The sequence below is a fragment of the Aquila chrysaetos genome, chromosome 6 (assembly GCF_900496995.4).
Source record: "Aquila chrysaetos chrysaetos chromosome 6, bAquChr1.4, whole genome shotgun sequence".
NCBI lineage: Eukaryota > Metazoa > Chordata > Aves > Accipitriformes > Accipitridae > Aquila > Aquila chrysaetos.
This window is the reverse complement of record NC_044009.1, coordinates 23,496,863-23,557,850: the sequence shown is the minus strand read 5'-3', so window position 1 is coordinate 23,557,850 and position 60,988 is coordinate 23,496,863. Positions and strand designations below refer to the sequence as shown.

General features: G+C 39.9%; 1 protein-coding gene and 1 long non-coding RNA gene across 4 annotated transcripts; both read right to left on the bottom strand.

The window, feature by feature from the left end:
- Positions 1–2,872: 2,872 nt before the first annotated feature.
- Positions 2,873–10,970, bottom strand: KIAA2012 (KIAA2012 ortholog). 3 transcript variants are annotated; one of them, XR_005932717.1, is made up of 3 exons: positions 10,739–10,970; positions 10,497–10,625; positions 2,873–4,902 (listed from the first exon to the last, which is right to left on the bottom strand). XR_005932717.1 is itself a non-coding variant. In XM_030018983.2 (2 exons), exons 1-2 carry the CDS (start codon positions 9,132–9,134, stop codon positions 6,687–6,689), a joined length of 555 nt encoding a protein of 184 aa, XP_029874843.2. In that variant the 5' UTR covers positions 9,135–9,198; the 3' UTR covers positions 5,790–6,686. The 3 variants fall into 3 exon arrangements, 1 of the variants encoding a protein (XP_029874843.2); XR_005932716.1 differs by lacking the exon at positions 2,873–4,902 and adding an exon at positions 5,790–6,959; XM_030018983.2 differs by lacking the exons at positions 2,873–4,902; positions 10,497–10,625; positions 10,739–10,970 and adding exons at positions 5,790–6,959; positions 8,853–9,198.
- A 76-nt stretch (positions 10,971–11,046) lies between these two features.
- On the bottom strand, positions 11,047–22,746 carry LOC121233398. The gene is made up of 3 exons (XR_005932718.1): positions 22,508–22,746; positions 11,580–11,786; positions 11,047–11,275 (listed from the first exon to the last, which is right to left on the bottom strand). It is a non-coding gene; the product is annotated as an uncharacterized LOC121233398 (long non-coding RNA).
- Positions 22,747–60,988: the final 38,242 nt, after the last annotated feature.

Below are 60,988 nucleotides of genomic sequence, written 5' to 3'. Positions count from 1 at the left end.
GATGGTTTTTAATGTCTACATTTCATGTGATTGTGGTACCATTAAATAATCTGATGGATGACATGAAGTGTCATGATGGTTCATCAGGCATCATTATGAGGGTCCACTTCATGTTCTAGCTAGTTGCAGGTTCTAAATGGTCAGTTTGAGAACATGTTACTGGATATGAAAGCTCAGATGTGGGTTATGGGCAGGGTAGTGTGGAGAGAAGGTTTCTGCACTGTCCCTGCTTCAGCCTTTCTGCAGATAAATGGGACTTGTTTCTGATTTGGTTTGGTAAATCAAGTTCACTATGAATGCCAACTTCATTTAAAGACACATTTTAGTGCTGGCATACTTGGAAGAAATTGCAGATTTTGAATTATTAGTTTTTATGGCACTTGCTGTAAAGCTAGAAATGCATTTTCGTTCATGCTTGTGGTTTGTGTCCTGTTTCTGATTTGGAAATACTTTTGTACACATAGTTGCACTAAGCAATTTTTTAAAAGATTAAAATTTTTGTTTACAAAATGTCAATATGGGGTTTTCTTGAAGTATTCTATGTAATTCAATTCTTAGGGGGAAGAGGGATTGCTACTGTGATGTAGAACAACATGGATTCTTTGCACTTATCTCTGATTGCTATTTTAGAATACTAAATATATCTGCTTCAGAATACCAGAAATAAAAACACCCTTGTGATTATTATCAGATCATCTTCTAATTTAAATTTGTATAATGCTCTTGTTAGTAGACAAATTCCCATTATCCCTCTTCTGCAAATTAGGAACTGAGGTGCAGGGGATGGTAATTTACTCAGGTCACTCTGGAAGCTGAAAGTGGAGCTGAGAACAGAATCCAGATCCCCGGCTTTGATGCTGATACTCTAGTTGCTGCACCAACTTTCTTTGCTTCTTAACTGTTCACTCTCCTCTTCTAGATCTGTTCTATATGCTCATTTATATCAGCTTTCTAGTCAAAGCACTGGATTTAGTTCTCTTGAGACTATGGAGGAGGGTTTCCTGCAGAATGCAGCTTCAGTAGGATGAAGCTCAAGGCAAAGATTTCTTTCTGTTGTGTAACCTTGTCCTAAAATACATCTGTTTTATAGAGTGGATATGGTACCAGTGACAAACTGATCTGATCTCTCTCTATGACCTGTGAAGCCTCAAAGAGCTAGTGCCTCAACAGAGCTGCTGGTCTAAAGCAATGTCTGTACTGTTATAACTTGATGGAACACTAATAACAGGAAAACTGTACTCTGCTTCAAATATTAGTATTGAGAGCTTCATGTAAAATGAGAAGATACACATGCTACACAGATGCACTAGTACTGTTTTTAAGGAAATTCATTCTTGGAAGTTGTGCATAGAAATAAAACCTGAATTTTGAAGTCAAGGATTAGACAGACTTGAATTTTCTTCATTTTTCTGGAAGAACTAATAATTTTCAAAGAATTTCTTTCTGAAAAGGTGGTCTGGAGTGGAATTTCTAAACCACTCATAGCTTTGAAGCACTTGACTGGAAGCCAGATTGGCCTTCACATGCTGGAGAAAAACAGAGAAAAGAATCTTTTTTCCTTCTGCAATTTGTGTTTGTGTACATGCTTACCTGTATATTAGAAGAACTGAGTTCAGCTGTTGATGGCTGGTTTTGTTAAGTGTTTAAAAAAAAAAAAGTGGTGGTGGGAGAACAAAACCATCTTCACTGAGTCAGTTATGCAGTGGAAAGTGGAAGCCAATCCTTTAATTGTGAAATTAATGTATTTAATATTCACTATGGTGGCATATAAAAGCTGTATTGATAAGAGCTTTACAAAATCATCAGTCTCAACAGATTTTCTTAAAGCTGGTGTTTAAAGGATTTGTGTATTCTCTTAAGTATAAATATATCTACATGATCATCAATTCAACAAAATGAGATTTTTTTTGAAGTTAAATGTGTAAACGTTGGCAGGAGTTGGACTTCAGTTAGGATGTCAGATAATGCTAAAACTTGAAGTCTGCTGCAAATTTTGACTAACCATGTATTGTTTTAGAAGCACTACAACTGTATACTAGTTTTTAACTTCCTACTTTAAATGGAAATTATTTTTAAGAATACAATACTACAATATCTGTGCATCTTCTGTATGCACTTTTGAATTATTGCTGTTCAGGTAAATTTTTTTAAATGAGAAGATCAGCTTCTGAGGCACCATACAGAGAACTGTAGGAATTGTGCAAGTTGGAAGTAGTGTAAACTGGTTTTGTTTTGCTCTTAGAACTAGTACTTAATGCATATTTAATTTAATGAAGTTCAGCTTCAATTTAGAGACTGCAAAAATTGATTACTCTTCTCCACAGGAGACTCTCTACAGGAACTGCAATACAAATTGAATTTACAAATGTTACACTTATGTTAGATAATATTAGAGAAGCAGAAAATAAGATAAACCTGATTTACAAGGAAGAAAATTTCTTATCTTGCTATAGTTTCTCTGTTGTTGTCTTCCTGGTACTGAAATCTAGCCTTTTCTTAAACAGTAGCATGGTTATTGCAATTTATTCGTTTGGAGGATTCCTCCAAAAGTCAGCACTGAGGTCCTCATACCTTTTGTAAACTGATAGTTCTGTTGTTCTCTCTCTTAACACAAAATGGACCAAAGAGTCTGGGGTGAAGCAGCAAAGGATAAACTAAATGTGTTCTGGCACCTCAGGAGGTCTGTCTGGATTCATTTCTACTGGCTGATTAAACATGAATGCTTTTACTTGCTACCAGTAGGATGTATGCACAGACTACTGTTGCAGTCTGGGAAAATAATTTGTGAATGAGAGTAGCACCTATCCCCAAAAAGAACATTGTTCCTCTTTTGAATCAAGTTGGAATGAATTAGACTGGAACTGAAAGAGCTCACTACAATGACCCATTCCTGGCACAAAGCATTTATTTATTGTTTTGTATGGTTTTCAGGCCTAGTTTTTTCAAGCAGCTGAAAATAAGAAAACACCCATGGACAACGAGCATCTTGAATGTGTTCTAGTCTGGTAGCTTCTATTAGTAGTGCTTGTTGGAGTTGCAGATGTTGTTCCAGATCAGCTCTTTGTCTGCAAACAGTGTTAATAAAGTGGATTGCAGACATAGAACAGAATTCCTCCTTGGGTTAGAAAGCTGGTGCTTTGACTTGAAACCTACACACTCAGCTCGTTGCTGGTTCACTGGCAGTTTCTTTGACTTTGCCACAGTGCGTGCAGTGCCTTCTGAGGCACTGAGCCTGGACAGGAGATTGGACTTCCCCCGGGAGCTGGCTTTGAGTAAGGTTTGGAATGGGTTGGGGAAGAAAATGTTGGCTTATGCTAATGCCTTCTTGTGGGCCAGTATGTTCTCCTGTTGCAACAGTATGAATAGAGCAAGCAGGAGATAGTTATTCCTGCTCAGCTGTAGGTCCCATGTATCCTTTTATACCTAGTACTTCTTTGTGCCTGACAAATTGATCTAGGCTTCCCTTAAGAAGGTCTGTTATGTTATTTGCAGTGTTTTAGTATGTGGTGTGCAGACTTCCATTTCCTGTGTTCTGAGGTGCTGGTAGGAATGAATTCTGGAAGCATGCTATACTGGAGTCTACTCCAATGGACTGTGTAAATGTAGTTATAGTTTCAGATGTGCGGGGAAATCTAGTTGGGTTTCTTTCTGTAGTGTAAGGGAATGTTTAAAACAGTTAAAGAATACAGATAAGATGTACATGAATTGTCGATGGAATTTGGGGAATCATTGGAAAACTGGTTAAATAGCAAAAGAACTGCATTGTGTCTTGGCGTTTGAATTGAAGGCGGCTTAACTAACTCCTGAGGTACAGATGCTGCTCTTCAATGTTAACTACACTGATAGAACTGACTACGGAAGTATTTTTGTATAGTCTGGCACTAGGTGTAAAGATGTATTATTATTACTGAGGAAAAGAAATAACTCTTTGATTAATAGCTATGTACCTGATTAAAAGCTCTGCTTGTGTTTTGGCTTCCTCTAGAGTTAGTCTACCATCTTCCTCTTTCTTCATCTGCTCCTCAGCCTCATATCTTGTCTTCTCAGAGTTTCTTCTTTTACACTCCAGGTGTTCTTCTGCCATCTCCACCAGCTGCTGGTGTTCCTCCTCTAACCACATTGTTCCTTTTTGCCTCCATTTTTCTGCCTCTTAGAAGCAGATCACCAACAACTATCAGTTGCTCACATACTTGCTATTTAGGAAATCTTTTTTTCATCAATTACAAATAGAAAATACTGTTATAATACTGATGTTATAAGTATTTAATATTGTCTCAAACACATGAGTTTGTCTTAAATTGTAGTTGGATTTTTTTTAAATCTGCTTGGCATTTAGGTTTTCAAGCCTTCCTCTAACTATTTGTTAGAAGTAGAGGCTTTTTTTTTTTTTTTTTAAACTGCATAGCTACTGGGACTCAGGCTTTCAGAAAAGATACATAGTGCAAACATGAAGAAATGATGTAGCATGACTGTTATTGCTAGCATCTTGCACAGTTGCATTGTAGCTAGGCTGTGGAATTTCTCTTCTTCAGGCTGCAGGGACTATGGAAGAGAGGACTATTGTTACCATATCTAATTAATAGAGGAGGAGCAGCTGAGGTACTTCAAATTTGGGACTTAGTGTCACAGGAATGCCATGGCAGATGCACAGGCTAAATCTATGCCTTCACTGGAAATCATCCATTCAGATGAATTATCTGCAGCTAAAGTAAGCATTAGCCTCTCTGTAGACCACCTGTTCATTCTTGTTCCTCTAGCTGTCTCTTCTTCTGGAACTGCAGAAGCTTTCTGTTGTAATCCTCCTGCTGCTGCCAAATATGTTCTTGTGCTGCTTTCTGTAATTGTGACTTCTTTGCTGCCTCCTCCTCCTGGCGCCTCCACTCTTCTTCTAGTTTCTGTAAACTAAAATGTAAATTATTATTAATTGCTATAGCAACCTTAGGTTTGCTGTGTGTTCTTGCCAGAAGAAGAGCTGGTTCTAGCCCAAAGAGCTAAGCAGATTGCCAAAGCGAAGGGGAGGTAAATTAGAATAGAGACAATGGGTGCTGGTTAGTGATACTTAGAATATGTCTGGTTGGTTCTGCAAATTAGTATTAAAAAAAATAGTCTACTTTCTTTCATACTGTCTGTAAGTGGGGAAAAAACCTGAATTATAATTTTTACATGCATGCTTTTGAGGAGGACATGAGGACTATGGGATACAGATATGTGCTTTACATGAAACAAAGATGTGGAAACAAGGGATGGAGGAGAGCACAGGGACAGCTAGGAAAGTTCAGAGAACAAGAGCTGGAAGAAAAAATTGGAATGCATTTTTGTGGAACAAGAACACAAACCCAGAACAAGAACTCAGGCTATGCAACAAGCAAGGAGGCAATGGAAAGCTTTGGCTGAGATTTAGATGTAAACAGAATGGTGGTCAAAATGGGCTATTTTTGTAGGAGGATTCACACTGTAAGGAGCATGAAAGAAAGTCAAGGAGGTTCATGAAACGAAGGAATATTCTCATTATTTTGGAAATGGTAAGTTAAGGATAATCAAATGAAAGGTCTTCTGTTTCATTGAGTGCTATTTAAGAAAATTTCCAAACTCAGGGTTCTCAGTCCAACAGTTTGACTTGAATATCTACTGAAATAAACCTAAGGAGGGTATGGCACTAACATCGAAAAATGCTTTATAAGTCAGATTTGTCCTTTCTTTTCAACCATTAAAAGATGCCACTTCTACAAATCTGGTTCTTACAAATGCCTGTGACCAGGGGATACCCTCCAAAGTGTTCAGTCATTTCTAGGTAGGCTGCAGCTGTTCAATATCACCCAAGGAGGTCGCTGTTCTCCCCAGTAAATATAATTCTTAATGAAAAAGTAAGTGTAACATAGCAGCAAAGCAGTAAGGTGGTGTCAGAATGTGTTGTGTAAGCAGAACATCTCAAAAGGTGAATAGAAATGTGATAATTATATTACACCAGAGCTTGTTCCTGATACTGGTGGGTTTCCCAGAGCTTTGCCTTAAGTATTTGTTGGGATTTTTTTTTTTTTTTCCTAAAGCTATATCAGCAGAGCAAAAGTGTTCTTACTGCATTTTTTTGTAGTATAAAATTCTTTTATCATTAAGGAATAACCTACATTGCTATGAAATGTCTTTATAACCGTGTAGTTGTAACCATGCTGAGGTTTTTGTCAGGGAAAATGCTCACTAGTTGTTTTGATGCTGTATGGAAAGTGTGGAATATCATCTTCATGAACTTGCTATAAGCTAGGTACAATTGGTTGAAAAACTGAATTTAATGACTTTGATTCACTGGCGATACTGATTTTTCATGAATGAGTTGGAAAATTGTAATTTTAGGAGACTCAAAATTCAGAGTAAAGATAAATGGATGAAAGTATTAAAATGAAGTTAAATTAGTAGACATACACACAGTACTAAACTTAGGAAAAATCTAATATGCTGCTAAAAGATGGAACTTGATGTATGCACATGTTAAAGATGAAAAGGTCTGTGATGTTATCCTCTAGTTTGGAATTTGCCTGGAAGTACTGGATCGGTTTGCTGGCTCCTTTACACTCTTATGTGTTATTAGTCTTCTGTTACATCAGATGATGCTTTGTGTTTATATATATGTTTCTTTGTGCTGGAACACTGATGGGTTTGGATGCATGTGCCTGGTTGACAAAAAGCAAAGCCTACAGTAGTTCTGTGTCATCATTCCATTCAAATGTTCTTTTCTCAAATGAGAACATTATCCTCACTAACTCCATCTTCTCCGCATTCCTCTGTTGTTCCTTTTCCAGATCTGCCTTCACTTTTTCCATTTGTTCCTGCTGCTCTTTCTTTTTCCATTTCTGTTCTTCTTGTTCCTTCCTCTTCTTGTCCACTTGTAGCTGCAGCCTTTCTGCCTTTTCTGCTCTTACTTTTTCGTGTGCAGATTTCTCTTCTTGCCATTTTCCAGGAGGAATCTGAACAGGAATATAATTAATAATGCACTTAAAGTTGACATTCTGTGAATGGTGACTTATCTGTTAACTGAGATTTAAAATTCTTGAGAGATGCTTTATGTAGTTACTAAAGTAGATTTTACTTACGTGGGACTTTCACTGTGGCCAATGGTGCCTGTTTTCTCTACATGGTAAATGTTTTACTATTATTTTTTTTTTCTTCCAGTAGGTACTGGCCTCTGTGATATCTGATGACTCTTACGCTAATTTCCTAGTATTTAGTATCCCAATATGTTGCTACTGAAGCTATATTCTCTGAACCTCTGCCAGCTTTGTGTTTTCCTCTGTATTTTTTCTAAATGTTTTGAAGTTGTAGTACATGAGGGTGCAGGCACAGGCGTTTCATCTAGTCCCAGGAAAGAGGACACTTTGAGGAAACAGCTGAAGTCTAAAAAAGCCTAAAAGTCTGGTAGCTGATCGGTCAGCTAGAGGATCACTGTGGTGAAATGGGAAGGCTACAGTCTGTATTTCTCCAGTTCTAAACTAGGACTGAGGAAAACTTTTCCAGGAGCTGTAGGGACTTAGGATGCAGCTCTGGAGCATACCCGACCAGCCTTTTTACCTCGGTCTGTGCTGTCGCTTTTAAAAGAAGGCATCGGGGAGCGCTTCTGTGCGCCGGCTTTTCTTTGCGACTGGTCTTGGAGATGTACGGCGTGGGAATCGCGGCTTTTGCTGGTCTCGCCGCAGTAGGAAGCGGGACCGGCGGGCAGGGGGCTGCGTGCTCCCCGCGCTTCTTCCGCCGGCTCCCCGCGCTTCCTCCGCCGGCTCCCCGCGCTTCCTCCGCCGGCTCCCCGCGCTTCTTCCGCCGGCCCTTCCGTGCGCTGCGGCCTCTTTCGGTTGGCGGGGGAAGCATCTCCGGTCAGATTGAGGCAGGTGAGCGAAAGCCTTCTTACCGAAGGAGCGTAAAGGGCGAAGTAGAGAGAGTGTGCCCGCCTGGGCGGGGGGCTCCATGTCTGCTAGGGCTTCCTGAGAGGAAGCTCCAGTTAATGGTAGGAAGGACAGCTTTGTGTCTGCCTGGCCAGAGGAGGAGGTCGGCTGGGCTAGGTGAGGAACCAGCATGTCTTACCTGTCCTTGGGGAGGATCTGAGGGAGTGGGCTGGTTGTGTGTTGGAGTGCGGGCTGGCTTGGGCTCACCCGCTGCTCCTGTGTCCCCCAGCCAGGCTGTTATGGTGTATTCACTGCCCTGGCCTGCTGTGACATGGCAGGTGGGAGCTGCTCCTTTCCTTTCTCTTGTCAAGTTAATCTGCCAACAAAGCCTCCAAGAGTGATGGCTCTGTCCCATACCTGCCTGTGTGGATGATGCTCAGGCAAATAAAAACCAAAACAAAGCCTGTTGCTAATGAGGATAAATGAGTGTGGGGTGACCTGAGCTTGGCTACACCTGTGCCTGGGGTGAAAAATGAGCTGGGGGTGTTGGGGAGCTCTGTCTGATGCGGGGCAGCCCAAGGTGCCCCCCACAAGGCGTGTGGGGAGGTGCTGCCCTGGGAGGCTGTGGGACCAGCAGAGTGAGAGCTGGGGATAGGAGCCTCCTGTGCCATACCCTAGGAGGGAATCCCTCATGCTGTCCCTCTGAGGGGAAGCCTCTGGCTGGGGTGGTGATGGGGTAGGCTGAGGGGGTTGTGGGGCTGGGACGGTGCCTGTGAGGAGAGGGGGCCCATTTCTCCCTCAGTGCTGGGGCATGGACAGCCTGAGAAGGCAGCCATCTTGTGGTGGTGGAGGCTAGTGGCAGAGCTGCCCTCCTGCAGTAGCAGGTAAGGACGTGCTGGGTAAGTCTGTTCTCATTTTTGTATCCCTGTTGCATGGGAGTTGCTTCAGCGCACGTCCCTGCCTGTACCCGCAAGCACCATTTCTCACCTCCACAGCCCCACTGCTCCTGCCTGCTGCTGTGTGGGTGTTGCTAGCTGGGGTGACCGTTGGAGGCAAGTGGCCAGAGCCGGGCGTAGGCCCACAGCCATCTGTGTGGGGCTGGTTGTCAGGGAGGGCTTTGTCCTTCCTGGGAGGAGGGCGAGTGGGCTGGCTGCTGCGACCTGCCTTGCCAGCCACCCTCTCCTTGTCAGCCTCCGGTTGCCTTGCCTTGTGTGTTCTCTGCATGGGTCCTCTTCTTCCTTGTGGCTCTCTTCTCTTTTTTGTTTTCATGGAAAACCACAAAGCTTTCCAATCCTAATACGGCCAAATCACTGTCGAAGTAGTACGTTGTTGATCTGGGTGATATGCTTTTGGATGCTGTGGATACTGTGGTGATTGTTCATTCAGAGTACAAATGTTTCAGTCTAGAGGTAAATCTGTTTTTTCTGTTAATTTGTTTATTTTTGTATTTATTTAATATTTTTGTGGTGGGGGAAGTGTCAGAACAAATCAGAAATAGGATGAAAGTTTTGTGTTTTCACCTAAATCTCGTTCTAGTTAACAGAGTTTCCTCTATGATATAGCTTGGTGACTCAAAACTTTTATTCCTGGTCTTTCTGCCTCTATTCTGTTTCCTGCTCCACCTGAGTTAATCAAATACACCAAGAATCTTATGTTGAATCTTCATTGTTATGGTCAAAAAGGTGCAACAAATGCGTCATCAGGACTGTAGTGAACTTCAGACAGAAAAACTGGGGGAAAATGTTAAGACTTCGATGCAGACAACTTAACCTGTAATAAATTATCTTGTCCTAATCAATGGTACTGCTGCTCTGACTGCTCTCTAAAGGCTGAGGCTCTCAGCTGTCTGTCTAGATTAAATGCTCACACTTGACTTAGTCTCATCTGTGGACAAATGGTAGAAGGTCATGGTCCAGCAGAGGGAAGCTGCAATATGAGACAGGTGGGTTGTGAGCTTTGTGCTGCCTCAGGCCTGCTAGTTAACTTTGCACAAGTTTTCTCTGTCTTTCTGAAAGCGTGCTGCCTATGCTGTAAGGCCCAACAAAATCCAACTTTCTGTTTTGAGGTACGACCCTAATGCAAACAGGCATGCCTAAATAACCTCAAACCATGTTTACTGTAAATGCATGCTCTAGTAGACATACTTGGGAATTTTTTGCTTTACAGGTGCGGTCTACAGAGAGAAAAAAATCTAGTCACTGTGTCTGCTTGTTAATAGGATTTGTAATCCTTGACTTTTGATACAAAATAAAAAGGAAAAAAATCCCCTTATGCTTACTCTTAAGTGTAGTTAAAATATTTGTTAGTAATGCTTGATATATCTTGTTTGAGGCTTAATAGTAATGAAATTAGTTTTAATAACAGTTGATTATTACCAGTCACAAAAGCTACAAAATAATCCCTAAATAGAAGAATTTTCCCTGCTCTTTGATCTTGTAAGCAACTACTAAGCAAAAGCACAAAAATAAAGTTGGCTGGACCCTCTCTTTCATTCTGTTTTGATGAAATTGGCTATTACATGCTAATCCTTTATATACCCTTGCTATATCTCCCACTGAAATAACTAGAAAGGTGCATACAATTATGTTCAGCAAGATGCTAAAAGATCTGCTTTTTGTTCATTAACCTTACCTGTTACACTCTGCCTTGTGGTGTTGCCAGTCTTTATTACTGTTGTTGTTCTGTTTTGGACGCTGAATCCACCTTTACCAACTTTTGTCTGATGCTCTTCATGACTTTAGTCTCTGCAGCTCCGACATACTAGGAAAAAAGTGTCAAAATGTATGTGCTTATGATATATGGTGATAAGGGGTATCAGTTAATTTCCCGGCAAACTGCAAATGCTGAAATTGTTGTGCCAATTTGTTAGTTACCTAATCAGAGTTGCTGATAAGAGAACATTTGTATCTCTTCAGGATTTGCACACTAGGACTTCACCACAACTGCTGCAGTCCACTGCTGTATGAGCACCCCAAATGAAATGTATTCCGGTGCTACGAGGTCTAAAAATTCTGCATGAAAACCTGAGACATGAAGACAACTTCAAGTTGTGCTGTGTACTCACTGATGATGAATAGCTGAGGAAAAGATACTACATACCTCTATAAATTAGGATTTAGGGTTTATGCCAGAAGTTAAACAAATGTCTATTGAATGTGTAAAGAATTGCTGTTTGCTCTATGTCGGTTGTTGAGTTTTGTTTTTGTCTATTATCTGCTGTTGATAACTGCTCCTGTAGTTCCTTCCAATACCAGATTGGCTGTTTACTGTGCACTGGGACCCTGCTGTTTCACTTTACCCCAAGACCAGTAGCTGGACCAGTGAGGGAAAATAGATGGGATCTCAGAACATACTTTGAGCCAGAACTTGTCCTCTGCTACTCCAGCTGTATTTTCTTAGTGCTGCTGGCCCTGTGGAGGGGGTTATAAGGAAGAATGGTGTTCTACCATTAATCAGTAGTGTATGTACTTATATGTACATATATGTAACTTAGCAGTTGGCTATATACAATTTCATCTGCAAATGAATGATTGTTTTGCCACCTTAAGTGTATCCTGATGGTATGAAGCAGACAGAATCTGTACCACAAGCCAGACAGCACTTACTGTGTTGCATTTGGTGTCTGAACCATGATTGAAACCAGTCTCTGACATAAATATCTGGTCAAAGACATTCCAGGAAAAGGGGCAGAAGTTTTGCTGCCGTAAGACTTACAGTGTCAAAGCTGCTGCCAACTGTTTTGTTTGGTTGGCTTTTTTTTTGTTTTTTTTTCTTCTGCTCTCTGTTCATTGGGAAGTATCTTCTTCTCTTGCATACTACTTTTCAGAGTTACTTGTTTTTACTCCAGATGTCTCCTTCTGCATTTCCTGATGACTAGGAGATATCAAAACTCTTGATCCAGATTCAGGCTCTATATCCTGTCTTTAAAAAATTGGGAGATGGGAGAGAGCAACCATAAAATTAATGGTCAAAATTTAGGTTTGATTCCAGTTTTAAAAAACAAAACAAAACAAAAAACTTGGGAAGGTGTAGAAAAATCTTGAGGTTTGGTTTCCTCCTGCCTTAACCCCTCACCATGTTTTGCACATCTGTAAGCCCTGAAACTTCAGAATAATTTGTCAATACTATATAATGAACAACTCACGTAATTGTAATGACCCTAGCAGGTAGCTGCTACTCTCTTTGGAGATCACTTGTCTCCTCATTACCGAGGAAAGCAAGTCTCATTCTCTCTTATGCTGCAGTGAAGATCCGAAGACTAATTTGCAGATGCCTTCCATATTTAATAATGGTGAATATTTTAATAATTACAGTTTAATTTCTGTAACACTTACTATCCAGAGATTTTGAAGTATTTTAGGAACTCATGGTCTGATTTTTATTTTTATTTTAAGAGTGATGTGAATCCATAGCTTCCAGTGACTTTAGCAGCAGCCAAGTGCTCAGTTTCTCTGAAGATCAAGCTACAAATAATGACGTTTCACACTTTAAATTCTGTTTGAGTGTTCTGTGGAGTCCTGTTTGGAATGTATTTCCTGAATATGACTCCAAGAGGTGCATTTGTAAATCAATAGAATAATTAAAAGAAAAATGAGAGGCTTTATTTCGCTTCTTGTCTTAGGTTGATTGGTCTAAAGCAGGCAGTTGATTGAGAAGTGTGACCTGAATGTAAGGATTTTGTATAAAAGAGTTAGCACTATCATGGTGCATTGCTCTTCTTGCCACAATATTAGGGTGGTGGGGAAAAAAAACCCACAACCAACCAAAAAAACCCCTCTCCAAAACAGAAAAATGTTCATTCTGAGCATGGAATGTAATAACTATTACATTCAGCTTAACACAAGTTCTGTAGAAAACATCTTATTTTACTTACTAGGGTGAGAGAGAAGGCAAAAAAATCTTAATCCTAGTTAGATATTTTAGTTTTATTTTCATTTTGTTTTAAAAACTGATTCTACTTTGAGGTCATTTTGGTATAAATTCCACTGAAGACCCTCTCCTTAGGCACTTACTGTAAATAAATACTAAAAGGCTTGTCCAGGCCTATAGAGAGAGTTGTAGAGAACAATCTGTGTTAACTATATGTATTCTCCCCTGTTTCCAGAGTCCCTGGTACTTAGCATCATATCACTATGCTGAAGAGTCATAAACCTGGCTTAACTGGCTGTTTAAGACTAATTTATAGTTTTCTTCTATCATCCAAGTAGCACAGAGCCTGTGGAACTTAACTATCTGATTAAGTTTTCTGTGGTGTCACCTTGCAGCTTGTTCCTTGTGTACATGTTCTGTATAACTCATTAGTTTTTCTCTAGAGTCTGTCTAGACTGCAGTGTATGGTTATGTGTTTAATTTGAATGAATTGATATACACCTGAGCAGTAAACTTCATGTAGCCTTTTATTTTTTCTCAGTCCTAGTTTTAAGAGGTCTCATCGAAGTGCCCTAAAAGCACTTACATGCTACAGCAGTCAAACGTTTAATCTGAGGACTCTGGCAGGGGATCTGTTTCTGACTATCTGTATAAATAGGAGGCAATGACTGTCCTTTCTCACTATGAATATGGGCCTTAGAGGCTTCTATTGTTGGGGTATGATTGCTGAGAAATTCCACTCTGATGCTTCACTGTGTTAGACAATGTGATAGACAATAATGTAATTAAGATGCCTGACTAAAATAGAAACAAAGGAAGTGGAAACCTAGTCTGAGTCTTGTTTTCAGAAATGAAAGTTAAAATTTAAAAACTTGCTGTTTCAGTGTAAACTTAGATCTCTTTAGTAAAGTTTGTTGTATGGTCAATGCAGGTTTCCATTTGTGAAATAGTTCATTCATGTTTTCTGCCCATTTGCCTGTCTGGATCTGTAAAAGTAAAGATCAACTCTTGTTCAGGTTAGGCTAGGCTCAGATTTGTGCAGAATAGTTTTCCTTGCTGAACATCTGCGCTGCAGCTGTTGTTCAGTGCCATTGGTCTCAGTAAATAAGTAGCCAAACCATAGGATGAGAGAATAGCTTTAGTTCTAAATTTGACATTGGGGAAAAAAAAAAAAAAGATTATGTTTAACTCCCTCACCCCAAGAGAGATTTGGAATTGATGTTGCAGTCTCTTCTGGCTTGAGTTACAGATTTCTGATAGTCCTATCAAATGTATTCTTTCTCAAGGGTATAGGGTAGTAAAAAAATTATTTAACATGTCTTAATAAGGATTAAATAAGAAGTACTAGTGGTTACATGCTCAAATTAGTTGGGAGTTGAGGGACAAAGCAAAAAACCAAAATAACTCTCCAAACTTAGGTTTAAGGTTAAAGACTTCCTAGAGGCAAAAGTGACAATAGTATGGGGGGGGGGGGGGGCAGGATTTCCCTCCTTTTAAGGTGCTTTTAGGTAGTATTTTAGAATTGAAGGTTTGAGGTTCAGTTGGACTTCCAAATCTTTGAACCAGTACTGAGCCTTCAAATGATAAGTAAAAGGTCTCCTGAAACCTTATATCAGGCAGCAGTAGTAAAGGGATTGCTTTTTAAATTAAATTAAAAGTTTGCAGGTAACCCATGAGCCAGACTGAAGCTGCTAGATCAACACTGTTGTGCTGTCAATTATTAGACCTCAACTGTTGGATAAATTAATAACAAAAACAGGCAAGGGTATCTGTAAACAGCAATCTGTCTTCCTGACAAAGCCCCAGGAGACAGTTTTCTTGCTAGCATCAGCTGAAAGTATAAGAGATTAAGCTGTAGAAGTAAGCAATTCTTTAGAAGATTCTTTCCAATGTGTATGATACTGAAATTCACGGCCTGTAAAGAAATACTATCTAAGACTCGTTTTGGAGTTTTAGAAAGCAGGCATTCTTTATTGCAGTGCTGGATGCACGGGGGATAATTCCACCTAACATGCATGCCACAGCTTCAGCACAAACAGGTTATGTAGAGTAACTAATTACATATTAATCAGATCAGTATACATATACATAAAAGTTCTTGTAACTGTTTATCATAGTACTGCCTACGTCTGGCCATGTGGAATGGTCCTCTATTTGAGTCAAAGGGCTGCTTTTACGACCACTGACCCATTTGAAATTCTGTTGGCTGACCTTGAAGTCTTTGTTCTTCGTCCTTGTTCTTTGATCTTGGAGCTTAACATAGTTTCAGTCACATATGGTCAGTTTTAACATTGTTCTTATCTAATGTACAGGAACATCCAGTCATAAGAGCACAGAACTGCAAAACTTATTAGTAACTACCTCTACTAGTTAATTACTTGGCTACACTTTTGTCTATTGTTTCAATCATAGTGCTAATGTATGATTTCTTGTAATTATTTACCAAATCTCACTTTTACAGTTATCTAGCAGCAAACCAGTTTCCGTGGCTGGTACAAAATATTAAAACCATAAAACTATTTAGACATACCATACAGAATGTATGGACGTATGCTATCAATTCCCCCCTTTCTGTTTGAGGCTGCTACTTCTTTTAGTAGTCTCACTTGAACATAGCTTGTGTCACAGTTCAAGACAGCCAAAAGCAACACATTATAACAATGATGATAACTATCACAATTATATTTTTGTAAAAGCCCAGCTAACCATCCAGTCAGAGGAAATCCAAATTTTTGAAATATTTTGTTTAGCCAAGAACTTTCTATGCTTGACTTTAATTCTCTGCTACTTTAAGCTACATGTTTTATTCTGTCTATCTGATGGTTTAGATCATCTGTCACATTTGGTATGTGGATACAACATGAATCATTTGAAAATCCAATGTACCCACATACTCCGTGTTCTTTTAATAGTAGTAAGTCTAAAGCTAACTGATTTTGCAATGTCATTTTACTAGTAGCTTGTACTTGTACATTGGGTTCATTTAGCCCACTTTGAGTAGTGTTAGCTAATGTTTCTACTTGGAGTGAAAGATTGTGAAGAGTCATCCTATTTTGAAGAGCTGTTAACGGTGGTAAAAATACAGATTCTAATACCCATCCTATTTTAGTTCCAGTACTTGGTGATTGCCAAGAATCATCTTCTTGCTTTACCTGGTTCCACCATTGAGGCTGCAAGGGAGATTTCTTCCAGAGAGGGCATAGAGTTAACAAACCTAAAGTCCATTGCTTTGGTCTTTCATGGGAAGGTGAGTGAACCACATACCATCACTACTCACCCAAACAGTTAACCCTAAACTTTCCACCTGTCCTTTAATACAGTCAATCCCAGGCCAAATTTTCCTTCCATTATTAAGAGGGGACCAAGTATCATTTAAAATACTACTATAATTTCTACAAGCACATCCCCATCTTAGAGCTTTAGCTACTGGATAAAGTCTTTGAATTTCTGGGTCAGAGGAATTACAAGTATAAACCTTCATACAGTTCCATTTAGGATGTGTGATTTTCTCTGTTTGTCTAATCCAATCTAAATTTCCATAGATAGTCTTGGCTCTGGGTGGATCTAACAAGGACCCTATAACCCCAGTAAATTCTAAACACCATTCAATATTTTGAATATGATCCCAAGCTCCTTTTTGCACTTGTTTCCATGATTTTGGCAATTGTCAGCTCCAAGGGGTGTTTGTACAAGTTTCTCCTGAAGGACTGTAAATTAATTCCTTTGCCCATGAGGTGGATGGTTTGGTAATGTTACAATTCAAAATGCTATAATTCCTTCTTTCAAAATTTAAAGAATAATTGCCTTCTAAATCCGTCCAATTTAGTTTACTAAAATGATTCTCATTGTCCCACATCTTTTCCCAAGTTTTGGTTAAATTCAATGTCAATACTCCCCATGGAATTGGATTTTCAGCTGACTTTGGAATTGGAAGGCAGGCTGTTATTGAGGTTAAATTTTGTACCTTTGCGAAACCTTGAATCAATTGCAAAACTAGATTATCTTTTATCAAAATCACAGGGATGACTAGTATTAAGATTAGTAGCTCTAACAATAATTGCTTCATTTCGTTTATCTTATACTACAGATTCTCTTATCATGACAATTTGTGATTCTGCCTCTGTAATTTTACATCTACTATTATTTTCCTTATGTTTGGAAGAACGTAAAAGAAAATACTTAAAACATATAACACACAGGAGGATTACTACCCCTGACAATGTTCCTAATAGCAATCCCAATATTATAAGCTTTATACAATTGTTCTCCCAGGTACATTGCATGGAACTTATTTATAGATTTTTTTTTTTTTTTTTTATTTCAAAGGACCAGTTTCTTTAGACTTCCAATTCCCTGTTGATGCTTTCTTTATTCTTGAATAATGAAGCCAAGGTCCTTTTCCCCCAGACCTTTACTCCTGTATATGTTGTTAAAATGATTTGATATGGTCCTTTCCACTTGTCAGCTAGTGGTTCTGAAGTCCATGATTTTACATATACCCAATCTCCTGGTCGGAAGAGATGCGCTGCTGTGTTCAATTCTAAGGATCCAGCTGTGGAGACATACTGATGAAGTTCTTGTAAAGAATTTCCTAAAGAAATCATAACACTTTTTAAAGACATATCTCCAAAGGCACTCAAAGTACTTGGAATATAGGACCCTTGATATGGTCTCCCATATAACATTTCATAGAGACTTAAATTTCCTTTCCCTTTTGGCTGTACTCTGATTCTTGATAGAGCCATGTGTAATGCTTTAACCCATGTAAGTGAGGTTTCCTGGCAAATTTTACTCAACTGTTGCTTAAGGGTATAGTTCATTCTTTCTACTTTCCCACTTGCTTGTGGTCTATATTCGGTGTGATAGTTCCAATTTATAGACAATACTTTGCTCAACTGTCTTACAATCTTTGGTATAAAATGAGGGCCATTGTCAGATGACATTCCTACAGGGACCCCAAATCTTGGTATTACCTCTTTGAGTAAGACTTTAACTACTTCTCTTGCTTTGCTGGTGTGACAAGGGAAAGCCTCAGGCCACCCAGTAAAGGTATCAACTAGAACTAGGATTTATCAATATCCTTCTTTTCAAGGCAATTCTGTAAAATCAGTTTGCCAATATTCTGTTGGAGAATTTCCTTGTTTAGTAATTCCAAAAATGATTTTATTACTGGGTTTGGGATTATTGTGTATACAAATTTCATGTCTACTTGCAATTGTTCAAATAATTTGTTACATATCTCTACTCAAAATACACTTTTGTAAATGTTTAACAAGGTTTTCTGTTCCCCAGTGTACTTTGCTATGTTCAGCTCAGGCAATTTCTCTCATTATTGTGGGTGGGACTATCATCTGACCTGTCGGTGTTACAGCCCATCCTGTCTCATTTTTGTTAGCCTGCAATTTAATAATTAATTCTTCATCTTTTTCATTATAATTGGGAGCTTCTTTAGGCAAATTTATACTTTCCTCTGGAACTAGTGCTAGGATGCCTTTTTCTGCAGCCTCTTTAGCAGCTTTATCAGCCAATCGGTTACCTGTTTCAGGGACAGTCTTACCTAACTGATGTGCTTTACAGTGCATTATTGCGACTGCTGCTGGCTTTTGAATGGCTTCTAACAATTTCAGTATTTGTTCTGCAGGCTGAATGGTGGTTCCTTGTGCAGATAATGGTCCTCTTTCTTTCCATATCCCTCCATGTGCATGAACTACTCCAAAAGCATACTTTGAGTCTGTCCAAATGTTGACTTGCTTTCCTTGACTTAGTTCCAGTGCTCGAGTAAGAGCTATCAATTCAGCCTTTTGGGCAGATACATTCGAAAGCAAAGCTTGCGATTCAATTACCTTCTCAGTAGTAGTTACCGCATATCCTGATAGACGTTTTCCTTCACGGATGAAACTGCTTCCATTGGTATATAGTTCCCAATCTATTTCTTCCAGTGGTGCATCTCGGAGATCCGGTCGGCTGGAGTAAACTTCTTCGATTGTCTGCAAGCAGTCATGTTCTAGTTTCCTTTCAACTTGATCAGTTGTTAAAAACACAGCAGGGTTAATGATAGTAGTTTTTAAGTAAACATCATCTTGCTCCAGCAACACCACTTAGTATTTCAGCATTCTACTAGGGGATAACCAATGCCTCCCCTTTCTGTTCTAGCACAGTAATTACCATATGGGGAACATACACTTTAATTCTTTGTCCTAAGGTGAACTTATGAGCTTCTTGGATCAGTAGCACAGTTGCAGCAACAGCTCACAGACAGCCAGGCCATCCCAGATTCACATCATCTAATTGCTTCAAGAAGTAGGCCACAGCTTGCCGACTTGTCCCGGATATTGGGCCAGGACACCCAGAGCTATACCCCTTCTTTCATGAGTAAAAAGTTCAAATGTCTGTGTGAGATCTGGCAGGCCTAGGGCTGGTGCCCCCATTAGACCCTGTTTCAGTTCTTTGAAAGCAGCTTTCCCGGCATCAGTCCAGTCTATAAACCCATTGTTTGAAGTTTTGAGCTGCTTGTATAAAGGTTGGACCAGCAAGTGGTAATTTGCAATCCACAGGCGACACCACCCGACCATTCCCAGAAATGCTCGCAACTCTTTTAGAGTCTCAGGTTCGGGGAGGTGAAAAACTGCCTCTTTTATCTCAGTTCCTAATTGTCTCTGTCCTTTAGGATTTCAAAATCCAAATAAGTTACTTCTTTCTGGGTTATTTGGGCTTTCTCTTTTGACACTCGATATCTACTGATTCCCAAAAAGTACAAAAGGCTAATAATTAACTTTGTGCATTGTTCTTCTGTCTCAGCTGCAATTAACAGATCATCCACATATTGCAACAAGATTCCTTGATTATTGTCTTTCTTCCAAATCTATAATTCTTGTGCCAATTGATTTCCCAATATGGTAGGACTATTCTTAAAGCCTTGAGGCAAGACTGTCCATGTATGTTGTGCTTTTCTCCCAGTCTCATGATTTTCCCACTCAAAACCAAAAAGTTCTTGACTATTGGGATCCAAGGGAATACAGGAAAAGGCATCTTTTAGGTCTCACACTGTGAACCATTCTTGTTTTTCTGTTAGGGTTGTTAATAAAGTATAAGGTCTCGCTACTACTGGATGAATATCTTGTACTATTTGATTTCTCGCTCTGAGGTCTTGAACTAATCTGTAATCTTTACCATTAGCCTTCTTAACAGGCAAGATTGGGGTGTTATATTTGGATTTGCAGTCTATTAACAATTTATACTTCAGAAATTTTTGTATTATCGATACTAACCCTCTCCAACTTTCCAGTTTTAGGGGGTATTGTTTAATTCTACCAGACTCAATCCTGACTTTAAATCAATTCTCACAGGTTCTACTCTTTTGGATTTACTAGGAACTTCCCCAGCCCAGATGACTGGAATTACAGCATTATCTATTTCGACTGGTATGATCTTCTGCTTTCGGTAACTGTCCTGTAACAACAAAGCCACTGCTTTGATATTTTTAGTTTCTGGAATTAAAATTTTAATCTCTCCATTTTAAAATTTAATTTCTGATTCCAGTTTCTCAAGTAGGTCTCTCCCTAACAGGGGTTTGGGAGAATTTGGCAAATACAGAAACTGATGAGTGACTCATTGTTTTCCTAATTTCACTGCCAAAGGTTTAAAGAAGGGTCTAGTCTCTTGTTCGCCTGTCGCACCAACAACACTAATTTCTTCAGAACTTAACTCCCCCTCTAAGGTATTTAAAACTGAAAAGGTGGCTCCAGTGTCAACTAAAAATTCAATTTTCTGTTCTCCCAGATTAAATGTAACCCAGAGGTTCTGCTGGGAGACTCCCCTCCAGTCCCTGTCAAATACTTTCACTCAACTTTCCCAAGAAAGGGGGAACTCGCTGAGGTTGTGCGGTCGGAAATGGGATCACTTGTGACCCTGTAGGTCTCAAGGGACATTCCCATTTCCAGTGTCTTTCTTGTTTACAGTATGCACACTGATTTGGTCCCTGGGGCTGATTTGATCCCACTGGTGAGCCCAGTCCAGTTCCTCTCCCTTGTCCCATTCCTCGACCATGTCCCCTTCCTCGGAGGGTAACTCCTCTGCCTTGTCCCTTACCAGCTCCTACTTCTAGAGCAGCCACTAACCTTGCATTCATTTTACTCTGTAATTAATATCTATTTCTATATACCACCCAAGCAACTTCTAATAATTTTCCCCAATCTTGAGAATCTGCTCCTTGTAATTTTTGTAATTTTCTTCTAATATCATCAGAGGATTGTCCTATAAATAAAGGAGCCAATTGAGCTTTTCCTTCTTCAGACTCAGGATCCAGATTAGTATATTACTTAGCAGCATCTTTTAATCTACTCAGAAAAAAGTCTCCCACTGAATTTCTATCTTGTTTAATTTCATATAATTTAGACATGTTAATTGCCTTAGGCATAGCAGTTCTAACTCTGAATAGAACCCGTTTTTGATATTAATCTAACAGTCTTCTCTAAGCCAAATCATTAGCATCCCATCTGGGATCAGCAGATGGAAAATTTTGTTCAACTGTTCCTTGTAATACTCTAGAAGCTACTTGTGCTTCTGCTTGGGTTCTAGCAGCTCTCCGGACCATATCTCTGTCTGCACTATCAAAAAGTACATCCATTATTACTTGTATGTCTTTCCAATCAGGATCCTGAGTCTGAATCATTGTTTCAAAAGTGTGGGCTGTTTGATCAGGGTTTTCTTGATAGCTCCCAGCTGCTACTTTCCAATTATTTAAATCTACAACAGAAGAGGGTACTTTAATAGTTGCCACACCCTCAGTCCCAAGTGCCTGATGAAGAGGAGCTTGAATAACTTTGCTCTGTTTAGCTCTTGTTTGCCCTGTGACAGGACTACTCATGGGCTCTCTTTCATCACTATTCCTGGGAACAGCTCTAGGTGGGGCACTTTGGGGTCCAATTATCATTTCAGTATCATCCTCCTGTTCTTGCTCATATAACTTTAAACATCTTTGTCCAATACTACACATAGAACACCTTTTGAGTTTATTGTCAACTTTTTTGTTTCTTTCTTTTTCTGAAGATAACACAAAAGGATCGCTGGGTGGCGTATTAATTCTGCAATCTTTTTGCCACTCAGGATGATTCTTTAAGGTAAAGAACGAATCACAATACATAACTTCATCCTGTTTTTGCTCACGTCTCAAAAATAACATAAGTTGTAACATGGTGTTATAATTTAGCATTCCATTTACAGGCCACTTTTCCCCATCATTGAGCTTATACAGAGGCCACCAATGACTACACTATTTAATCAAATCTTCTCTCTGCATGTTGCCATCTGGAACACCCCCAGCTGTTTCCAGTGTTTCAAAATGCACCCCAAAGGTGGTTTCTTAGGGATTTCACTCGATTGCCCTGTTCCCATTATCAATACCTTCAATATAGAGAAATAAAAAATTGGAAAGTCAAATATCAGAGCCTGAGTCAAAATATCAAGCAGAATTAATCAGCGATCTAAGATCAAGTCAAAAATCAATAGTCAAATCCCAGAGCCTTAATCAAAATACCAAATAAAGCAGATCTCAGAAGCCAAACCAGCTGGGTATCTCTGTCTTCAACCAGTGAGACAACTACCCTTTATCAGAGAAGTACTTCTGCCAGAATACCAGATTTTTAAGGATCCTTTTACATTTCTTCCTTGCTGACTTCTCTTAGTCAGGCTTACAGGTAAGAGTACCAGACAGAATATCAGACCAGAATACCAGAACCAGGTTAACAGAAGAATGCCTTTGAATAAAATCTTACCAGTGTCCTTGGCTTGTGAGCTGGGGGAACGGGGATCAAGGGTCTCCTCAAGAAATCTCGGTGCCAGCTAGAGGTCCTGTGATCCTGTGTCCATCGAGTCTCAGAGAAGCCTCGTCCCATCTGGGTCACCAAAATGATACTGACATTCACGGCCTGTAAAGAAATACTATCTAAGACTCGTTTTGGAGTTTTAGAAAGCAGGCATTCTTTATTGCAGTGCTGGATGCACGGGGGATAATTCCACCTAACATGCATGCCACAGCTTCAGCACAAACAGGTTATGTAGAGTAACTAATTACATATTAATCAGATCAGTATACATATACATAAAAGTTCTTGTAACTGTTTATCATAGTACTGCCTACGTCTGGCCATGTGGAATGGTCCTCTATTTGAGTCAAAGGGCTGCTTTTACGACCACTGACCCATTTGAAATTCTGTTGGCTGACCTTGAAGTCTTTGTTCTTCGTCCTTGTTCTTTGATCTTGGAGCTTAACATAGTTTCAGTCACATATGGTCAGTTTTAACATTGTTCTTATCTAATGTACAGGAACATCCAGTCATAAGAGCACAGAACTGCAAAACTTATTAGTAACTACCTCTACTAGTTAATTACTTGGCTACACTTTTGTCTATTGTTTCAATCATAGTGCTAATGTATGATTTCTTGTAATTATTTACCAAATCTCACTTTTACAGTTATCTAGCAGCAAACCAGTTTCCGTGGCTGGTACAAAATATTAAAACCGTAAAACTATTTAGACATACCATACAGAATGTATGGACGTATGCTATCATGTATTTAAGGACAGTACTTGGGAGACACCTACTAAAGAGAATGAACCTCAGGCTTGGAGATGAAGGAGCAGGAATTTCCCTGAAAAAAGCAAGCCATTCTGCTGTGGGTATTCAGTGCTTTTTTTCTGCGGAGTTGGCCTGTGGTATAGGGTGTTAAGGCACCAGTAGAGAGCGCCATTGTTTCAAGAATGTGTAAAAAGCCATATAGGTAGTACAATTTGCTGTCAGGGCACAACGGTGAAGTGTGTTACTGCAAAAGCTCACATAATTTTTTAAGCAGATAAAAGAAGTCTTGTAGAGAAGGATCTTCCCCTCCTGAAGTCCTGTCCTATCGTTGTCTGTCCATCCCACCCCCCCAATATCTGGACAAAGTTGCACAAGGATCATCTAACAGATAAGGCTTATGCTTCCTGCAGTGTATAGCCTTTAATGACTTACGTAGGATATGTGCAGAGCTTGTCTCAAAAGAGCATATAGACCAGGGGCAATCTCATGTGCCATGGGATGTTGGTCAGGAAAGGGCTGAGGGAGATGTGAATTCCAACTAAATATGTAGTTATGAGTCTCATATGTGGTGGGGATCAAATTCAATGTAACGGCGTGAACCATTCTTTCTGAAGTCGTCAGTTGCTGTTGAGACTTACAGCGTTGTTAGCACTGTTGAAAATGGTGCATCCTTAGTGCGGGGGAGTTGCTATCATCCTGTTCTGAGCTTCCTCCTGAGAGTGTGCACCAGTCTTATTTTTGACTGTAAGACTGATATTGCAAGCCCAAGAAGGAACACAGCATTCTCAGCTGTTCTGTTACCCATGACCATTTGCAAAGCTGAAATGGGTCTATTTACTTTTGTTGGGGCATGTGTAGTTGCTTGGCAGCTTCTTGGCCCGTGAGCAAAAACCCTGTAGGACTTCAGAGCTTGAACAAATCTCAACAGAAGACTTGACTGAAGCTGCAACTTCTCACCTTGCTGCATGCTGGAAACTTCCTGAATTCTTGATGTTGTGTGTCCTTAATTGGCAGAGGATCTCTTACCTTGCCAAATCTTTCTAGTGTGGGGGTAATGAAATCTGAATCCAGGCAAGTTTTGCATGGTTCTGAATTTCATCACAAATCACATCTCACTTCTCATTTCTTGCCTGGGGGAGAAAAACTCCAGTATCTTTCTGTCTCCAGAAAGGAGGCAACGCCTGCATAGTTCCTCCATGCTGGATGATTATATTGACTTAATCATAATTGAGGAAGGAGTCACATATCAGGTTGTATGTGATACTGGCATGTAGAGCCCTGTACAGCTAACGGCCAGCCTTGATGAGACAGCAAGAAGGAAGCAGTGGTGGCAGCATGAAAGATAGAGTTTTGCTGACATGTCTTGCAATTGTCACTAAAAGCTGAAGCACAGATGGAAGAGCGAGGAAACTGCCTTTTGCCAGAGTTCCTTCTTTAAATAGGAAATACAGACTTCAGGAGGTGTACTTCAGGTATCCAGAATCAGCAGTATATGCTAAGAAAAGCTAAAAGTATATGATGTAGGCTATGTAATAAAAATATCGAAATGGAGAGAAGTCTTTAAATGTGAATCTTTTTCCCAGTGATAACCAGAACACAAAAAAGAAAACTTCCTGGAGACTATGTTCTTTTTTTTCATTTCTGTTTGATCCTTCAGAAGCTCTTAAGCCTTGTGTGAATTCTCACTACTATTTTTGCAGGCTTATTTCTTATTTCGTATTGTAGTAAGTTTAAATTACTTTATGTCACAGAGCTGACCAGCTGCAGAAAGAATCAGAAATACAATCAAAGCATGTGTGCTTGCTGCTCTGGATGTTTAGCTCTTACTGGTATTAGTGGCCATGTTATTTCTGCTGCCTTGCTGCTCCCTTCTCCCTCACCAGAAAAATGTAGTTAAAAAGTCTCTTTTTTGACCATAAAGCAATCACTTACTAGTATGTACTGTCAGTTCCACCAGCCCACACTGCTGCTTCTGTGGTCTCATGCTGTTGTCCACTGTGTCTTAACGTGGTGCAGAGTAGATTGTGGAAATGCTAAGCATAATTCCAATACCAGCCTTTAATTTTCTTTAAGGTAGTGGGGGGTATATACTATAGATTTAAATAAAGTCTTCCTTTTTCTCCTCCCTGGCAGCTGCACTGCTGGAGTGCTAGTACTGAGAAAGTTACCAATGCTCAGCTGTCAAAAGTGCAGTTGGGAGGAAAAAAGATTCTGCAGTTCTCTTGCACTGTTTCTGCAACAGTGAATGATAGTGGGAAGCACTCACAGAATTACAATAATGGGAGACTTCCCTCAAGTTATCTCAGATCAGTGGGTTTCTGAAGCATCCCACAAAAACAGTATGGCCTATAATGAAAACAGTTTACTTACATTACTGGAATCCTACAATATTTTTGGTATGTTGAGATGCATCTTATCTCTCACCTCTTTTTCAGTCCTTTTAAAAGCTTTTCACCTTTGTATGACCTTAATGATTTGAGATTTCAAACCTTCAGCAACTTCAGCTCCTTACCACAGTATCTGCGCTGCAGGAAGTAGTACTTTGCCTTGAAAGATCTAGGGACTTTTTGGAAGGTTGTTGTAAGGAGAAGAAAAGGAAAAGAAACTAACATAAAAATGAGTTCTGTGGAAACAGCTCTAGAGGGAGTTTTCAGAGCTGGGATGTACAGTCGTTATGGGCTTACTAACAAGAAATTCTGTATGTGTGGAGTTCAGAAAAGAGAAATCAACTATGAGATGAAACCCATGCTGTGTGAAAAGGTGTGCTTTAGGAACTTCCCTGGTGTGAGCAATGGGTAGCCGGGAGAGTTAAGAGGTTTAGCTAACAAATGCTGGAGAATAACAGATAAGAGAATGAAACTCCCTCACTAATGCACTGCACTGTTTTCTTTAGTGTTAAAAACAGCAGGAGAGAACTGGTATTGCTCAACGTTAGCAGTTCTGGCCTGATACACATGAAGGTTTTGTACATGTAAAGTACAAAAGGGAACATGTGGCGGTCTTCCATCAGTTTCTTTTGTTGAACTTCCCTCTAATCTGTTCCTTCCCTCTTCTCTTGGACTTCCATATGCCTGAAGCTAGGCCTAAATTACTGAATGCTGCATTAGTGCCAGCGTGGCCTTCTGTGCACAACTTCGGCTGACAGTATGTAGAGACTGACCCTGCAGCGATCAAGCATCAGCAACTGGCCAGCAAGGGTGTTATGTTTTACCTCATATCTTCACTTAAATGAATTGTGTGACAAGGCTGATGGGAACCTCAGTGAGACATGAAGGTCACTGTTGCGTACGTTTAAGCATCTGAGCTGCATTTCCTTGTGGTCTGTGTGATGCTGAGATTCTACTAAGTCAGTTGCTTGGAATAGTAAGCACAGCAGTAAAAGCTGCTTAAGAGAAAGTGCTTGGATCTGGCAACAAAACCTCTGAAAAACAGGTAACTGATCCTCTGCGGAAGGATACCTGGCAAGAGCAAAGGCAAGTGAACTAGGTTAAAATTCTAGTCAGAAGCACCAAAATTAAGTGGGGCATAGGAGAGTAGCTAAAGCATTAATAAAGCTTTTCTCGTAACATAGTTCTTAGCAAGAAGGGACTTTCTGGATTAATTGTTAATGTTGCATGACAAACCCTTGATACTTAAGACTCAGTTAAAGGTGGTGTCTGTGCCTTGCTCCTATTTAAGCAATGGGGAATTAATTTGTGTGTGACACTTAAACCCAACAACAAAGCTGTTGCAAGACTCTAGTCCAGGAAAATATGCAAAGTATGATAATATGGTCACTAGCTTTATAGACTGTTTTATAAGAGCAGGAGGACAAAATTTGATTTGAGGTGACTGGTCTTCTGTTCAGAAATTCAAGGTACATCTAGCTCCTTTTAAAAACAATCTGAATTTCAGCTTTTGACCTGCATCTGTAAAAAAAATAATGTCGTGGTTTTCCTCAGAAATTGCTGAACTGGAAAAGTAATGGAAAAAAAAAAAAGGAGGGGTAAACTTGCTCTGACTCAAGTCTTGGGGAACTAAATTGAGCATTAAAATAGATTTGTACCATCAGTCTCCTTAGACATGAACATTGCTAGGCTTAATGAGAAGGTACTGAAGCAGAATGACAGTTTCTTATTAACTCAACAAGACTTGTCTAGCTATTTCCACACTGCTTTCGCTTGCTCATTAATGACCTTCTGCACTATAAAAAGAACAACCCAAACACTCTAAGCCCCTGGGAAGACCTTTTTATATGGTCTATCAGATGTTAAATGGCCTGCTAGCAGCAAAGAAACAACCCTGTGAAATGCTGATCAGCACTTTTGTCTTGTTCTTGTGCCTAGACAAAAAAGTATAATTGATTAAATTGTCTACTGCAAGATAACAAATGCAGGTGACACACTAAGCCTGAGTCACTGATGTCTGTGCTTCATTCCAACCAAATCCAAGTTGACTTCAAAGTAATGGAGTCACAGCTGTAAGTAGCTGAGAAAGAAGATAAAGCTGTCAAACTTTCCATGAACACCACTATAAGTGAGTGAACTGCCTAGAAGGAAAATGTTTGTCATTGACCCATCGTTCAAAAAAAGCAGAAAGTGTAGCAGGAATGAAGTTAAAATAGCATGGATGTAAGTGATTGTTTCCTTCATGTGCTGGCTGGGTACCTCAAGGTGGGAAACGGGTTCTTGTGTCAGAATCTGAGCAGCTTCTTGCAGATGTTGCTAACAAGTAAATGCTGACCAGGTCTGCTTTGTTAGCCTACAGCTCACCTCTGCAGTTGCTTCCTTGCAGCTCCATAGAATTGCAAATAACTCCTAGTAGTGCCTGGCTATGAGTAGCCAGTTTACCTGAAACAGAACTGCTCACTGTGATTGGGGAATTGATAAACTGGGTTGTGAACTCTTTGTAGTCAGTTAACTTCATCTCTCGTGGTGTTTCACTGAGTTCAGTGGACTCGACTCAAGCCTCATCTGTCAGTATGGGAGATTGCTGGTGGTTGGGGGGAGCAGCTCAAAATAACTTGAGGATCAGGGCTATATGAACTCAGTGCAGTGGAGCCTTCAAACATACACCATTTTCTGCTGAGGGTCTGTTATGCTTTTAAAGCCTGGGAAACTTGAACAGAAACCTGTTAATGATTTTCAAACTTCTCAGCAGTCCTCAACTTTGTCCCATACAAATCTGAATCTGGAACAGTTTTTAAAATGAGATTAAATTTGAATTTTGATTTTTGTTTTTTGTTTTGAGTTTATCTGAGTTGGGAATTGGTAGACATGAGGGGAGTTACTTCACTAGGCATCAGTGCAAGTCTATTGAATCAAGCAGTATCTAGGTACCTATATAAAATCAAAATAAATACCTGCACAATGCCCTTTGGACTGAGATTAGTGATTTGGCTTGATATGAAATCCCTATCCTCTAGCCTGGAAAGCTTGCAGCTGTAAAAGAAATGGCATTTAATAATAGACCAAGACTTGATTTCAATGGAAGCATTGTCTGAGTAGGGACATCAGAGCTTGGTTCCAGAGCACCAATAAAAAAAAATAAAATAGCCTTTTTATTTATTGGGCACTCAGACTTGAAGACTCCCAGGTGCCTATTAGTCTAAGGGCTTGTCTGTACAGGAAAGTTAGTGTGCAATATGTTGGAATATGAATTTACAGTGCACCAACTCTGTGCTCCCCTTGTGTTTGGATATTTTTAGCACACAGTAATGGTGCCTTTCTTTGTGGCAGTTCATTCAGCTTTGAAAGTAAAGTAAATCACATTCTGCTTAATGCCTGTGTGGTGAGTGAATGCCAAATAGCCAATGCCCTCTAAACTTGTACCCAAACTTCCTCCTCTCAACTAGTGCTAAGGGTGATGTTTAGGTAGGATTCTGCCTTTGTCCACAAAGGTGACAAGTATGATTCTGCATACTTTTTTAGAAGGGAGGAAAATAGTATGTTTTTAAAAGTCCCTGTATTTTGGTTCTCAATACAGCTTTGGGTATGTAGGGGTTTAGATCAGGGACTTTCACTATAACGCTGCTTTGAGAGTTGTTTTCATTAATATTTTACAGCTGACGCTTTCTAAAATGCTGTGTACTTGAGCCTGGCCAAAAGGTTTGTATGGCTTTTTAGTGAATTGGATTGAGGTTTACTAACCTTCCCTTTTTTACTTGGTTATTTTTAAGCTCAAATCCATTCAAACAAATGCTTTTGCTGGCATATATGGAAGAGGTGATGTAGCATCAGAGTGAGAACGTAGAGAAGGAGTGAGTGAGGGAGGGCATGTAGGTATTGCTCTGTGGTTTTGTATGGGTTTTTTTGTGGCAGTGCTGATGTTTGCCATGTTTTGAAACTGTGAACTGAAGGTGTAAGGTATCTGGACAACCTTCCAGGTTGCTCAGAATTCATGAAAATTTGGACAAAGAAACCTGACTGTTGGAGAAACACTGAAAGATGGGTGTTTGGTTGTTTTTTCTCTTAATCTGGAAAGAAAAGTGCAGCAATGACTCTCAAGCTAATATCTGATGGGGGGGGGGGGTGGTGCGGGAAGGGAACAGGAACAAAAGTCTTGCTAATTCAGTCTAATCCATACTTGATCTGTTCACCTTACTAAGAAAATTCCTTCACCCTTATTGCTCTGAAAATGTACTAGCTTGCATATAAAAGACAGGAGCTAATTCTAAATCTTGCACCTTTCAAAGAGCTGATGTTACCTTGCTGTTCTGCTTCAGGTATCCATGGTATGTCATAGGAATCCAGCAGAGAACCAAAGTCTGACTTAGTATGTTTATCCTGCATTAATCTGAAGCTTCCAGAGAGACAATTCTGACTTTGTGGCTCTCTGAATTCAGCAACAGTTCTCCTGTTTCCTAGAGGAAAAATAAGGGAGAAATTAGCTATAGGTCCGTGCACCCAACAAACGGTGCCACAGGAATTAGACTAAATTTCACATAACTTTTAACTAGCTCATTTCCTGAGAAGGATCTACTTTGTCTGGTTCTGCTCTTGTGTGTGGTAAAAAGAAACACAAACACATTAATGCTAAAGTGAATTATTTTATTTTTCCCAGCTCTATTTTTAAGCAAGTGAGAATTACTCTATCCAGTTGGAGAAGTAAAGCAGGCTGAAAGAAGCATTGCTGCTTCGTCATATGTGTGTGCAGAGAAGATTTAGCAACCTGATGGGAAGGCTGGGATGCTCATGGGGGACTGCACCTGGAGTCCACACACACTGTCCATTGCAGACCCCCATTCTGTGAGAATTTCTCCTTAGTCCCAATGCCGTGAGACTGAGGGAGATGAAAGGTGACTGGATATCAGCCACAGTGAGTTGTCTTCATGGGACAACTGTGGTGAACCAGTCGGCACTAGTTATTGCTGGGGACTGGTTTGTGTGATGTTTGCAAACACACAAGTTTGCAGCTAGAGCAGATCGGAAAAAAACATGTTCTTTATTTCAGTCATGCTGAGAGAAGGCTCTTGTCCAAGTCAAATTTTCCTTGACCAGCTGATGTAGTGTACACAGCTTGTCCCTGCCTGTGGTGTTTGTAAAGCCATGCTATGCATTGATGTGATCATGAAATATTTGAGCTCATGATCTCCTGTGTTGTAACTGTGGCGAGGATAAGCCTAAAGGAGGTGTCTGCCCTTTACACAAGGACAGTGTAGCTACAAGTTGGAGCATCAATGTTAGTGGGGTAACCCTTTCTTCTGTCCAAAGGAATTGACCCCCTACTGAACTTTTGGCTGTGGGCAGGGAAAAGTATTTGACCTTAAATGACTTGTACAAAGACCAAGAGGGAGACTGTCAGGCTAGGTCTTACAAGCAGCCTGGCTCCTGATCTTCCTCTTAAGTCACTAGACCATATGTCTCTCTCCATTCATGCTGAATGAATTCTCAGACTGTGCTACATTTCCTCCCTTGAATAATAATCTTTAATGAAAAGGAAAATGAGAAAACAAGGTAATGACAGAGCAGAGAAAACATTGGAAAGTGAAGAAAGAAATGTCTGGGAGTAATAGCAATGCTGATATTCCCATGTTAATGATTCAAGAGCTTTCTGACTGCCGTAGGAGCAAAAATGATAGCTGCTGCAGTCTACAGAGATTTGGGCAATGCAAGGAAAATTTTGAAATTGAACAGTAATGGTCCCCATGTTTGTTCTCAGAAGATACCTCCAGCTCCCTCCTGCAAGGTGCGAGGTGGTCTCTGAGATTCAAAATGCCCCTTTGCAGGTTTAAGCCTGTAGTTAATTAATCTGAAATCCTTCTTATCTGGACTGACTGGTTAAGAGAACTTAATAAATTACTGAGACACTGATCTCAAAGAAAATAGGCAAAACTCCCAGTTATGTCATCACTTTTATCTGTGCCAGGATTGCATGAATATGCCCTTAGTATCTACTTTAGCTCCATGTCTGCTGTTCTTTTCACCCAAGCACAAATACCAGTGATTCTAGTAGCTCTTAAATAACTTTTTTCTTCAGAGTCTGTTGTAACTACATTCACCTCCCCTGCTCCCTTCTCTGTTTTGAGGTCAGTCGCCTGTGACAGATACTATGTTCTATCTGGTATGTGCAACTAACCACTTCTGATTTTAGAGAACATGATTTTAATTAGCTCTCTTCCTCTCCTCTGGTTGCTGAACAGAGCTGGCCTTAGGTGGAATTTTTTAATTGTGCTATTGCTGTCTCTGTTAAACAAGCTGGAGTTCTGTTTCATAGAGTAAACTTGAGACAAAAATGAGACTTCTTGTAGCAGAATTCACAGGACTGGTCAAAACTTTTTAATATCATGTGAGCAGTTGTTTTTCACGTGTGTAGTAATGTGCACAGAAAGTCAGGGAGATACTGCCCTTCTTTTCTAGGTTTGTTTGATTTCACTACTTTTTTATTATTTACCAAGTTATTCACTGACATGTTTGCATGTGGCTGTGCAGTGGTGGTACTGGAGTTGCCTATTTCTGCTACCTCTTTAGGAACTGGTTTCCTGAGATGTTCACGGGGAGCCACAGGCTTTCCCTTCTCCCTTTTCTCACTGGCATCAGTTCTCATGTTTGACTGACCCTTGGCTAAGTAATCCAGTTTGCTACCCAGTCAGAAGATTTTGTTTGTTTGTTTTATTGGGCTAGTTTGCAGCTGGGTGAGCAAGCTGATGGACTCATGGAGAAGTTAAGCAAATGTCAGGTCTGGCATAAGTGAAGCAGGGGGAGCGTGTGGTAGGTTGGGGGAAGATGGCAGTGTGGGATATCTGTTTTGGCATGGTCAGCTGTTTAGCCTGGCTCACTGAACTGCACTTGAGGTTTGCAAAAGGATAAGCTGCCTCCCTCCTTTTTAGGCCAGGGACAAACTACTAGGGCATAGAAGAATTATTCTTACCTTAGAAGTAAAGCAAGGAACATGACTGAAAACAGTGCTGGGCCATGAGGCAGCAGTGACTGGAAGACTTGACTGCTGATTTCCTTCACTGTGACAGGCTTGGGAAAGCACCAGCCTCTCAGCCAGCGCAGGAGAGCGCAACTCTCCACAACTTTGTGGGCATTTTCCCAAGTATATCACATCGGTGGGGTTTTTTTGTTTTTTTTTTTGTTTGTTTTTACCTAAGACCTTGCTCTAAGCTATTTAAATACACTCTGGAAAAAGCTATCTCTAGTTTGAATATACCAGCCTCTTATCTATACAACTGCCAGAATCTCCTATCTCCAAGGCAGTGGTTTCCAAGATTTGGGTGGGTTCCTGTGAAGATAAATCACATCAGAGGCATGACCTTTATCCTTGGTGCTATTTAAATAGCTTAAATATCTATTGACTTCATGCCTTGTGATTTCAGTTGCTGAAAAGTGAACACTAAAGAAAGGAAGAGTTGACCTACAGTATCAGATTGGCGATATCTTCGTTTATGAAGCTTTGGAAATACAGATGGCATTTTTCCAACAAATTCTTCCCCCAGCGCTACTGTATTCTGGCTGGTTACTTTTGAGAAGGAATCTGTGCATCCATTTGGAACCTAGCAAAAGAAAAGAGACTAGTGTCTATTGTAAATGCTAAAGTTGTTCAGGGAGAGATGAAGATACAAACGAAACAACTGGGAACCTTCTTTGTCTGCAAATAAATGTTCCCTAGTTGCTCTTAAGAACATTCTTTAAATAATTTGCCTATGTAATTCTGCATCTTTGTGGGGATTTTCTGTTGGAAGAGAGGATGGGGCCATAACTGATCAAGGCAGGAACGTGTAATCCAGAGCACCATAGTCAGTACATTTAATAAAGAAATGTATTTGCATTTGCCCCTTGAAAGGGTAGTAGATTCAACATATTAAAGAAAACTACAGCTAAGTGTATGGGACTCCATGTCTTCTATATTTACAAAATGGATCCACTCCCATGGAACTCTGCTCTGGAATAATCTAATCAAAACAAAGCCCTGTTTTTATATTTTAAAGAGCTATGGAAAAAAATATTTAAAGTAAGCCAGTGTGATGCAATGCCTACTTGATTTTGGAGACAGTGTGAAACTATAACCAAAGAACTGATTAACTCACTCACCAACACTGATGTGTTAACTCTAGCCTATTTAATAGACTGTTCAAAGATCTGAAACACCAACAACAGCACTAAACTGGGGCCTGTGGGTCAATGCAAGGAATTTAGAAGGTGTATTCATTTCTTTGGACTTTGTTTCCCCATAGGAATATTAACTATGTGTTTAGACTACATAAGCTGGGTTTTGTATTGCTCTTTGCATTCTGAAAGTGCTAAATATTACTGTTCTGGTGGCAGAGGCAACTCTGCAAATGCATGATAGTGTTACGTGATTGTGGGAGGATACATAGTGCAGGAAGAGGACTTAGGCCTTCCCATTCCTCTAAATTTATATCAAACTGTGTCTTTGAAGATTACTGACTGTCATCTCAGACACTGCTTCTGCAATACGATCTATGAGAGTAGACTTCTGTTTATGGAAGTTTTGTTGTGTCCTTGGACTATAACATCCCTTGCATAAGGTGTTTAGTTATGTTCCTCTCAGCATAGGGTAGACTGTTGATACTAAACAAACAAACAAAAGGTAAAGTATAATCTGGCCTTTAACATATCTCAAGCTAGCAAAACTTTAGTTTGGAAATGAAATATTGGGGTATTACCTCTTCCCAACTTTGATATGTTTGTCTGTCATCATTCTACATCTTTATCTGAGCATTCAGATAAAGCTGGTAAAGAACAGCTGTCTGAAGGAACTGATTTCTGCCTGGCTGCAAACACCCCTGTCTGGTCAGGACATGGGCAGTGAACAGAGGATTTGCCCAGTTTCTTAAACATAATCTCTTATGTTATGAGAGCTATTTTATGCTAGTTGCTCTGCTATTTGGAAATGTGTTATTCAGCTCACTAGTTACTGAAAAATTCAATCATCTGTCGTGTGTGTTGGTTTTGCTATTTTGTTTTTTACAACCAAAAGCTTCCCTTTTCTTGAGTTGTCAAGTTAAGTTTGTCATAAAGGTATATGACAACATACTAGACAACACACTCACATAAATGGTACATGCAAAGACCAAACAGATGGACTCTGTATTTCTAAAGTTCTGAGGCTCTTCTTTCTTCTGGACAACTGCCTCGAAAGACTGGAGAGTTTTCTGTGAAGATGACAAGAATTTCAGAGCCATGACCTACAATGAATGATATTTAATATCTGAAATATTTTCAGAAATAGTTCTCATAACTGCAAATATTAAAAGTTAACTCCTAAATGTGGCTTGATAGCTAGTCCTTTTCCTGGCTTTGGATGGTGGTGTAATGTTGCCGTGAAGCATTAGCTGCAATTTTGCAGGGCAGAGGCAGCTGCATTTCACTAGTGAGGTGATCCCATCTATAATTTGCTTTTATAGCTCGGGGTTTGTTTTTGTTAATGTTTATAAAGTGCTTTGAATTAAATGGCACAGAAATCTGTATTATTGTGACATCTGTTCCTCCCTGAGAGCTTGTGTAACCTGGAGGAGCTGTACAACTGTAAAGTAACAACATAGCCTGAGTCCCTGTGAAACAGTAAAGAACTAGAAGTGGGTTGGTTGCGTTTCTGTGGTTCCACACTACTGTTTGCATTATGGTTTCACTTTTACATCAGCAGGGAATGTCTCCACAAATTCTGGCAGTCTCTGGAAGCAGTAGGTTTTGGATAGTGTTGAAAGGTCTAGTGCGTGACCATTGCGATACAGTTGCAGGTGAAAGAAAGCATTCAGCTGGCATGCTAAGCCTCTATCATGCTGACAAGGACATGAAAAAAGTTTCAGGCTTTCTGCCATATCTTACCCTATGCATAGCATATCCTTTTGATATTTATCCATTGTACTGCTTCTTGATCCTGCTTCACTTTATGAAACTTTTCCAATATGTTTTTTCTTACCACAGTTGTTTCTATAAATTCCCTTTCCAAAGTAGTTTATCTTGGGTTAGTGTAAACTCTCCCAACTTGAAAAGAGAATGTCTCTATTTTGTATTTTAAAAAGTACTGTGTACATTTGTGGTACTATAAAATAATTAGCATGAATAACAGAGGAGCTTGTTTGGGTTATATATTCTACATGTTATGATCGGATTGTGATGGGATGGGTAGCAGCTTGCAGATTGCAGAGAAGTACCTATCCTGCTAGCTGTTGCTTACATATAACAATCCTCACTATCATGATGGTTTGAAAGAAGCTTAATTGTAAATCACTACAGAATTTGGATGTACAGTTTGTTCAGATTGACTGGCAGCCTTTGCATAAAATAGGCCCAGGGCTGGAACAGCACAATTGTGGCAGATCAGGACTGAGCTGGATTGGCACAGAGGTGTGGGAAGCTCATTTAATGCAAGTTGTAGCTGGTGGTGGTATCAGTGCTTCATTTTCATGAGCATAGAGCTTAACTTTGCTGCCAGCCTGGCAGCTTCCCACTGGGATAATGTAATGCAGCTGCAAGATTGTTTTGGCTCTGTGCTAACTCCTTCCCATACCTTTTTTAATAGTCTATCTCCTGCCTTTCCCCGTCCAGTCATAAAACCCTTCCTAACATTTGTTTTACTTTTAAGAGCTAGTAAGGGCATGGCAGTTGATAACGGAGCCAACACCCTTCCATAAAAATGTGCTTTTCAGCAGTGAAATATGCTGCCTTTTTGGGAATTTCAAGAGTTGACTCTGGGGAATCAAGTTTTGTTTGGGTTTGTTCTTTTTCTCAGCTAGCTAACCCTGCTATCACAAGGCTGGCTAAGGTGCAGTTTATGTATTTCTGTGACTATTTAAAAACAGGTCTGAGACTTTTGGAATGGAATAACAGTCTAGTTTGCTTGAGTCTTGACCCATTTAAAGGGATGTGAAAAGGCCTGAGACTCACTCTTGGAAGAGAAGGCTTCTTCAGATTCTTGGTCCTGCCTTCTTCATAAAATCAGGACTAAGTATGGCTCTCTAGAGACTAGATGCGTAGTCATGGGTGCTCAGTTTGACCTGGTTGTCACAACTGTTTTGTAACAAAAGTAATTATTGATGTTGTAATTCATGTATCAGTTATGGTAGAATGAGATTTACTGTTTTAATCTTAACTAAAAGAGGCTCAATTTATATTTATCACCCAGCTTTCCAGTTCTTGACTATCAATAATGCAAAGAATTTGAGGATATTATAGTAAGCTTCTTCCTTCTTTCATAGCTTCAAACTTAGAAGGACTAATACAGCTTTTAAAATCAGGATAAAGCCTTCTTTCAAGGCAATGAGGAAACCATCAGAATAAGGGTAAAGCAAAGGTAGCTAACTACACTCTGCCTTTGGCTGTAACTTTCTTGCTTGGAACCTGCAACAAAAAGCCTCTCAACCCATCCTTCCTAGCATGATTATTTTCTTCTGGAATTTGACCTTTAAATGAAAATTTAAATAGTTTTGATTTCTTGTGGGGAAACCACAAATACGGAGGAGTGTAACTGTAGCAGTGACAAATGTTATGGTCTGCAGAGGCTGAAATATAGACCAGAGTGGTGAAAACTGCACTCTCCTCCTGCTTAATTAATTCCTTACTTTTGTATGGCACATGGGCCAAGGTGCAAATTTCTAAGAACCCAAACTGACCTCAGAGGGAAAGGAGAGAGACTGCTTTTGTGTGTCTAATTACCCTCTTTCTTAGTAAGTCAGTGACGATTTCAGCTGCAGTTAGTAGGATCCATTCCCCTCTACAGCCAACCTGGTAAATTGTGTCTGTTTCTCTTCTAATGTTCTTTCTCTGCCCTTGCCCTGACAAATCATTCTTGTTAAGGGACATCTCTTTCTGCCACTTTTATTGGTGCCATTGTGTTACAGATCGGTTGGGGAGCCTGTTCAAGACCTGCGATTAAGACCTGCAAAAGATCTGGGAGAATTTCTTGGTCTAGGTTTTTTCCAAGTCATACCCGGGGCTCGCAGGCAGGCCTTGTTCTTTGCCTTGTTGCCTTCCTGCTCTAGCCAGTGGGAGAGTTGGAAGGAGGCAGGGGTCAGACGTGGACGCCCGGGGTAAGAGTTAAATAAACCCTTAGGAGACAGAAATTACAGTTCTAAATAATTGTTCTGGTTTTCAAAAAATGCTGGGTGGCCTGCTGTTAGGAGCAAGCTCAATGTCTCGGTGTCCTTAGGACTGACTGAATATTGGGAAATTCAGCTTTTGGTTTGTATTTTTTCTAAAAAGTTTGCCCCTGTTGACTTGACAGCACGGAGTAGGAAGGCAGCAAGAGGTTATCAAATAACGTGTATTGGAAATAACCGGTCAGCGTCTGGAGGGTGCCAGGGTGCAGTCACCAGCATGTAGAGGCAGACATCTGTAGGATGCTTTGGGTTCCTGAGATATTTTTATGAATGAAAGGTGCTTATGACAAGAATGCATGCTGAAATAGGCAGTGCTAATGGAGAGTTGCTACAATCTCCTTATCTTCTCCAGTAAATCTGCCCCTGAAGATAAATGTTTAATAACATTCCTATTTGGTTGTACTTGTTAAAAGTGGTTGAACTAATGACCCATAATCCAATAGATCCTTAGTGAATAGCACTAAGGGTTCAGTCCTGTGTTGCTGATTTAGCAAGATGTCTGCTTAATTTACTGCGTTTCACTGTTGCAGCTCTTGCTCACTGCTCAAACCAAATGATTTACCTGGCACTGAATGTAGCCCACCTTCCAGTTGCAAAAGGGCAAATGATTTCTTCATACGTATAAAAATTAACAAAAATCTCACATGCTCTCAGGAATCAGTAAATGTGTTTGTGAGACACAGAAATTTGAGTTGTTTCTTCATTGTGATTTGGTCAGGTAACTAATGTGTGTGGTCGTAGCTGTGTACACAAACTTCTGGTGCAGATACCTGTGAATATGAGTCTGAAATTTGCTTTGGTCAGTAATACTTGTGCACTCAAATAGCTTTTTCCTGCAAACATTAAAGAAAGGTGGAAATGTGGCCAAAGTAAATTTGTATCACACTTCAAACAAATACCTGTGGAATTCATTCTATTTGGCAAATGAAGCGCTCCTAATCACTTCAATGGGAATCTGTCTGGTTTAAGGAATGCAGTATCCTGACCTAAGACCCCTGCTAACACTTACGTAATGAGACCCACTGAACCATGTGGGACTACTTATGCACATGAATAATTTTATGGACAACTTTGTGCAATATGCAGGTCCAGGACAGTGGTTATGACTGCAGTCACTGATTTTTGATCACAGAGTAACAGACTTATGCATCATGCTGGAGTGACAGTGACCCCAGTCATGTTTTCCTGCTGCTGCGGTGGCGATGGTCTCCTCTTCCTTGTAATCTAACTCTTGTAGAGCACAGTTGCTCTCACAAATCCTGAAAAATCTTCCAGTAGCTATTTACTCACCAGTATTTTGTTAGATTGAAATGACTGTCTGGCCTTCATTCCAGGAACTTCCTGTAATAAAAAATAAATGCATAAATAAATAAGCCCACCACCCTTCTGCTGTCACTCAATTATTTGCTTTGTTAGAAAGTTCTGCAGTTCAGAGTAATGATAATTGAAGTGGGTGGAACTGTGTGGGGAGAGAAATAACTGCTTTTATGAGATACTTATCTTAAAACTTTTTTTTTTCCAAGCATTGCTCCCAAGTTTGAGGTGTTTTATTGCCAGCTCAGATATGAGGCTTTCTTGTTTGCATCTCTTTATACAAGAAATGTGTTGAGGCAGCTGGTTCCTGTTATCCCAGCTTGTGCTCTGAGGTTTTGCAGCCTTCCCAGTAACACCTTGTTGAGGACCTGGACTGAGCAGTGACTGATAGGAATGATCTTCCCACTGTTACTAAATAGACTTTAACTTACTAAATTGAGAGACCAAGTGCAGCCCCAGGGAAGGACACAGCAAAAAAGCAAGAGCAAAAAGATTCCCTTCACAACCTGTGAATTCTGTCTTATGCTTAACATGATAATGGCTGATGTATCAGAAGGTTTGCAGCAAAGGCAATTCATATGCTTGATTTCAAAAGCTTATTATAATTTTTTTTTCTAAATTGCAAGTGTGTAAAGCAAGCCCAAGGCAAGGAAGTAGCCTAAATAGAGACTGTTGATGCATCTGTCCCCTTTTTTATCCTCCACAGTAAATTAGACTAGTTTCCATTTTCTAATCCTTGTGTAAGATCATGCACACCTTCCACTGTAAGCATTCCTGTTTAAACCTCTACCTTAACCTCTGTTTTCCTGCCTGGTATCCTTCATTTTTCCCTCTGTTTAATCTGGCTAAATGCCGATCTACAAGTTTTATTAGAAAAAACCTGCTTCCTCAGATGAGACTCAGTGGTCATTTTATCCCGTGTCTTCAGGACTGCCTGTTATTGCAAGTTCACTGAAATATTCATTTTCTCCTGAATGTGACAAGGTAGGACTTAATCTGGATATCCGTACAAGCCACAAAGAGGTGTATGTGGGGGGAATGACCAGAGCATTTTAGAAAAAAATAGGTCCAAGTTTCTGCAAGGGAAAATTTGTACGGAGAAGCAGTTTCTCCTATTAGACTGACTGACATAACTGGGAGGAGGGAAAATAGATAAGCTTTTGGGCCTGCAAACCCTTCTCCAGGTCTGCCAGTTACCTACCCACTTAATGCAATTTGTGCTTATGTTTTCCCATAAATGTTTTGTGTATTACTTAATACTGAATTTTATAAGAAGATATGGCTTGTACCTTATTACTCATTTCTTCAGTCAAAGAGGATTCATATGAATATCTGTGAAGATTGGCTCTGGTTTCAAAAGGTAGTTCAAAGGCTCCTGCAATGAAATTGAGAGCATCTTGATTAGGGTCTATATAGTTTTCTCTATGTCTCTGCTTATAGAGTGAGTTTTAATAGCATTATTGTTTAAAACGAAAAAAACCCCAAACCACAAACAGAACAAGCAAGCAAGCTAGACTGACAGCCCCAGAAACAGAAATTAATCTGTTTTCCCTCTTCTAGAAAGGCAACAGCATAAGCAGTGCCAGTTCCCAGGTACACAAACCTACTAATATGCAGATAATACCTAAAGACAGGATAGGGTCCACATAGATCTTGGACTGCTTTAATGAAGCAGTGGCAGAGGCAGTTGTGTGGTGGTAGGCTCAAGGATGAGACTGGCCAGGGGCCGGCTAACTTCACAGTGATGAAATAAAATTGTGTATTGGAACTCTGTGGAGGGTCTGCCCCCTCTCTCCTGTGTATGCAGGCAATGTGGGGGGTAGGATGCATCTTCTGTATTTCTCCTTGGGGAAACTGAACTGGGAGATTTGGTTATCAGCTGATGGAAAGCAGCTGTTTCCAGCTGACCCCTGTTAGTGGCTGCCTGAGTGTACTTAGACTCCATAGTTAAAATACTGGCTGCACTAAGAGCAGGGTCACAGTCACAAACTCCTGTAGAAATGACTCAAAACTCTAGATGGCCAATTTTAATGTGACAGTCCATGGACCAAAGCTTGCCCTTACCCCTTTCATCTTAGACCTCCTCACTTCTCAAATTCTTGCATAACCTCATTTGCTGCATCTTGTGTGATAACCTTCAAGTGCTGCTGTGAAACTCAGAAATAACTTGTGAACTTTGTGTGTGGTTTTACCTACTTACTAATGAATAGCTTGCCACAGCTGCTCAGACTTTCAAGAAGGAGGCAGTGTAGCTTTTTAGTTCTAAACAGGATAATGTAGGTTGTTTCTTTATAATACAGAATTAAAATAACATCAATTATAGTTTTGTCTTTTCAAGTATCTATACCCTTTTCTGCAATCTACTAACATGAATAAGAAATGCAAAATGATCATATAAGAAGTCTGTTCTAATTATAACGTATTTTTATCCATATAAAGGACTGTTCTAGTCACCTTGAAATTTCCCTCCAGAGAACGGCTGCTAAAAATTTCATGTGCTTTTGCTCTAAAATACTAGAGGGCCCTGTAGCTGATTGTCCTATAACAGTAAATATAAAGATGTTGCCTTACATGTGGTACAATGAGGAAATTCTTGATATTCTTGTAGCATTTACATTTTTGCAATAAAAGGGCAACTTGGTATCTGTGACCTGATGACTCTTACTTGTTTTTAAAAAAACTTCATAAATCCCTTGTGGATCTCTTGGTTAGAATGGAAAAAAAACCTCCACTGTTCCTCAGTAGAGTCTGTTTCTGAATACTTAAAAACTGTAAATAAAATTGGAAAGGCTTTCTTATTCCAACTTGGAAGAAAATCTTTGTTCAGACTGTAACTAACCTGTAAGCCAATTGTTTTAAACTGTTGACTCTAGCTTAGTCTGTTCTTCCTTGGCAAATCTGTTAGGATTTTTTTTTCCCTCAGTTGAAATATTGACATGAATGTTAATAGTCAATATCACTGTTTTTGATGTGGTTTGACATAAAAATCAGATTCCTTTCTGCCTTCACATCTACAAAATTACTAAACTATAAACACATCGTTACAAACATGAAATCATTGTCTGAGGGATGGGTGTCATACTAAAAAGTTAACAGATGTAGTATCTGAAGGCAGAAAGTACTATCTGTCCACTCGCCTTAACTTCTAAGGTGTGGCATTGAAGACCCTTCAGTGTTGGGACCATTGCAGGAAAGGCTTTCATTTTTAAGGAGCTTTTCACTAATGGAAATATTCTTGCTTTTGCAGGTGTCTTTGAATCCTGCAGCAACTGAATGGCTTCTTGCTGCAGAATAGAGTATGGAAAGTCCCCCACTGAAGACTTGCCTTCCATCCAGTACTGAACAGCTGACCATGGTGCGATGTGGCTGAGATATGCAGACAAACATACAGGAAGGTAAACTGATGATAGGAATGTCTCGCCTCAGGGGACTGGGGAAAGTATGATGATATATGGACAGTGAGAGAACCTGCTTCAGTTGGGCTCTCCTCTGAAGCACAGATGAAAGAGGAGAGAGACCACATAAGAGTGGGCACTTGTTTGCAGGTAAAATCTGCTTAGATGAAGTAAGAACAATGAATAACAAGTGTACATCACAGGTGTGCAGTGTCATCCTGGGGTGTTTAGGTGCTAGACTTTAATATGGCCATCAGTGTAGTCTGAAGGGAATATGTGCAAATGGATTGTTAACACATGCATTGTTAAGAGGACTAACTTGCCAGAGACAGCTGTAACAGCTAAACTATTTCAGTCCCATGAAGAGGTCAATGTTGGCTGGGGCAAATGTTGCTTAAGAAAAGTGCATTTCAAAGAGGAGCTGATGCAGAGGTAACTGGCTTCTAAAGGTCTCCCATGGACTACTCAAAAGAACTCCTTGCCTTCCTGCACTACTGGCAGTTTTACCATTGAGTTCACTGAGGCCAGGATTTTGCCCTGGGAGTTAAGATTAGAGAAATCTGTGTTCTGGTGAACGATGTCAAAGCGGAGCTTGGAGGTTTTTTTATGGTCTTTGGTTGCAGTGCCTATGTTAACTTGGAATGAAAGATGTGTATTGAGTTAGTGATAACTACTGGAAGAAAAACAATTTTTGGCCTTTTCTTGCTCTCCAAAAATAATCGCCATCACTTAGATTTAAAGAATAAATTGTCTGATGAGAAAATAAGTATTTAAATGCTGCCTTATGTATTTTAGCTGTTCCTGAGCTTGTAATGTTTAACTTCTCTGTTTTTGGTGAAAATATTTATGGGGTTTTTATAATTGTGCATAAAAGGATTGAAGGAGTGAGACAAGTTGAACAGCACGTTAAATTGGGAACCTGGGAACAAACATTTTTTGAAAGAAAAAATGTAATTAATGTTAATTATTGATTGTGGAGTTCAAGGGTAGATGCACCGGAGACTGCCCATTCTTATTTTTCATTAATTACTGGGTTTTAAGATATGGTTTAATTGACAAACAGTATAATGTGTTCATTTTCTCTCTCAGAACAAAGACTGCTTTCTAGAAAAATCTGATAATGAAGAAGAAAATGTGTGATCTGTACACAACTCTTACACAAATAACTGACTGGAATACTCTATTATCACATTTTACCGCCTTAAATATTATTCTTAAAGTTCTTGATTTTAAATGATTATGGTAATGCTGATTTCTATCTTTGTTATTTATTGATATACCTCTGGTAGTTTTGGGGAAAGATCTGAAATGTAACTTTTAATATTTTAAAATATAAGTTAGCAAATAAAAAGCATTCCATAATTATTTAAATTATTTCCTTATTTAAGTTCTGGATTCTTGAAAGCTTGGTATACCTGGAGGGTTTTTTTTTGGCTGTTACAGAACTTAAAGGAATAATGCTTATAACTGGAAATTAGTAGAACCTTGGTTTCAGTGGCTTGTAATTTTTTCGACACCTAAAACTGATTCTGTTGTTTCAGACAGTAAACCTAGAGAAAAATTTAGAATATTTTCTTGCAAAGCTGAATAGGTTTGTGCTTTGGAGTAGATACCTGACATCTTTTGATGAATAAGGGGCAATTTTTTTATTATTAGTGTACTTCATGCTGTTCCTGTGGAAAGTCCCTCAAATTTAGTCAAGTTATAAGCCTTTGAGAAATTTCCATTTACATAGTCCAGTGAAGTTTGTAAAGGAGAGTTGGAGAAAATCCATTAATATTGCTTTCCTATCTCTTTTGTCTTAATGTTTTCATCAGGATTGCTTCTCCTGGAAGGATGCTTTACCTAGCCCCAGTGTCACTATTCATGTGCACATAAGACTTGAAAATGCCTAAGTTACAGTTTAATGTAATTATTAAAGATGTGTCTTAACAAGGGATCAGAGAAAATGTTTTGCTTTTTATTCTTGCCTTTCAGAGCATCAAGGGTCTAACCCAATTCCCACTGCAGTCCAGAGTAGGTTTTCTATTTGGGATTACATCCCAGTAGCTTAACAAGGTATACCCTGTTATAGTTTATTGCTATGGTTTAAAAATATTTCAGTGGTTGTAGGAAATCAACTTCTGTGACCAGACATCTGACAAAGATCTGTCTTTTTTTTTGATAGTCTCAGTCAACATCCTGCAGCACTAATGTCTGCAAAATAACATTAATCCTTAATAATTTTAACAAAGGTCAGACATCTGCAGCTTTAATAATGATTCAAAATGGTTTAAATGCTAGCAGAGGATTTACTTTGGCAAATAACTATCCTTGAAGCTTTATTTTTAGAAGAAATAGCTAATGCAGTTTGCATTCACATGTTTTTAAAGTGTCATGCATGTGACATTTCTTACCGAAGGCGACACCTTTAACACTGTGCTAGAATTGTTTTCCCTCTTCACTTAACAGAATTGTTTGAAACCTTACATAGTCTCTTCCTAGAAGAAATGTTTTTCACAGGTGTTCTGCTAAATAAATATTGCTGGGAGGTTTCTTGAGTTTTTCTTGCTGTTTTTAAGCTACCTTAATAAAGCTTGGTCTTTTTTGTAATACAGTTTTAACTTGGAACATAATGTTTCACAACAAAATGTATATATTTTGATCTGAGCTAGAGTTCTTTCCCCCAAATACAATTACAGCATATGTTCTCATCCTGTACAGCCTAGAGGAAGGCTGACTGTGTGCTAATAGGTTTGGGCAAGGCTAGCAGTGTGTTTCCCAGTCATGTGCCTGACTTCATCTATGCAACAGAAATGAGCTGAGATGCTTTCTCATGCTTAGGGTGAGAAGATCATCTCTGCTTTTACTCTGAATTCCTTTGCTTTAAAGGAATTTAAAGGGTTTAAAGAATGCTTCAGGTATCCAGAAAAGTGCCCTGTGATTAACTGCATTGCTGGTTTGTAGCTCATAGAAGTCCCTCATATCAAATACTGGAGATGTACAGTTGGTTTTTGCTTCTGAAACCCACTGGAACAGGCTTTAGGAGAGTAATTCTTTGTGAGGGTGTCCCTGTTTGCAGATGAAGGTTAAATTGTCTTCAGCAGACTCCAATGAAGGCAATATCCATTCATTTCAACCTCACTTCTTCCCTGTGTGTGGAGTCAGGCCTCTACAGCAAGATTGACTGAGAGGCAGAAAGCTCAAGTTGGTGCTGCAGGGGCAGAAGTGTTTCCATTCTGCATGGAATAAGAAAAGCTGAGCAAAGTTGATCCTTCACATGGATGTATACCCAGAAAACACAGAAGAATGTACAAAAATCATGTGTGAGTTGTGGAAACATTGACTGTCACTGACTGTAGAATCTTGTTTGAGTCATAGCAAAATTAGTAAATGGTCTTGTAAGAAACTTAGTTAAAATAGGCTTTCTGACTGCCAGCTTTGCACATTGCCCAAGAAGGTAACAAAGAACAGCTTGTTACACTATGCCATTTCCCCTACCCCCACTGAGTTTTTCCCTGTATTATTGGGGGGGGGGATATGAACTCTGTGGAGCTGTAGGTGTGTAACTGGAGGCATAATTTGACCTTTGAGACCTTTGCTACTGCAAGCGATACAAGAAAAATGAAAGTCACAGTTGATGTTCAGGTACCAGATCAAGCCTGAAAAATGCACAGTTAGAGAAAACATAATTTTTGCTGGCAGCTGGCTTTGCTATGACCTGCCCTGGCTTGGGCTGTTAAAACTCAGAGCAAACCCTTTTACCAATAAAAAGAGGCAGCATAGAGAATGTGTCAGTGCAGTAACAGGATAGTGCAAAATACCAGGAAAGGAAAGAATTGGGGAGAATATTTTCTACCTTTTTTCTATTGTTGCTTTATAGATTGACTGGGAGTTGATCGATACCCTGTCAGGCAGGGCTGCCTCACCTCTGCCTGCTTGCCTGCAGCTTCCAAGGGTAGAGCTGTAGTGCAGCAGCAGTTTGAACATGCCCTGGCTTTTGCAAAGGACGTAAAGAGACTGAGGAGGGATTGAAGGGCTGGGGAGTTTCTGGCTTGTGCCGTCTCTGTGTCCTAGGGTGGGTCCAGAATGCTCACAGATCAGTGCAGGCTGGACTGCAGTTGACATGGCTGTCATAGCCAAAGTGGGCTTTGGTCAGGTTGTTGTCCCAAAACAGGGTTCTTTACCCAGTGTGCGAAGAGCCGATAACACACAGAGTAGAGATATTTATTTCATGTCTGCGCAGAGATGGGTGCTAGGTGGTAGTCCACAAAGCTAGCACACACTTGAAACGCAAACAGGGTCTTATATATACATCAGGATCAAGGAAAAAGTGGTAACAAAATACATGATTGGTTACAAACAATTTATATAACAAAAGTACTTCTACACGTCTAGATAATTACGTAACTCATTATATTAAGGTGGTCTTACATTTACGTACCCATTATGCACAAGTGGGTGTAATTTTTAATATTAAAATCAAGCTAAGTTAGCTAAGAACGCACTTTTTTCTTGACACCACTCCAGAACTGGGCACTTATGATATAAATCAGAAGTAAGGCAATAGCGTTGACAGAACCTCATTGTTTCACCTCCTTGCTTCAATGGATTCAGTGCAGGGACCTTTCGTTCTTGTTCCTATGGTTTCAACAGATTGTCCTTCCGACGTCAAGGTGATCTGGCCGGCATGTCTAATGATGCAGCCACATGCTTCTGCAGTAATCTTCCTCTTAAAGCTTCCCAAAACCAAACTGCATTGACTGCATTACTGCACCAGTAATCACTAGCTGTGCTGCCTGTCATTGAATCCTAACATGCTTCCCACTTATTCCTAAGGGCAAAAAAGTTTTTTGAGACATAAGTTCTATCTGTTGTTGTTGTTTGCGTTTGTCACTCTTGAACATTGTTTTGTGTACATGGTGGCCCTTACCAGAAACAAGACCTACGCCTTTCCCATAAACTAGCCTGCAACTTAGTTTTTTGGAGATTGCATAACTTGTCTGTCAGTAGATGATTCGCATTGGCTAGCTGAGGCGCATAGCAGAAATACCTGGGCAGATTACAAACTAGTTGCCTCTTCCTTTTTTGAGACTCTGCAAGGGAAAGAAACACATGGTTTACAGCTGGCAAATTCCAAGGCAGCTTTGATGCTCGTTAGCATACAATATCCCCAACTCCTCCATAGCTGTGCTGTGATCTTTCCTGTTGTTTGGGACAAGTGAGTTTGCTGTGCAGACATTACCGGAAGTGTCTGAATGAGCAGAAGGGATTCTGTCTCGGTGAGAAAAATGTTGACAGGGTCCTGTTCTTCAGTTTTTCAAGACTGTCTGAAATTTGAGAGCTACATATGTAAAAAGAAAAGTAATCTTTGGATTGTTAGTGTTTACCTTCATCTGGATTGAAGCTGAACGGAACAGGAACATCTGAATTATGGACGGACTCCTATAGTGATGGACAGACTACTTCATCATCAGGACCATGATGAGGCTGCCTTGAAGTGCTCTTCTAATATTCTTGAAAACATAAAATCAAGCAGTGTTAGCAGTCTGTATCATCAAAGCAGAAGCATTTTTTAGAGAGAGAATTCTCACAAACTTAGAGGCGCTTAAAATAATTGTTTACATTGTCATTTGGCAATTTAGAGAATGATGAGGCTGAAAAGGGCTGGGGTGATCTGTAGCACAAAAGTAAATCCAGTTTGGTAGGTGTTTTCAAATGCACTGTTGTTTTCCTTTAGTGTCGGGTTTTGGTCTTTTTCAGCAAGGACTACCAAAATGCAGCTCTGTATCACAATTTAGGTACTCCGTTCCAAAGCTCATGTACAGGATATTTTCATCTGTGATGCACAGGAGTGCAAGTCCTGAATATATATACAAATGAAAAGTGGTCTACAAAATAGGATCTTTTATTTGGATTTTCCATGCCCTTCTACCACTTCTCTAAATTTCTTGAGTGGAGGTATATTTCGTTATTCTTTCTTCTTTCTGGTATGTGAGCAGCTTCTGGGATGGATACTAACTGACCGTTGCTTTTGGGGGTGAGCCTGGCCTGGAATCCAAAGCTGCCAATTGACAAAAGCGTGTATTTTTAGAGGCATGTAACAAAACGCCTGCCTGCTGCACTGAATGTGGTGGCTTTGCTGCCTATAATTTTCCTATGGAAAATCTTTGGAGTTTAGTTCTACCACTAATCTTTTATTTCTGTTGTTTTTCCTCAGTGAGTTACTAACTTTCTTGCCAAGATTTGCCAAGCCCTGCACATTGAGCATTAGATACGCAATCGACTCCTGTGTCAGAGTTTTACATGGTCTACAGTGAATGTGGCAGCTTTTATCAGCCCTGCTTTCATCCATTATGTGGATGAAAGCCCAGCTGGCTTCCAGGCTTCCTGCTTCTCGTGCAATACTCTTACTTCCACAGCAAAGTCCCAGATATTTTACCTGGCATGTGACCGCCTGTAGCAATGGGCCCATTTCTGGGCTCACTGTGTGCAAGATGCAGTGTGATCTGTTGATCAGGCAGGTCTGGTGCATTTGTGTTCTGGCAGGGAGGGGGTCCAGCACTGAGCTGAAGCTGGGGGCTGGGATATCCTTGCCTTGTGCACTGGAAAGAGGGAAAAACCCAAACTCATGGCTAGATTGTCCTACTACTTCATAAAATCATAGAATAGTTTGGGTTAGAAGGGACCTTTAAAGGTCATCTGGTCCAACCTCCCTGCAGTGAGCAGGGACGTCTTCAACAAGATCAGGGTGCTCAGAACACCGTCCAACCTGGCATTGAATGTTTCCAGGGATGGGGCATCTACAGCATCTCTGGGCAACCTGTTCCAGTGTCTCAACACCCTCATCATAAAAAATGTCTTCCTTATATCTAGTCTGAATCTACCCTCTTTTAGTTTAAAACCATTACCCCTTGTCCTATTGCAACAGGCCCTACTAAAAAGTCTGTCCCCATCTTTCTTAAAAGCGCCCTTTAAGTACTGAAAGGCTGCAAGGTCTCGCTGGAGCCTTCCTTTCTCCAGGCTGAACAATGCCAACTCTCTCAGCCTTTCCTCATGGAGAGGTGTTCATCCCTCTGATGATTTTTGTGGCCCTCCTCTGGACCCACTCTAACAGGTCCATGTCTTTCCTGTACTGACTCCAGAGCTGGATGCAGTACTCCAGGTAAGGTTTCACCAGGGGTCTCACTTCTGTGCTGATGGGAATATTGGAATATATAAAGATGTATATGTATAGGGTATGTAAAGGAGTTCTAATCCTCTTGATTTTCCTGCTTTTTCACTAGCATCTGGCACATGTGAACTTACAGAAATGAATCCCCAACCCCCCTTCCCTCTTGCATAGAAATTTAAAAATCAAAACAGTTCCTAAAATTCCCAGGATTCCTACTAAAAATATCACACTAGTCTCCATGGCTTAAACAAAAGCAGTAATTATAGATTCCTTTCATAGAAGAAACATGGAGCAGTGACTTACCTTTTCACTCTTCCAGGAGGGTACCATGTGCAATCCGTACAGGGACAGCCTTGGAAGTGCTGTCTGGAAGGACATCACTGCTGCTGGGAGCTTTAGGACTGGCCCTGCTCTCCTGGCATGCCCAATCTTTCTTTACAACTACAGGTGGTAGGAGACCTAATGCTGGGATGTTGTTTTGGGTACATAGCTCATCATCTTCAGCAGAAAAGGCATAGCAGGGAAAATAATGAAATGCTGCATAAAATAGGTATGCTTCTAAACAGGAAAAACAGAAACCAACGATCCAAAGAAAGCCTTTAGAAATGAATAAATATGTAAGGTAACTTGTGATTTCCAAACTGGTAATCTTTATCCATCGCCATCTAATGAATCTTTATTTTTGCAGGCATTTGCAGGTGTTGTTTCTTTTACAATTATCAATCTGAAAAGATGAGCAATTGTAGTAACTTAAAGGTAATTCAGTCAGTGTTTGTTAAACAAAAGTACAGAACATGGTATTTTGCTACAAAATTTAAGTAATGGATCTGTTACTGCATTTATAGGGGCATGTAGAAAGGCATTTTTACAGTATCCTTTTGAGAAATGATAATAGATACCATGTTTTTCCTTTGCTCTTAGAAATAACTGTTCTGTCTTATATTCCACTGGGTAACTGTGTGCACTGTTGAGTACTGAATTTTTAATGTCGATCACTAGCTTATAGAAAACAATTTCTGCCTTACTGGCCTTAATACTTGTAAAGTATTAGGTGCACAACCACACTTTCTGTTCTCATATGGATATTCTGCGTCAGGGCTTCGTTTCCAGAAACCACTTATTTGCTATAGAAAAAGTTTTAATTAGGAAGTATTAATTAATAGCCTTCTTCCATTAGTTTGAAAACCTTTTTCTAGAAAATCTGTGTGCATTTCAGTCACAGAAATAGCTGCATAGCAGCACAAACACACTTGAGAGAGCCTTAAATGAGTTAACTTGAATGCTGTAAATAGTTTCACTTGTAATTTATCTTTCCTAAAAGCTGTAAACTGCATGTAATTGTGATGCTGAGGGATGCTGTGCCATTGAATAGGGTGCATACAGAGCACTAGGAAAGAGAGTGCTTGCTCTTCTGGCTGAGTTCCTGGTCAGTTTGCGCATTTTAAACTTTCCCTGAAGTTTTTGGTACAATACAATGTTAAAAGCATGTGCAATGTCTTCCACATGTCATCAGAAATGGCCACAGTTCAACAAAGAGTTGAGAGCATTGTAATTATATATACATAAAATCTTATTTTTTAAATGTGTTTAATGTCTTGAGCCTTCTAAATTGTTGGTATGAACTAACGCTGCAGCAGAGACTAACCAAACTTTGCTGTCATGTGAGCAGTGCAAAACATAGATGCAAAGCACAGTTCAGGTATATTTCAACTGGAAGTTATTTTGGACTATCTGATGTGCTTGCAATCAGGTGCCGTTTGCTGAGGGATGAGATTTAGTGGTGAGTAGTTAGGAACTTGTTAGTTTTGTAACTGAAATTAAATTAGTGTGACTCAGGCAGTCTTTTTTGATGTAGGCTGTCTGACCTTCCTGCTAGCATTCATCCTTCTTGCTTCTGCCTTCCTCTCCTCCAGAGCAAACTCTTGATCGCCTGTTGGGGATCGGGTAAAGCTACCTTGATGTGTGTCTGGATAGCCTCCAATGGCCATCTGGTGCTGCTTAGCTGTACCTTCTGGCCCAGAAATGAGATCATGCAGGGAAGGAGCCAACAAGTTCTCATGGCCGCTGGTCTCTGGCTTGGATGTGTAACAAAGAGCTTCTGGAGTAAGGGAGGTAAATGAAATGGAGAGACTAGTCAGTGTTTTTGTGACTCATTCCCTTAACCAGTTTCTTGGAAAAAATACTTTCCAAATGGCTGTGTTCCTGTTGTTCTTTTGTATTTTTTTGAGGAGAGTTAACTTGGCAAAGTCAGAATGCACAATAGCTCTGAGCAGCATCTTTAAATTTCTGTTGATATCAGGAACCTGACAAATACAACTTAATTCTTCACCCTTGTGCAATGCTGAACTGGCAATTGCCAACTAGGATAACCCACCAGGCTGGAGTCAAATTAGGAGCACATGCTAATATTTGTTTTAGCATTTCTAATATTAGAAATTGGGGGGAAATTGCCTATGTTGCCTATGTGACATAGATGTGACTATTCCTGTTTCATTGCATGGTGGGCTTCTCCACACAGGTTTTTCTCTTCTCCCTCAACTATCTTTGATTATTAAGTAGTAATAGACATTTTACTCAAATCAGAGGTGTCTATTAATGGAACTGAAGTTTCTTTCATACTAGTAAATGCATGCAACTCATATAAAGTTGATCAGGAATTGTACGTATGTGGAATCCAGCCCTAAAGTAATCAGGATAGTGCCTCTAATTTTTGTTCCTAGATGTATATCTGACACTTGCAGTTATCGTGGGGTGATGAACACTTATTCAACGAGTTTTTCTGCTAGTTTCTTCAGTGACATTGTAAATTCATTAACTATGGTGATGATTATGATGACTTGTGTTATACTACAGTATTTTTATCATGTTTTCTGGACTTTCATTTTCTTCTAGTATGTAAAAATGTTTAAGAAAGCAGCTGTGAATTTTTTTTTTTTGTTGGTCTGCTGCACTTTTTCTGGGAGTGGATGTCATTAGCCAAATGAAAATTATTCCTCTTGGGTGACAAATCTGCCTGAGCAGACAGGCAGATGAGGATGACAGTCATGAAACAGAGAAGGAAAAGTGCAAGTGAAGACTAAAATGCTATGGCCTATGCTACAGATGCAGGCAGACCAACTGGTTCCTAGTGGTCCCTTCTAGTTCTAAAACTCTGTGAAAGCACAGGCAGGAGGAGGAGTGGGGAAACTGTGGAGGCCAGGAGACGAACTAAAGGGAAAGGTACAGTGATTGCTGAGAAACAGCTTCAAACTGAGCTTTCCCTAGGTATTTCTGTTTTCTTGTTCACAAAACAACTGAAAATCCCCATGCCATCTCAAGTAATGTATCCCAAAAGCTGTCATGCTATCGATGTAAAATGGAGTTTAACTCTTAGGAGATTTGTTTAAAAAACAAAACAAAACAAACCCCCAACAAAACCAACAACAAAAAACCGCCAAATTTAATAGTGCCAGTTGTTGAGCTGAAGTGGTGGGCCTGCTTACTTGGAGAAGCAAGAGTTGAGATGCAAATGTGATCCAGAGGATTGGCAGACACAGGTCTCCAATGTTCTGGACTGGTGATATTAAATTCTTCAGTTGTGAAAGGAGGAGATGACCAAATGGCTATTAACAACTTGTTTTGGTTTTTGAGGGAGCAAAGGTATTTCCCCACCCTTCTTTTTTTGTACTATGTCAATGCTGATTGCAAGGAAAGATGTAGCTATTGCTTTGTTAGTATGTGGGGGAAAAAAGGACAAGTGCAATGTACCTGCTGGAGGCCCTGCTTATCTCAGGTGTTTTCTTTCTCTGTGTTGCTTAAACTGAGAAATCAGTCTTCATAACATTTTCGGTCTTTGTTGCCTTGGCAGCCCAGATTCCAATTCTGATCTTTCTTCTGGCAATGTGTGATGTTGCAAACTAAGCGTGGGAGGGCCACATGCAATCTGCAGAGTTCTGTGATGTGCCCTGTGGCCCTCTGTCTTTTTATAAAGAGATATGGCCCTCAGAGACTACAGGTCCCAGCAAGCAGTGCTCCATTTTGATCTGATAAGAACATGCTCAAATCTAGATGTGCTTTGCATGTTAGGGCGTGCTAGCTACATGAGCCGCACCTCGGCATTCAAGATAAAGGTGGCTGCAGACTGCTCTAACCAGCGCAAAGTAGGTGCAGCTCTGGCCACAGGCTGGATTTTTTTTTTTTTTCCTCTGTCCCTCAGTTTAAGGAATTGTCTTTTTGTTTCCTATCCAGTATTGCAATGGGATCCTGATATATAGCATGATCGCTTATAATTTTGAATAACTCTGCTTTTGGTTTCTGGCTTCTCCCAGATGCTACTTTTACCTCCTCTAAGATGGCTGCCCTCATATGCTGTACAGGAATGGGCAAAAGTTTTGGAAGTGGCTGATTACTTCAAGAAAGGGTGTTGTTGCAAGACATCCAGCCCAGTTTTTTCTTGCCAAAGAGACCTGGCTCATTCAGACAAGCTTTGGCTAAGCAGTCTGAAATTTGGGGTGGTTTATCTGATATGATTTTTTTAAAGTTTGTCCAATATGGGGAGAGACTCTACCCTACTTTGACATGGACAGCTGAGGAAGGAGCTTTGACACACCTTTGGACATGAGCACATTAAGACACCTGCTCTGAAATGCCTTCAGATTAAGAGTGCAAAAGCTGACTCTGCTTGGATGCAGTTCAGGATGGGAGCAATCCCTTTCTCCCAGTCTTAAGCTAGATACCTTACAAGATGGTTTGCATGTAGCTTACCTCTCTATAGCAATACCTTTCTGAGTCCTGGTCTTCAGCTGGGTCTGCATCTGAACAAGCAAAGACATGACCAGGTGTTACTTTGGGGTTTCACTGCATTTCAGATGTTTCTTAGGGAGTGTGTAAACCCTGGGTGACTCTTCTGAGATTGTAGTGTTTCTGTGTGTTTCTGGCACCTGTTGTAAAATACGAACCCAAGACGTCAAGTGCCCTGAATTACCTCTCATATTTATTTCTTGCTTTGTAGTCTTGTTCAAAGAAAGTTCAGTAAAGAGGTTTTTTTTCATATTCTTTTAAAATCCAGATAAATATCACTTACCACCACAAGAGCGACAGTATTGGGTTGACCAAGAGGCCTGTTTGGCCCAGTATTCAATCTCAGTCCGTGGTCAGTAACGGACTTGTAGGGAAAAAGTAGAAATGACATTGTATGTGAGAAAAGAGCTACACATTGGAGTGCTCTCCTGCTTAGGAGGTTGGGCTTCCAAAGTTAGAAGTTACTGCTGGATCATGGTTATGCTTCAGTTCCTGCTGACATATTCTCTGTCATCCTGCATCCTATGTATGCACTTTTGCACATTTAACATAAAAAACCCCACCTTACTACTTGGATTTAGTTCTTGGTGTAGCTGTATAGTATCGATACTACATGAAAAGCTGCATGAAGGCTAATCAGATTTTGTTACTCCTTCCTGCTTGATGTTTTGTATATTTTCAAACTTGGAGATAATTCTTAAGGCTGCAGTTTGGTCAGGTATTAGCTCTATATATAATGCTTATTGAACCCTGAGATCTGGCTTTTATCTCAATCTGATAAATAATGGAACCTTTGGCTATTAGAGTGAGGATAAATACATAAATAAAGAAGAACAGTTAATGAATAAGTACCTGGTCAACAGAGATGACAGTGAAATAAAGATACCTGTCAAACACTCAGCACCATAAAAGTAAGCACGTTTGGCCTGATCCAACATCTGAAGAATTTCCACTGATTCCAAAGGGGGTGCCTTGTTAGCCTGCATACCCTTTGCCTTTTTAAGCGCAGTTATGTTATTTGATTTCACTCCCTTCTGCAGCACTGTTTTCTGTAGAAACAGCTTCATGGAGAGGAGTGGCACCACAGTATACCAGGAACAGCCTATTGGGTAAAGCCAAGATAAATAGGTTGATCCAGTGCTTTTAAGGGAATAGCCAGCTATTGAAACATGGGTTTCTCCAGAGGAATACTGTAGTAAAGGAAAGTCAAAAAGTCTCTGATACAGACTTTGAGGAGTCTCACCAGTCCTCTGTTCTTATTATAGGGCATACTTCTCTTGCTTTCACTGCAAGGCATATTGTTTGGTTGATTTTTAACCAGAGCAAGTTTTAATGAATTTACACCTGCAAGTAAACCTATCAAACTGCTTCACTGACAAATCTATCATGGGATTTCTATCCAAGTCCCATTTTATACTGACTTTCTGGCAGACATGAGTCTTTTCCCCTAAGGCATTTAAACTGTGCTGTGTTTTCTACTCCTGGATATTCTTTTGCTCTCCCTGACTCCACCTCAAATATGTCTGTATCTTAGGACCTGGTTATCCTACTGTTGTCCCCTGATGCAATTACAGCATGATTAAAATATGCAGTATGGCTGGGACCTTGATCATGTTCTAACAAGAATATAACCTTAGACACATAGCCCAGTTACAGCATTGTAACGATGTCACGGAACAACCCTGCTCATCTTTGTAACATGGGGTGGGGCTTTAAATGCTTTTCCTTGGCGTATTTCTAGTCACACCACTTGCTATTGTTGCATTTCAAATGTCATTATCCCAGGTGCCTAGATCAGCCCCAGGGATGAAATTAGAAATACCCCTACACAGCCTTTCCAGCATTTTGCTGCTGTCTGCAGCACTAAAGGTGTAGTAGTATGCACTTTTTAGTTTCCCCTTATTGTAAAAACATTAAGTACTTGCGGAGTTACAAACTCTATTCCAAAAAAGCCCATATACTTATTTGTTATATATTTTAATTCTGGGACCCTGAGCTCAGAGGCCAATCTCTAACTAGTAGTTTTCAAGAAGGACTTTTTCCTTAAGGACAGGCAGTCCACTAACTAAGCACTAATAATTTCTTAATTTGTTCACTTTTTGGCCCCTTCCTGGGAAGTGTCCAATACTATCCACTGTCAGAGACAAGATTCTGGACGGACCAGACAGATCACTGGTTTGTCTCGGTTCCACACATTTTATGTGTCATGCTTAAGTTATGACCCCTGAGACCATTTTATAAGCTATTGCAACTACAGAACCATTAAAAAAAACCCAAAAAACCAAACACACACAAAACCCCAAAACCTGACCTTTCCATGTGCCTCCATTACCGCATCTTGTTCTGAGCCTGTGGCAGATGGGATAGGAAGAAAAAAGCGATTTTCATTAAGTCCTTTTACTTTAACATCCTAGCTCTTCACATATCCTAATTGTTTAGCTGTGAAAGAATGGGAGATGGCATAAAGAAGAATGGCAGATAAAAACAGGTCAGTGCCTCCAACTGGGAGACTTATTCTGCCACTGAATCTGTCATGGAAAAAAGGCACTGCACTCCAGATGCCCCTGTGGAGGAGGAGTGTTTCCTCATGACACTTTTAAATGTGTTGCATTGCAACAGTGCTTTCTTCCTACGGAGCATTGCCAAACAGACGTAACCATGAGGTCGTGTATACTTGAGAGATTCCTTGTGCCCTGTAGTCACAGCTAACAGTGACAGCAGTGGCCATCAAATCAACACTTCCTTATATGCTACATGTTTATAAGCCTTGTCATTCTTCAGGCATCTCTCAAGTTCAGGACAAATATGCCTGCTATGTGGCATGGAAAAAAACCCAATGTATTTCTTATCATTGTTAGGCTTCTTTCTTTCAGGGAAATAGCTTCCAAACAAAGTGGAATGGGATTTCTCAGAAGATGAGAGATGTTGATAGTGATGTTCCTAACAAAGCCCTTTGTGAGTTTGTTCAGAGTTTCAATGTCCCCCGGATTTTCTATATAGTTCTGCTCATTCCTGTGCCTGTGCTCTGCTATAGCAGCCTTTGCGACCTGGAGACCTTTCAGCCATATGCTCTAGGAGACAAGAGAAGGAAAACTTTCATAGAAGCACTGGTCAGAACAGTGTGCTATTCCATCCCTTCTGGGGCCTATTTCCATGTTTGCTTTGAATTTCTGTCATTTGACTTGACAGTCTTCATTTTTGGCAAACCTGAAATGTTCTGCAGAAAGCAGACACTCTCAAGAAGTTGTGTTTGGTCCAAAACTTGGTTTCCAATGAAAATGATCTTTTATAGAAGGTTTTGGGTTTGGTCTTTTTTTTTTTTTTTTCTGTGAGTGTGAGTTCTATTCACGTGTTTGTTTCTTGGCTGGGATGTTTTTCTGCTGGTTTAGTGAGCTGAATCAGCTCTTCCAGGAATCAAATGAATACCACAGCAGGCACAAAGGGAGTAAGACTGTATGGCTAGAGCAGGAGAGAGAGGGAGTAAGTTTTAAGTTTTTCTATTCTTTGTTTCTAGCTGGAGTGCTTAAATAGATAACTTTTTTTTTTTTACACTTTTTCTCTGCACTTTTTATACCATTTAGCCAAGGAATTGTGATTGTGCTTTTTCTTAAGAGGGGCTTGACAACACTTTCACTGTTTTCAATGTAATAAATTGAGATCCCCTAAAAGGTGACACTTTAATGGGTACACTGATGCAAGGTATTTTTCTTCTATGAAGTCTCTACAACCGTTTTCAGTATATTATTTGTGAGCAGGCATATTATTCAAGTCTTAGTGAATAGTCCAGGAATCACAACATTACTTAGCAAAATAATCCTACAGTTTTGAGAAACAGACTTTAAGACAAGAGCATCATAAACTTCACTTACATTCCCTGCATGATCTCAGCACAGTCAGACAGCCCCAAACATTTTATTTTCTTTTAAGATTTTGGATGTTTCTAGTCTCTAAACACTTTCCAGTGTATGCTGAGCAATATGACTGCCATCTGTTTTGCGCTGAAGCCAGAGTATACGCTGGCACGATTTTTGCTGTAAGACAGACTCCACCGTGCCCATTCAGTACCAGTCCTGAGGGTGCCTGAGGCAACTCAGAGCTGCAGGCCAGGAACAGGCTGAGCGGCAGCAAAGTGGAGCAGTGAACAACAAGTACCTGTGGGACTCCTGAACAGAAGGCAGTTTGGCTCCAGGTAGCGTCCTTTGCAGCCCCTGGTCTCCATTCTTTCACTAATGCCTGAACAGGTGCTTGGGCTCTCCTCCTGCCAGGTGTTTCTTGGCTTCCATAGTTTTCTGCAAGCTTTTCTGTGTCCTCGGGCTTCTTTAGAAACAAGTAACTGTCCTACAAGAAAGAGGTTTGTGAGGTCTGAAGCAGAAGCGTAGCATCTATGGGAGGTTAGAGCAAGTCTAATTTTTTTTAGGTTGAATTGTTGTGGGTTTATATCCCTGTCCATCACTGAGAGCTATGCTGCCTTGTAAGATAGTAGGTTGTGGGTTTTGCTGCAAGAATCTTTAGCCATCCTGATATATCCAGTGACAACTGAATGATGCTGATTCATGAAGAAGTTGATATGGCTGGGCTTCAGCGGTCTGTGCTCAAGGACGACAGCAATTGAGATTTGATTCTTGTGCAGTGCATGGAAAACTTGTTTACTCTCTTAATGTGCATGTGCACAGGTTAAGTTATAATCTAATTGATAATTCATGCTTTATTCCAGGAAGTGGCGTTTTTGCCTCAGTGATTTTGTTTTTCTTTAAGGTGTTGACCAGTACTTTGGAATTTAAAACTATGTATCCTGAAGAAGGCATAGAAATGTAATTTGAATGCAAACTGTATTAAGCACTTACATCCTGTATCCTAGCAGGAATTTCACCAAACAGGGGAGGTATTCATTGAACTAAGAGCAAAGCAATGTCAAGTTGAGAAGGAAATTACTATGGAAATGAGTTTTAAAAGCCTGAGGCAGATGTAGGGAGAGGCACATTGTACCAGGAATTTTCCTCACACTCTCAAGCTTATATGGCCTTTCCATTACTTCAGCAGCAGCATGTAAGAAATACTTGGCTTGGAACAGTCTCTGAATTTCAGCAGTTTGGTGTGGGCTGGCTTCCCTGTTAAGAGAAATTAAACCCAGCCTCAGCTAGGATTGGGGCATCTGCTTGTAAAAGAATGGCCTTGCTTGGGGCAGACCAGAGGTCCTTTCAGCCCAACGTTTTGTGTCTCTGTGGTCAGTAATGGATGCTTAGGAGGGAATGACAGAATGGGAGAAATATATTAACTGCTTTCCTACTATATTCTCCCAGTGCTTGGCAAGGAGCAGCTGAGTGGGTCTGTAGGTTTAATAGTCCTTGATTCTTTTTGGTTTTGGGTTTTTTTTTTTTATTCCATAGATTTGTCTTTTTGTTTTAATTGCGCATTTCAAGGATCCATATCTTGCGACAATGAGTTCCACAGCTAACCTGCACAGTGTGAAAAACCTCTCCCATCTAATGATAATGTATAATGTCCCCCAACATTTTCATGTTTTAGAGAAATGGCAAATAAACTGCCTCTTCATTTTCTCCATGCCCTTTATGATTATATAGACTGAGATCGTGTTTTCTGTTTAAAGATTTTTGAGCAACACATAAGTGGATTTTTTTGGCTTAGTTCATTGCAGAAAGATGGTGGTACAAGCAGAAAGTGATATTTTTCAGTAACAGCAGACGTGCTGTAGTGTCTTCCCATAAATTCTGGAATATTCCTGAATGGATGGATTGCAAGTAAAGAGATATATGGCTTAGGGCAGGAGAACAGAAAATGTTAATCATGTTGGCAATAATTGATGAGAAATGATTGTGTGGGAGAGGAAAACCGGTTGTTAATGTATAAATAAATGTATGTGTTTGCAGATTGTTGGGGGACTAATGGAACTTTGAAGAGCTCAGTCCATTCCAGTCCTTCAGACATTGAAAGGGAATAAACTGTAATCCCCCCCACTTTTTTTTTCATTTTGTTGCTAAAAATATGAAGGGAAGAGGAAGAAAAAATCCCAATAGACTGAAAAACAGGTTTTTGTTAAACCATCTGAAAAAATGAAAATACTTAATACAGCTCTTTTTTTAATATACTTGTTTTCATTCAAAACACTTTGTTAAAACTAATCTAATCACTCCCAGTAATAGCAGAAATGTGAGTACCTGTTGTGGAGTTGTTCATGCTTGGCTGTGTCATTGGAGTTGAAATTACGTGAATGTGTACAGGTTGAAAAGCTTAACAAAAACTGGTTTAGACACTGAACTAGGGAAGATGATACAAAGTGAGATTCCAGTTGGAGGCTGTCTCCAAGCCAAATACTGTATCTGAATAGCCTGGAAGTTTATCACTTGGTTGTATATCCAAGCTTTGTGGCTATCTGCTATAGCTGTGAGGCAAGATTTATATGCCAAATCTGGGGAACACAGATTTGTTCAGAGTACAAACTCTTCTGTCTTAATGTGTCTTCATTTGGTACG

Excerpts from the sequence above, each read along its gene's own strand:
- KIAA2012 (XM_030018983.2), bottom strand. The coding sequence starts at position 9,134 with ATGAAAACAAAAAAGAGAAGAGAGCCACAAGGAAGAAGAGGACCCATG. Across the intron at positions 6,960-8,852 it reads GGAGCAGTGGGGCTGTGGAG|ATTCCTCCTGGAAAATGGCA; the intron begins GTGAGAAATGGT and ends ATTCCTGTTCAG.